General features: G+C 38.1%; 1 long non-coding RNA gene and 1 pseudogene across 2 annotated transcripts; both read right to left on the bottom strand.

The window, feature by feature from the left end:
- Positions 1-2,778: 2,778 nt before the first annotated feature.
- Positions 2,779-56,835, bottom strand: LOC140505249 (uncharacterized). Of its 2 annotated transcripts, XR_011967424.1 has the most exons (6): positions 56,763-56,835; positions 51,769-51,855; positions 44,299-44,420; positions 15,424-15,542; positions 14,237-14,631; positions 2,779-5,870 (listed from the first exon to the last, which is right to left on the bottom strand). It is a non-coding gene; the product is annotated as an uncharacterized lncRNA (long non-coding RNA). The 2 variants fall into 2 exon arrangements; XR_011967425.1 differs by lacking the exons at positions 51,769-51,855; positions 56,763-56,835 and adding an exon at positions 44,834-45,154.
- Positions 56,836-69,345: 12,510 nt separating this feature from the next.
- The window catches only part of LOC140507697 (nicotinamide N-methyltransferase-like), a 6,876-nt pseudogene continuing 4,132 nt past the window's right edge, over positions 69,346-72,089 (bottom strand).

The raw sequence follows: 72,089 nt of genomic DNA on the forward strand, positions 1-72,089 counted from the left end.
GGACAATGTAGACTCTAGAATAAAGACAAACTAAGGTCTTCCACTGAAACTCTTTCAAGTTATAAGGTGTCACAACTGGGGCAAGTATCTTGGACCTGTGTATCCTCACCTTTTGTAGTTTGGATGATAGTCTGATTAGAATCACAGTAGAACCTTCAGAAAAGCATGAAGAAGTCCAAGTTTGTGTCCAGCACTTGTGATATGGGGAATACTCTAAGTACTCAATGCCTACATACCACCCAGAGCCCACACTGTGACTCTCCATCTGAGGTAATAATGGATTGATATGTTACCCCCTTCCGCTAGCATTTGCCTTTTAAAAGATTGCTCCTGGAGATAGCAGTGAGATGCAGTAGACAGAACATTGGATAGGGCGTCAGAATACCTGGGTTTTAGGTACAACTGTAACATTCCCACCTTCTACTTGAAGCTTTTCCCAATACCTTTTAATTCTAGTGCCTTCCCTCTGTTGAATATTTCCTATTTATCTTAGACACAACTTATATTAACATGGTTATTTACACGTTGTCTTTCCCATTAGATTATCAAGGTCAGGGATTATCTCTTGCCTTTCTTTGTATCCCAGCACTTAGCATAGTTTCTGGCACATAGAGGTGTTTAATAAATGTTTATTGACTCTGACTACCTAGGACAAGTCACTTAACCTCTCTGGGCCTCAGTTTCCTCATTGTAAAATGAGGGAATCGGTCTAAATCTTTACACTTTCTACCTTAATTTTCTTTTCCTATGAGCTCCAGTTTCTCCATCAATTAAATGAGAAGGTTGTAGTACTTGATCTGCATGACCCTTTCTAACTCAAAAAGTCTACAAGTAAAAATGAATCTCTGATAGTGGGAAATGGGGTAAGAGATGTGGGGAGTGATAATTTTTGCTAAAAGGACCTTTGGAAATATCCCTCAAATCATAAGACCTACACAATTGTCTTCTCAATCTATTGGCGCTAGTCAAAAGCAATTGCCTGTGTACACTTCAGGATAAACTCAGGGAAGCTTCATTCTTGTCCTGTCCTAATTATGTTACTGGGTACCCATCTGTACCAGGTAATTGCTTCCTAAAACATCTGTTTGCTGTCAGATAGAGACAGTTAAATCTACTTACTGCATTCTCAGGAATGTTGTGAAGATTTGTTAAATACTGTAATGTAATGGTATAGTGAATTACTAGGAGAGAAGTTCTATATAAATGCCTTATCTCCTTATCTGAATATAGATGGTGTCTACACTACACAGTGGAAAGTGAAGATCTGACTGTTGCCTTTTTAAAGCAATCAATGTACTCAGTTCCAACTGGATTGTACCAACCCCAAATCTACTTTGGTACTTGAATCTTCAGGATCATTCCATGATCATTCAATAGCTATGGCTATATAGCAAAAGTTTTTCTAGCCTCATGGTGTTAAGAAAAACCCTGATGACAAATTAATTTTCATTGCACAAAAACTTAGGCCTGAAATGGATCATAAGGAGCCATGGTACATGCCAGTAGAATATTAGCCCTGCCCTCAACAGGTTTCATACAGTATTCATGCATCTACCTCACAGGGCTCTTGTGAGGATCAAATGAGATCATATTTATAAAGTGCTTAGTACAGTGCCTGACACATAACAGACATGTTTATTCCTTTTCCCCTTCCTTTCATGCAGAACTCCTCCCCCCAACCTTCTACCTCACTCTCATATACACACATAGGGTACTTCTGATTAGGGAACTAACTATTGAAAAAACTTGTGTGCTCCTGGTCTAAAGAGAGTCAGAAGGGACATGATTAGGAAGTGGGTCAACATTTGATTGTTTATGATCCTCTTTATCAAGAGGCTTTCTTCTAGAAACAGCCCAATCAAATTGCCAGCTTGAAATTGTTTTTAAGAAATATTAAATTGGAATTATAAATGTTAATTCATTCAATAATAATTTATAAAGTGTTTACTGTTATGTGTAGCCTAAGGCAGGACTAGCATAGGCTGGTAATTAGAGAAATCCCTGATAGGGAGACAGGATAGGGATGGAGTTGGCAATTTAAGCCTCACTGGGGTACAAAAGACTGGGCTAGAGATGGAGGGAGATAAGAGAGCTTATGTGAGTGCGATTTGATGGGCAGTTATTCTAAGAGCCTGTCTATTGTCTATCACTTAGTGCTAAGGTTAAGGAAACTTGAAAAGATTAGGAGCTAAAATTCAGGTCATGAGGAAAAAAATTAATGCATCACAAGAACTGAAGATAATTCTCAGAAACTTAGTACATCTTAGCATTGGACTTAGAGTCAGGAAGACCTGAGTTCCAATTCTGTTGCAGACACTGTGTGGCCATCAACAAGCCATTTAATCTATCTTAGCCTCAGTTTCATCAACTCTAAAATGGAGATAACAGTGCAGACTCACAGGGTTGTTAGAATCAAAGAAGATAACATGTATAAAGTCCTTTGCAAACCTTAAAGTACTATGCAGATGCTAATTATTCAAGAAGCATATAGACTTTTGCCTGAAGGATACTTGTTCCCTAGTCCTCAGTGAAGCAGACATTGTTGCCTACCAAAGACTCGGTTATATAGAGACTTAGATTAAACAATCTGCTTATGATCACACAGCTAATATGTGTCAGAGGTGTGTGTGTATACAAGCATATAGAAAAAATATATACATATTCTACACACATACATATACATATGTATGTATATGATTGGTATCTGATAGCTTCTAAAAGTTCATCACAAGGATAGAAATGAAAAATACATTCATTATCTCAAAGTTGCAGCATTTATTTGGAAAAGGCATTTATAATAAGCATATATAAACATATAGCAAGACATGTATATATACACACACATATGTATACCTCTCTCTATGTCTAATTAGACCCATATACATATACTTTAAATCCTAGATAAATGTTATATATGTCTCGCTATATATTTATGTGTGTGTATATATATTTATATTATATATATATGTATATGTATAGACACATAGAAGCCAGATATATAGAGAGACACATATACACATGTATACGTTGTGGTTGTTGTTTGTCTTTTATTCTCAAAGAGGACCAATGACATCACAAGGTCTTGACTTGCAAGTGAATTGGATTTAAGTGAGGCAGAGTTACACAAAGTCAGCAGCTGAAGACAGTGAAGTCCAGTGGCAGGATAAAAGTCAAGATAATTGACAATGGCCTAGGATGCAGCGCACGTGTATATGTGCATATTATGACCCCTCACAATCTATACATTTCTCTCTAGACATTATTCAGTCATTCAGTCATGGCCAACTCTTCATGACCCCCTATGGAGTTTTCTTGGCAAAGATACTGGAGTCGTTTGCCATATCCTTCTCCAGTGGATTAAGGCAAACAGGTTAAATGACTTGCCCAGAGTCACACATCTAGTGAGTGTCTGAGGCCCGATTTCAGCTCAAGTCTTCCTAACTCCAGACGTAGCACTCTATCTACTAAGCCTTCTAGCTGCCTCCTCTATAGACATATAGAGATATATATACATATGACTTTTATAGAAGTTTTAAAGATTGCAAACTACTCCACGTACAGTATCTCTTTTGATCCTTACAACAACCTTGTGAAATAAGTGGTATTATAAGTGTGAAATAATAGGTATTATTAGACCCATTTTACACATAAGAAAACTGAGATTCAAAAAAATTAAGCCACTTGCCAAGAATCACAAAGTCTTTGTGAGGGTAAGATTTGAATCCAGGTCATCTTAACTGCAATAACCCTCCTCTAATCATTACATTGTGCTTCCTTATTTAATATGCCGTCTTGCACTGGTCTCTAATTTCACTTGTTTAACTTATTTCTAAAACTCAGTGAAGTGATCTGTAAGAGCATCTTTCATGCCTTAAATTTTTGTATCTTCCATAACACTTGGCACACTGCCTGAGAACATAAATGTTAATTCATTCATTATTTTGGCTGTTGACTCACCCTACTATCTAACAAGAATTAGTTGTATTATAATTTTGCATTACACACTACTAATACTAATAATACTAATAGTACTAATAGCTAGGATTTATGTTGTACTTTGCAAAGTCCTCTCTACAGTATATTATCTCATTTGATCCCTATAACAGTCCTGTGAGGGAAGTGCTATTATTAAATCCATTTTTTTCAGATGAGGAAATTGGGATGAGAGAGATCAAGTGACTTGCCCAGGGTCACCCAGTTAGTAAGTAGCTAAGGCAGGGTTTAAAGTCAGGTCTTCCTGACTCCAATTCTAGCTCTCTTACTGACTGCACTGTGCAGCTGCTAGTTTATATTCTTCCTCTAAACTGGTACCCTTGATCACTTGTTCAGGTGTTTCTATTTGCTTTCTGGTTATGCCTATTCTCCATGATCTTCACTCTCCTTCTGCAGTGAGGCTTCCTTACAATTCCACTGAGCACTGAGCACCCTCTAGTGTCCTCTCCCCTCCTCTTTCTAGCTTTTTTTTTTGTATATTGTCTTCCCCAATTAGACTGTAAGCTCCTTCAGGACAGGGATTGTCCTTTTCTTATTTGTACCCCTAGTGTCCAGCACATAGTGGGAGATTTGTAAATGTTTATTGAATTGAAGTGAATCTTCACATTCCAAGTTTGCCAAACCATATGCTTTAAGTAGCTCACTTCCTTCCCTCATCAAACCCGTTCAAAATGGTTTCTGAGGCCCACAACCAAAGCTTCATTCCTATCCTTTCCAACCCTTGTACCAGGTTCTCTCATGCTAGTTTCATTATTTGGAGGTTTGGCAGCTCCTTAAAAAAATTCTTTCTTTCAACCCACCAGTTCCTTATGCTTAGAGGCAATTTTATCAAATGAATGCGAACCCCAAGCATACTTGGTAAGCATGGAACAGAACCACGACTATGCATTAGCTTTCTGAGGCAGTTCCTTGTATGTGAAAAGCAAAGAGATAAGTATATGAGATTGACAAGAGAATGGAGCATTTCATTTTTTCATATCACTTTATAGCTGCAATATCCCATTTGATGGCCTCCAGTTTACCCAGGACCAACCTCCCGCAATGACACTAATGAAGAAATGTTGCCTTTTGTTCATTCTTTAACCAACTGTATTGTACTTTAATGGGACTGTAGCATTTCTTTCCTATTCACGCAGAGTTATGAACAGTTGGGTCTCTAGGGTGCTTCTGATGTGTTCAGCGCTCTTCAGAAATTGTTTCCCTTTAGGATTTGTCTGATTAGGTGGTAAGTACAGTTTCTGTCAGGAAATTCAATGTTCTGTATATTTCAAATAATGTGTAAAAACAGGAATATTTTCCAGCTGGAAAAATGCCCAAGGGGAAGAACAAGAACTTTATTTTTTTTATCACATTTCATGATTTTATAGAATATTCTGTTTTCATTTTAATTATTTCCTCATCATTCTCTTTAGTCGATTGCTTATTAAGGCAGCAAGAATTTATATCCATTTTGTTTAATCATTTGCGCATGGTTGAATTCTAAATAGCTTCTCATTCAAAAAGGAAGCTGTTCCACAGCTTGCCAGCCTGTGTCCACCGTGGCTTGATTTCCCCTGTGGCTCATTTAGTTTCTTCTACATTTTCTTCTCTGAGTCCCTTCAGATTTGCCCAGAAGTATGACATTTAATCCTGTGTAGGCTTTCTCCAACTCCACAATAAATGAGGGCTGGGTTATGCTGCCAGAAATGGAAGGGCTGTGTGAGGTACATAGTTTTCAATTCAGTCTGACCTCCCATCATGAAACATGACAGAGTCCTGGGCTTGGCCCAAACTGGCTGAGACATAACCTTAAATCACTAACAGATCAGGCCTGCTTCAGATTGGAAGGAAGTGAGCATCTCCTGGGGAATATCTCACCTTTGGGAAGCATTTTCTTTCTGGAGGGAAATAGACAGGTTTAGTTATTAGCACACTTTAAATAAGTTCCCATTGCTCGGAAGTGTCAAATTAAAATAGAAATGGGTGTGGGTGTTTCAAATGAAGGTTTTCAAGTCATTTAAAATATACACAGCTACTCTAATACAGAGGAAAGAAATACTAACCAAGTACAGGATAATTTAATGAAATGTTTTATTTTGCAGAATAGTCCTGAAGCTATTGGGATACTAATGCCTAAGCAGACTTACAGGCATTGTAATTACCATAATTATTATTGCTATTACTATTATTATCTGTGAGTGATGGGTTGAATGAGAAGAATATCAAACAGCAGTTCAAAAATTGTGTAGATTCATTCCAATCCTCTGACCTATGGGTCTAGAATTGGGCTGTTATAAATCCTATGAGCAAATCTACTTCTATTCCACCTCTGTTCAAAAATCTTATTATGGTCTATCTAATTGTGGCCTTGGTTTTGGGTTTGTTTGTTTTTTTTTTAAGTTTTGGGGACAATTGGGGCAGGTCAAGGAAAAAGCTTAGCTTCTTAAGCCGTATGTGTGAGCAAACAGGGTCAAGGACCACCTGGTAAAGTTGCAGGAAGCCCAGAGAGAAAGATTTCTTAACCTTGTATCTTGGACTCCTTTGTGAATCTGCTGAAACCAATTGTCTCTTTCAGAATATTTTTAAAAAATTAATATTTGAATAAAATGATAAATAAGATAAATAAAAAATTCCTCATCCAGGTTCATAGATACCCTGAAATAGATCCCCCATCTCCCTGGGGGTCCATGGACCCAAGGTTAAGAAACCCTTTTAGAGAGATTAGTGAAGAAGTGTTACTGGATATGCTTAAGGTTCTCCCTGAACAGAGGAAAGGACTGGTATGGAGATTAGAAGGTCTCTGTTCCAGTCAGTGCCACCTATGGGACCTTGGGCAAGCCACTCTACCTCTCTAGTCACCATTTTCCTCAATTGCTCAATAAGGAAGTTGACTTAGATGGTCTCTAAGAATCCTTCTAATTCTAACTCTATGATCCCATCATTGCTGCTAATATCAAGTCCCAGTCTCCAAAGATGAGGTACTGGGCATCAGGCTGAGACCTTAGGGAGAGGGGCCTTTAAGCGGTTGGCCTTCTCTTTGCTTTTCACTGTTCATTTCATCTGGTTATTCTCACTGACCTTCATCTTCAGGACCCAAGGTCATCACGACTGAGTAATCGATCTTTTTCTTTTTTTTGTTAATAATTAATTTATTTGTTTTCAGTTTTCAACAACCACTTCCATAAGTTTTAAATTTTTCTCCCCCTCCCTCCTCCCTCCCTTCCCGTGATGGTCTGCAGTTTGATCTTTTTCTGAACAAGAAGTATAACACAGAATCCTTATCTGAGCCAAAAGTTGCCAATCCAGTCAAATAAGCATTTATTAAGTGCCTAGTTTGTGCCAGGTAGTATGTTAAACACTGGGGATATGATTAATAAAAAGACAGTCCCTGCCCTCACGGAGCTTATATAATCAAATGGGGGGTGGCAACACACAAAAAAAGGCAGGAAAGGGGGCAGGAGGGAGAAGAAGGAAGACCAGAGGGCACCTGCCAGTCTCCTGATCCCTGCTATTCCTTTCTTTTTCATCAGCTTCTAAAATGGTTGTTTGCTCTCACCTTTGACCTCTCCTTGAACCTTCAGCCTTTCCTGAGTACCTGGTTCTGTCCTGTCTCTGATCTTCATTACTTCCTTCCCTTTCTTTCCCCAGACACTCTGAGCTATTCACTTGGTTCCTGATGCCTTTTTCTCACCTCCTCACAGCCTCCATTCCACCATGACCATTAGTTCATGGGACCCTAGCTTCTTTCTCACCTGTCCTTACTCTGTGACTTCAGCTTTAAGCTCAGGTATCCATTCACATTCTACTGAAACCTGTGTATCAGGTGTCAATGCTGAGTAGGACAAGTAGTAGGTAAAAGAAAATTATTCCCTCTTAATCCAAAAAGAATCACTAGAATAGTAAATAATATTTATATAGTGCTTACTGTGTGCCAGGCATTGTACTAGGCACTTTATATTTGTAATCTCATTTGATCTTCATAACTGCCTGGAAGGTATGTGTTATTATGATTCCCATTATGCAAATGAGGAAACAAAGGCTAGATGTCTTGCCCAGAGTTACATGGTTGAGTGTATGAGGCCAAATTTAAACTTGGGTTTTTCTGACTCTAGGTCTGCCACTCTATCCACTGTACCACCTAGCTGCTGTGTGGGATGGCTCAGGTCCCTACATAAATCAATTACTCAGAGGCCTCTCAAAGTGATGACAGAAAAGAGATTTAGTCGATTCTCGAGAATCTGGACAATCCTACAGCAGTTCACCTGGAGTAGGAAAGCCCAAGACAAAGAAAAGGCAGTGATTTATACAGACTCTAACGCAAGTCCCTCCCCCGCACTGACCATTATTCTCATTAGCTGAGAATATGATCTTACATTCTAGACACGAAATCTAACCAATCCCTTTTGAAATGAAGACATTGAAGAATTAGGTAAACTTTATCCAATCATTGAGACCCTAATGTACTACATAGTTTTATATCCTTATATGGAATTATTCTGTTCTAAAAATATAGTAACCTTGAGCCTCTCAGTCTTACCTCACCCCTGGGAGAAGAACTACAATCTGAGAAGTCTTCACTAAACCTATCCCACTCAATCCCTCCTCTTATTTATTAACCTGAAGACTTCTCACGGATATTTTAACCACAGCTCTGTAACATGATCTCACACTGTCTATTAATCTCCTCATCCCAAACAGGATCATTCCTGTCTTTTGCCTCCACAGGTGCCCATCCTTCCTTCTTTAGTATCATCAACCGAATGGCTCCTTCTGTCCTCTCTTCTACTCTAGCAAGTTTTAGTAGAGAATTTCTAACTATTTTAGTAATGAGTGAAATCAAACAAGGTAAACAAATAGGAAGTAATATGATACCACTAATTGCTATGATGCCAAACCACAGTAATTTCTTCCACCAGCTTAAACCAGGACCACCAAGACGTATTGAAAAGGGAGTTCCAAGTTTGTTCAGGAACATGAGCAACCTTCCTGATATTTTTGGTGATCTCTTTCACTATCCTTCCATTATCATCAATTTTTAAGCAACATGTGGACAAATTGAGCTTTCCACAAACTCCCCCTTCTTCTACAAGTAAATAATCTAAGATCAGCCTATGTTGCAGTACTGCTTCCCTAGTTTGTGTGGCTTGATCGGCCAATAAGTCCAAAGCCTTTGCTGTTTGATTGGTTATAATTTCAACTACTGCTTGGAGTCTGATTAGTCTGTTTAATAGATATATATATAGGGGTTCTATAACCCCAGCTCCCATCTTGAGCCCAAGTTGCAGGCCCATACTCTCTGATTATCCTCTCAGGAGGCCAAGTATCGCCCCACCCATTTGCATTTCCAGTCTGAGTGAGGGAGGTGTCAATGTTCCTCTTCCTTTTGGTTAGATCATCATATAGAGGAACCCCCAGATGCTGTTTCCCTGATTCAGGCAAGAAAAAGAATTTAGGTCTCACCAATCCAATATAACAAACATCCCTCCAGTTTAACGGAAGGTGAGTATAAGCTGTCTGTCCACATATCCAATAATGTCCTCTCAAAGCAGGATTTTCCTCTAGAAACAGTCTTACCCTATAATCCACAGCCAGAAAGTATTTCACATCTTCCAGGCCTAATGATCCTCCTTTCATGATCTCTGACTTACACCTCCATAGTTGTTGCTTCCTCTTCCATATACAATGTTGATAATTCTTCCCAGTTCTATTGATTACACTCCAGAAAGTATCAAACATCATCCTATGTGTCCCATTCTCCCACTTCCATACCCATCCTTTATATTGTGTTATTCTTAGTACTATTCATATATATATGCAACTCTACAAATAGTCATAGTCATGACCCCTTCACATTCATTCCCTTATGAATCCTTCCCTTCACACAAAGATTCAAAGGGAAAGGTAAATTAATGAATTGTCCATTTAGAGGTTCCATCTCATACAGCAGTCTGGGGAGAAGTATCATCTTATTCAGTTTTCTGATCTGGATGCTCCTTCAAACAGTCTGCAGCACAGCATCTCAGCATCTTCTTCTCTTCATCTTCTTGTAGAAATCCAGATGTCCACTCTCCTACAGAACTGAACTTAATACCATCTTAGATTACCATTCCTATCACTCTTACAAAAATCAAAATTGAAACTTTGACAAATTGTCATTTTTTTTAAAAGAAAAGAAAATTCACATTAAAATGCAGCTTCTACATTTCACAGTAAGTCATTATTCATTCCCTCATTAGGAAGATGAGATTTCACTAAAGAGTCAATACCAGGCTCCAGTACTTATATAAATACAATAAATAATCATTTTTAACACAGTGCATATCACATCATAAAACAATCCCAACTTCTGATCATGTGATGCTTCTTTTAAAGCATTTACAATATAGTCCACAAACCATTTTTCATTTAGCATTAACCAACTAGGACAAAATAATAACTATGCATGCTAGTCTCACAAGCCCTTAACGTAATCATCTCCACACTATTACTAAGAATTAGAGGACCCTAACTTATTGTTGTTGGTCTAAAGTCCTAAACCTCTTAGCTCAATTTTAGACTTAACCTCAGATGTTCCCCTACCAACAATCTATTATTCAACAGATCTGGTATTATTACTTACAAAACTTCTGATTTTAGGAATTTGCCACTAAGAGGAGGGACATTGCAGGGAAACAACATCTCCCTCACTTCATGTCAATTCCAGGCAGGAGTAGATTGTCAACTGGTGTTCAGCCAGACTTCAAGTCTGCCAGGTGTCAGTGGGGAAATTGAGTCAGGAGAATCCTACCTCAGCCCAGGCTGAACAGTCGCTCTCCCGACCTTCCCATGAGATCACCTTTTGCAGTTCATACCAGCATCTCACAGGCTTACTGGCATCATGGATCAGTGGTTCAGACCGCCTCTCTTGCTATCCACACCTGGATTAGACTCAGAAAAACAGTCAGTTAATAGTCCCACAAAAATCTTAAAATAGCAAGCTCCAATAATCAGTTTCAAACATGACTAATTTCACATTGGCCAAGGAACATCTTTTGAAGCAAGTCTTAAGTAGCTTACATGCCTTTCTATACATGTTCTAGTTCCTGATTGAATAACAATCATAAGTCATTGCTCTAATAGATTTATATCTGTTTCCCAAGCTACTTCATCCCTTTCTAAACCTGCTTAATCTAAAAGAATGAGCTACACATGTGATAAGTTCAAACACTAACTTGAATTTTTATGTTCATGTAATGAATTCAAATCAAAATAATCATTTAACTTTCAATGCCAAATATTACCAGAGACTACCTACCTCTAAGAAAATTAGACTGAAATTCTTTTTTCCCAAACTGAAGATGTCTCTGATTTAGTCTCAGTAATTAATTCAGTCAATTGTTTTAATACTAATTGCTTTTACTTCATTTTGTAACCTGTAAAGATCTCATTCCAAGTTGGGACCTTTGTCCATTACCCCAAAAGAGCTTTAGTCTCAGTTATCTAAAGGCCCTGGAAAACCTCACCTTGAAAACTCCTTTTTTTTTTTTTTTTCCACGTGAACTGGCTCTCCTAAGGTCCACTCTATCACTATGCCCAAGTCTATTCTACTTCCCACTCTTAATTCTATCAGTCCAAATCTCCAGTTTACTGGCCACTCCCATCAAGACCATTCCTGGAGCTCCCAGACCACCTGGGGCCACCCCCCCTTTTTTTTTTGTAAGGGATTCCTTTCCCTGAATCCTTCTGTAAATAAAATACAATTACAGTTAACTTTAAATCCTAATCTTATTCTATGGAACAATGATACAACATCTATTTATTCCCATTAGATTAGAAAGAATGTTCTGAAGGATTTTATTTACATCTTAGATCTTAAATTTGCCCTAAAAAGCCAATCACTGAAGATCATTTCTTATACATTTTCAAATTCTCACCAAAGCAAGTTCTATATACAATCTCCTCAGCTGCTGGGGCTGTACTTGTTACTAGCCTGAGGACTACTTCTTTCCCCCACATATTCACACAGTGTACCAGCTTTAGGTTTTAGCATTAGAATTACAAATGGCAAACATAATTTTTATAAGTGATAACAAATTGTTTTAGCTATGAACCCGAACAATAAATTTCAGATGGCATCAATGGTATTTTCATATCCTATTAGAGAAACTAAATTCTTCCCACTTTTGTAACTTACAAATACAAATTGGATAGGTAGGCCTTCCAAAAAAACCATATGAAATATTTTACAAAGTATTTCTTAATACAACAAATATTTCCTCTCTTACAAACAGTTTACAATTTATCACAATCCCCTTGAAACTAATTGACAGAAATCACAAGAAAAGACCTAAACCCACAGCCTTTTCACATTTGCCCATAAACTTTCTTTTACAAACATAACTTTAGAGTAAATGCTTGATTCATGGCAAAAACAATTTTAGCTAAAATTTCCTTTTCAACAGCAGAAATAAACTTTTAACATAATACATCCTCAGATGGAACAGGCTTGAAAATCACACCTACATATATATATATATGTACATTTTTAAACCATTCTCATTTTCTTAATAAGAATGCTACAACAAGAAAACTCTTACAAAAAAAATTCATGACAGCTCTTTTTAACCAATTCACTAATTAGTTTAACAATGCAATTTCTAATACAATATTTAGATGAATTACCTAAAAATTTAAACTTATTTAAGTTTACTTAAAACTTAAGCCATTAACCTATTCAACTCCTTTTTTTTTTGATGACAAATATAAGTTTCAAATTATCAAATTTCTATCACATCTTTTTAAAACCCCAGTCTATATGTAATAAATTGCAAAATTTAAAATCGTGTAACAGTTACATTAGATTAATGTTGCATCTAACAAATACCTATCCTTTTGTTAATGGATCTAACATTTTTGGCAGAAATGCTACTGGGTGTCTCTGCCCTCCTCTTATTTGTGCCAGGATTCCCAAGGCCACCCCTTTCTGGCCCTCCCACTCTGCAAAGAAAAAGAAAAACCTAAACTTATTATCTTTTTGCTTTAAATACATTGTCTGGCATCAAATATATTGATCTAATTAAACCTAAATTCAAAACTCTCAGCTCTAAGTTGCTTACTTGAGATTTTCTTTTACTTTCTAATCTTCTGCTTACTTACACCAAACTTTAATAAATTCTAACCTATCTTAAACATTAAATTAAGAATGACACATTCCACCTATTCACAATTCCAAATACAACCAGAATGAATTCAATTAACTTTCTGTTATTTCCCATTACACTAAAATTTCTTCTTTTGGGTGAGGCAGGAAATAGTTAAATGCTTGCTAGCATGCCTCTTTGATCTGAGGGAAAAAGATAAATTCCCTCCCTCCCTTTTGTACTTCTTCCAAGCCTTCTGATTACACAGTATCCCCGCTCATCATCTCTACCTGCTTAAATTCTCCTGCCTTTCCCTCAAGCCACTTTGAAACTGCACATAACTTATTTCTTTCTACTTCTCCTACATTCTTTTACTTGCTGTTACCAACTATACAAACTGAACAGTAAAATAATTTTTCTCCCCCTTTCTCTCCCTCCTTGTCCCTCCGCCCCTCTGAAACTAATATGGAGGGGTTGAAGAAGGGGAGTAACAGGAATTTCAAGGACAGTTCAGCTCAGCCTTTCTGCTCCTGCTGGCTGGCTGGCTAAATTTACAACCTTATCAGATAAAAACAGAGACACACAGACTTTCATTCACACAGAAATACCAACACAACATATACAGACAAAACATTTAACAGAATAGAATAGTACATATAGGTTTAAATTTTTGGCAAACCCAATCCTCAGAGGAACCATATTTGGGGCAGATTGTGCCTCCTCCTCTGATATCTTTTCACCCCATATGAAACAACAATACTTAATCATCTTCTTCTTGTCCTTTCCTCTATAATTTGGTAATTCGTGCCAATTTTGTAATTGATTTCCCAAAGGACTACTTACTGGTATTTCCTGACTCCATTCTGAAGCTCGGTAGGGTTTGGACTGCCCCTTCCCCATTCTTTTGGTCGAGGGTTGTCACCAACACCTCCAAGTCTATGACTCAACAAATTTTGCTAGCTCCCTCGCTAGCTCTCAGTGGGGGTCACCCACCCACCCACAGTCACCCAGCAAATGTTTTTTGGGGGGCCCTTCACCCTGGGGTCCTGCAGTTCACCAACTTGGTTGGGAGTCGTCACCTTCTCCCCGAGTCTATCTAAGGCTCAACGAATTGACCCCCAGCCCCCCCCCCCCCCCACGCTTACCACTGGGTTGTACGTGTACAAGTTGCCTGACTGCAACCTTCAACACCAACTGGTTGGCATTTTCACACACTTCACAGCTCCGGAGTCTTTGGAGTCCCTATCTCTATTCTTTTCTGTCTTCACTGAGTTCCTCTGCTTTGGGTCGTTACCTTGCAGAGAGGGAGGCCCAGCAGCCCTTTTCAAGGACGATGGGGAAATCTCCCCATGGGCGCCCAGTCTTTGAACTGAGCTGTCAGCCGTCTCTCAGAAAGGTCACAGATCCCGGACGAGCCCCCAAACTGTGTGGGATGGCTCAGGTCCCTACATAAATCAATTACTCAGAGGCCTCTCAAAGTGATGACAGAAAAGAGATTTAGTCGATTCTCGAGAATCTGGACAATCCTACAGCAGTTCACCTGGAGTAGGAAAGCCCAAGACAAAGAAAAGGCAGTGATTTATACAGACTCTAACGCAAGTCCCTCCCCCCCACTGACCATTATTCTCATTAGCTGAGAATATGATCTTACATTCTAGACATGAAATCTAACCAATCCCTTTTGAAATGAAGACATTGAAGAATTAGGTAAACTTTATCCAATCACTGAGACCCTAATGTACTACATAGTTTTATATCCTTATATGGAATTATTCTGTTCTAAAAATATAGTAACCTTGAGCCTCTCAGTCTTACCTCACCCCTGGGAGAAGAACTACAATCTGAGAAGTCTTCACTAAACCTATCCCACTCACTGCCTTTAAGGAACTGTTGATACAAAGAGCCATAACTGGGAAATTCTGATACCTGGGTCAAATTCATTTGAGGGATGGAGAACAAAAAGGGAGTGTAGCAGAGCCCCTAAAACACCCCAAAACTGATGTGTGCTGCCAGAGCATCCTGAATAACACAACACCAGGCCAAGGGGAACAATTGGCATTCTGCCTCAGCTGGGTACAGTCATGCCAGTGTGGTGCACCCAGGAGATGGCTATGGGCCTTTTGGAAGGTGGAAGCCCGGGGCTAGGGAACATTGGAGGAGGGGGCCTGCATATGTCCTAGACACCCTTCCCCCCTGCCCCTCCATATGGATAGGTGTATAGCTAGAGCGCTGATGTCTAACATCTGACAGGGCTCTCTTCTTGCCTATGACAGATCTCTATGACCTTGCCCCAACCATCCTTGCAACCACCACAGAAAAGATACATCCTCACCTAGGTACTCTGAGGCTGAGACTCAGTAGTGGGACTTTATTTAAGACTCTGCTGGTGTGGGTGGGTGTGGTGGTTTTAATCTCTTTTTCAGCTTTCAACCAGGATCAGCTCTACTCCATCTAATGGAAAGAGATGGACAGGTTAGAGAGAGTATGCTACACATCAATTAGTTAAGTGAGAAGATTAAAGGAGAAGCAAAACATCACCTGTGAGAGCTTTTCATTCCAAATTGCCCTGAAACATTAAAGCATCAGAGCTGGAAAAAAGAACCATGGATCTACTTCATCACCTTCTGGCTCTAAGAAAACATTCTGGTGAAGCTTATGTTCTATGTAGTTCGGAGAGACAGAAGCAGCATTAATTTGATAAAGGACAGCCAGTCCCTCAGATACATGAAAACGGCTATCATGTTCATCCCCACTTTCCAAGGTTTCTTTTCTCCACACTCGACATCCCCACTCACTTCATTCAATCTCCCTATGTCATGTTTTTATGTCTCCTTTGGAAAGGAAAACACATTTAACCAAAAATATTAGTGTAGATAACAATATTTTAAGTTTTTTCACTATTTTTATTATCTTAGATTCAGAGGGTGAAAGTCCAAACAAAATTAGAAAACAGTTTGAGGTCATTTGAATTATTCAAATCAAAATCAACTGCTGGTCATATCATCATTTCCCTGATGTCATGGTCCTCTTGTAGAATGAAGGACAAACACAATAACAAAGCTACACCATACTGGTTGCCTCCCTCTGCCTGCTCTCCAGCGAATCAATGTCCTTCCTAATATTGCAGCAAAGACTTATGAAGATCTGAGTTCAAATTCTCTTTCAGACACAGATCAGCTGTTTGGCCATAGGCAAGTAACTAAACTTCTTTCTGCCATAGTTGCCTCAGTTGTAAAATGGAGATAAAAAGAACACCTCTCAGAGTTGTTTCGAGGATCAAATGAGAATATTTGCAAAGTGCTTTGTAAACTTTGAAGCACTATATAAATGCTAGCTGTTGTAATCATCGTCTACCAAGGACAGAACTCAATGTTCCAGAAGGAGTCTGATCAGGACAGAGTATAATTGGGCTGCCACCTCCATAATCCAAGACATTTTCATAACTCTTCAACCCACTCCTTTTGTGAACTTTCCAGTCTCTCTGAAAGCTCCACCATTCTTCCATCCATTCATTAAGCTCTTACTATGGGACAGGCACTATGTTAAGTGCTTGGGATAGAAAAAGAGGCAAAAGATAGTCCCTGTCTTGAAGAAATTTACAATCTACGGGGCTAGACAACATGCAAACAAGTATATACAAAGCAAGCTATATAGAGGATACATGGGAAACAATTTACAGAAGGAAAGCACTGAAATTAAGAGAGGCTGTAAAAGATGAGATATTAGTTGGGACTCAGAGAAAGCCAAGGACATTGGTAGTCTGAGCCAAGGAGGAAGAGCAGTCCAGGGCAGCCAGTGAAAATTCCTGGAGCTGAGGGTAGAGTGTCTAGTTTGTAGAACAACCAGGAGGCCAGTGTCACTGGATCAAAGAGTACATGTTGGAGAGTAAGGTGTTAGAAGACTAGAAAGGTAGCAGCAGACTAGGTCATGAAGGGCTTTGAATGCCAAACAGAGCACTGTATTTGTTCTTGGAAGCAATAGGAAGCCACCTACAACCTTGTGGTCATCCGTGATTCCTCAGTCTTACTCATCAATCAGTTGATAAATCTTACTGTTTTTACTTCTCTGTCAATTAGATCTGTTCCCTTCTCTTTATCTGAATAGCCACCCCCTTAGCCCTAGTCTTTATTCCTTAGCCTAGGGACTAGAAGGCCTACATTACCATTTGTTTGTTCTATGGCAATAGCCTCCTAATTCTACTTCCTTCCTCAAGTCTATTCACACTTAGATCTGTTCTCCACCCAGATGCTAAAGTGATTTCCTAAACAGCAGTTCTGACCATGCTGTTTGTCTACTAAATAAAATCTAGTGGTTCCTTATTACTGATAGGAATAAAATAAGCTCTACAGTTACACATTTAAAACCCTTCACATTCTAGCCCTGACTGACATCTCTTTTCTTCATGCACTTTAGGAGATAGTCACCCTGGACTTCTTACCGCTCCTTTTTCACTATTCCATTTCCCAACTCCATGCCTGGAATGCATTCCATCCTCACCTCTTTTTCCTAGAATCCCTCCCTTCAAGACTCAAAACTTATCTACTACCTTTGCAAAACAGGAGTCTTTTACCAATCTCTTCCCCAAACTACTAGTGCCCTGACACCTAAAATCATCTCATAGCTATTTTATGTATATGTTCTACACACACAAACACATAGCGGACAGAAATTAAATTCATGGACCTAATAAGAAGGTATTTTGTCTTCAACTTATCACCTACCTTTCCAAGGGCTTTTCCCAGAATTCTACAAAGGACTTAAGAGAAAAATATTATTTTCTACAGAATATTTGGCTTTTAGAGAAACTAAAATAGAAGCTTTATAAATATGCTTCCACAATATATATGTATCTTTTCTGATTGGAAGGAGGCTCCTTGGGAATAGTTTAGTTTTGTCTTTTTATTCCCAGTGTCTGATACACAGCAGGTGTTTAATATATGCTTATTGGTTGATCTATTGAATACTTTACCTATTTTGACTTCTCTACCACACTCCTTATCCACACTGAACAAGTAGTTCACTAAAATCCCAGATCTTTTTCAGAAGAACTATTTTCTGGTCAGGCTTTTCTGACCTTGTAATTTAGAAGTTAATTTTTTGAACCTGTATAAAATTGTGTATTTATCCTTCTTAGTTTCATTTTAGTAGATTCAGTTCAGAATGGTGAATTTTAAGTAGTGATTGTCATCCAATATGTTAGCTATCCTGAAGTTTTTTTTTGTTTCCTTTACAAATATCCGAAGCACGTTATGTGTTTCTTTAGATAAATCAATAATGAAAATGTTAAATGACCAGGGCCAAGCAAGGATCCCTAGAATATCTCAGTGATTATTCCACCAGAGGCAGCTGAGTGGTACAATGCATGGAGGTCTGGACCTGGAGTCAGGAAAACTTAGAGACTTATCAACTGTGTGACCCTGGGTAAGTCATTTAACCTCTGTCTACCTTAGTTTCTGTAAAATAGGGACAATAATGGTACCTGCTTCCTAGAGCTGTTATAGAGAATAAAGCGAAATATTTGAAAAGTGCTTGGCAACCCGTAAAGCGCTATATAAATGCTAGTCACTGTTATGTTCCTTTCAAAGCTGACATTGAACTATTCATGACTACTTTTGGGGTCCAACCATTCAGCTAGTTGCAAATCTACCTAACTATACTATTTCCAGCCTACATCTCTTCATTTTTTCATGAAATAGCATGAGACACTTTATTGAGTTTCCTAAAATCTGGCTAAATTACATAGTTATAACTTAATAAAAGCATATGTCCTTCCCTCAAAACCCCTCAAAAGTACCTAGTTTCAATCAAAGTAAAATTTAAATTGCTTGATGTGGTATTTAGGGCCTTCTACAGTCTAACTTCTTCCTAGCTTTTCAGCTCTATACTTTTCTTCCCCAAATTCTACACTCTAGCCAAACCAGAATACCTACCATCCCCTGTATATGTGTAAAGTTAATGAGAGTTGCTTGATTAGGGGAGGTTTGTTTTGTAGGAAGGCCCACACTTTTTGTTAATTTCTAATGAGGCACTGGGTCGCAGTGGTTGCCCTCTAGCTCTAAAAAGTGTATATATACTCTGAGGTGAGGTTTTGCTTTGGGTGCTTACTCTTTGGAAGAAAGTTCTTGTGCCAGATGAGATTCTGGGCAGCTATTAAGGAGCCCCCTGCCCCCATTCCACTCCCATTCCCACTTTGAAAACCCAGATGTTGGTGCTTCTCTCTCTGGTAACTATGTATATATGTAATGATCAGACAGTAGGATCTGTCTGTTGATTTGTGGTGTATGTATTGCTTATGGTCAGGAAGTTAGAAGTCCAGTCTGTTGATCTTTATTTCTCTGCTTGTATTTTTTTCTGTGCGTCTATGTGATTAAAGAAGACTGTTGACCCCTCAAAAGTTGCTTTCCTTTAAGAAAAGCATACCAAAGAACCTGTGAAGTAGGCCAGCCATCCTGAATATGTCAAGGTGCTTGCTGCTACAACATGTCCAAGGGCTTTCCTGTCTCTTCCATTTTCTATGGCTAAAATACTGTCTTTCCTTTATACCTGTTAAATCTATTTTCAGATCAATTCAAATACTACTTTCCTTCAGACACCCTCCCTTGATCCTTACATTCAGTAATTGTTTTTCTCCTTTATTTCATATAAACATTCTGCACCTGTCTATGTACTTGTCACACATTATTTGGTGTTGCAATTATTTGTGTATATGTCATACTATTCCATGGGCTTTTAAGAGGCTCCATGACAGCAAATATCAAAGATCATGTCTTATATAAATCCTTTATATTCTCCCCCTCCCCCAAAGAGTACCTAGTATAAAGCATTGTACATAACAGATCCTTAATAAATGTTTATCGAAATCTTGACTGGGAAGCAAAGTCATTTGTTACACAAAGCCATCAATGAGGAACGCTAACTAACCTAGTAATAACTTGCCCAAATTGTAGCTACATAATATCTAGTAGCAAATCTACAGCCTTAGCCCTATACATGCTGGCCTTGCAAACCCAACCCTATGAGGTCATGTCACACCCTCCATCAGTTTTTGCAGTGGTGGAAAGACAGAGACTATACATCATTTTTTTTTTTTACCACTCACCAACTCATCCCCTGGAGAGCAGAGTAGCTACAGAGAAAGTTTTGCATACCCTTGGGCATCTTTTCCCAGGTGAAATTGGTCCCTAAGGACCCACTTTGACACTTTTCTCTTCAAACTGCTCACTGTAGCTTAATAATTCTTTACTTGAACTGAACAGGGTTCAGAGATGTGACAAGAGGGCAAAAAAGAAGGACTGGGGTTGTTGCTTTTTCCTACCTCACTCTCCTGTAAAACATTGCACCTACAGTGCTATCAATCCCTTGATGGACCTTATCAAGAGGGCAGATCAGATTACCAGTAGTTTAGCAGTTCCATCACTAATAAAAATTGAGTAATACAAAATTAGAAAGAGGTGAAATCTGGGCGACTTACATAAGTGGCACTGAATGAGCCATTTGGGGACAAATTATTTTCTTCATGGCCACAGGTTAACAAATCAATCAACCAAAAAGTAAACAGCATTTAGCTGTTAAGATAGATCAGCCATTTAGTGATCAATGGACTGCTCAGCGCTTGATCTTTATGACTGGAAAGCAATGACATTAACTGGAAAGTTTATTTAGTAGTGCTGTATATACTAGCCTGTAACTCAGAAGCCAAAGGCAAAAATAACTCTACCACATGGGAGTTTTGATGCAGTAATTGAGAGCCAGATATGTGAAAGTCTATTTTATGTCAACAATAATAAAAATATGAGATAACTAAAACCAACAGAAAATTAATTTGAGATTCTGCCTGTGATAGGAATTAAAATTAAACTCATTCCTTGACTATGAATCATAGAGTGGTTGATTTTGATTGTCAAAACATATCTATAGTTAGTCAATGTACAAAGGATTTTTATGAAAAAAAAAAGAATTTCCATTTTTGTTTGGCTACATAAAGGCAAGATTTGGCCTTCCTTTAGCCTTATTGTGCTATAGCTATGTTGTTGGCCTATTCCATTTAGTAGAGAGGGGAGAACAAACAAGAACACAAGGGAGCAAACACTGAGGTTCTGTAGATAGTGAGAGTGGCCCCGTTTGTGGGTATCTACAAAGAGCATGGCTCTTTCTACTCTAGTCCAGGGGATTCATTGCAAAGCATTGGAGAATACCCCTGGCCAATGCAGAAAACAGCTTCCGTATCATAACATGAACCTTACCTGGTTGGAGCAGTATTTCACAATATGAGTTTTAGTACAAGGAGAGTCAGGGTTTGCTCCTGAGAGAAGCTGTTTGCTGTTTATTCCTAATGACACTTAATGTATGAACAAATTGTCCTCCCAGGGCCGTAACTGATATCATCAACGATTCTAGTACACAAACAAAGGCTCTAATGAAGCACAGCCATGTGTCTCATTCCCTGGAAGAGCCTGCAGTGTGAGTGGAGAGGAGAGAGGAGGACATTCTGACTAAATGAAGCTATTTCTAAGAGAGTAGATAAAATGAAAGGGCCCAAAAAAGAAACTGTTGAAAGCAAGTACAATTTAAAATTAAATATGCCAGCAGGGAAATTTTCCCTTATTTCAATATCTGCCCTGACAAAATCCACTAGCTTTGGAATCTACTGGCTCTCTGATTTTAAGAGGAAAAGATGAGACAAGCTAACCAGGGTTCCTGCTGCCCCTGGTGATTGGCAAGTAATAAATTCAGTGAACCTGCTTGCCACCTCTTTTTTTTTTCCTATGAAGCCTCTGTTCACAGGACTAATCCATGCTTGTCAGTCATGTTAGTCATCCTGTCCAACTGCCCTTTTTGGGGGCATGGCAGGCTACTTTCTCAAGTTTGTTTTGCCCAAAGACCATTTACATTTTTAGAACTACAGAAATAGAACTTCACTCATTTTGTTTGTTTTTTTAATGCTCAAAACTAAATCTGTTCTACCATGCCATGAAAAAATGACTGTCCGTGTTTACACAGAATGAGAGAGAGCTGTTGACTGAAATCACAACAGGTTAGTTAAGGAGTCTCATTCTTTTAGTCCAGGGACACCTCAGTTAATTCACTGACAGGATCCAACAGTATACCTTTTCAATATATAAGATCTTCTTTACCTGTTACCTTTGCTGAATGCTTGGGTGCTGATTGATATCTGTATACTGAGCCAAAAAGAGAAGAAAGTGGCCTTTTTTTCTTTCTCTTGAACTTTGTCCAGGTGCCTTTGCCTGTAGTGCAAAATTTATTTAACTAATGGCATTCATAAGTCCAGGATGCGGAGGGCAGAAAGAAGGCCAAGAGCTTGAAAATGGTGGATAAAGAATATACACAGTGGCTGTGTATGTATGGCAGTAGAGAAAAGGCTAAAAAAAAGTTAAAAGAAAAGCTAAGCATGGAGTGGCTCCATAAGTTGATTCACTCATCTTAATAAGATTTCTTGATTTTGATCAGAACTTTCTTATCACCCATGTATACTTGGATGTCATTTCATTTTTCTAGGCCTCAGTTTGCTCATCTGTTATGAGTTTATATTAGAAGATCTTTAAGTCCCTTCCAGCTCTAAATCTGTCCTCCTCCTAATTTCACCTCCTCATTTTACATATGAAAAAACTGAGGCCCAGAGGGGAAGTGACTTATCCAGGGCAAGACTGCTACAAAAGTCAGTGCTAAGACTACACTCCAAGTGTCCCTTCTCAGTTCTGCCTCCTGATTTCTCTGGCTCCCTTCAAGTCCCACTGAAGTCCCACCTTCTTCAAGGAAACTTACCCTACCCCTCAAAAAAGAAGACTTTCTCAGTCCTCCTTAATCTTAGAGCCTTCCCTCTGAGACTGCTTCCAATTTATCATATACATGTGTGTATACACGTGTATACATATATATGTCTTGTTTGTACATAATTGTTCATTTATCCAGTATAGTTCTAGACAAAATGATGAAGAAGCTATTGTTTCCTCTATTTAAGTGTGAACTCCTTGAAAACAGTTTTGTTTTGGGACTTGTGTGTGTGTGCACACACGTGCACGTGTGCGTGCACATGTCCCCAGCACTTAGCACACTGTGTGGCACATGAGGGGCACTCAAGAAACTGTTGGTTTACTGACTAATAAAATCCCAGTTAAGAGCAGTTTAGGTGCTCCAAAAGAGGGTGTGCCTCAATTTACCCCTGTGGCTTGAGAAGGGAGTCTATTTAGGGCAGTTTCATATTGAATATTCCTTTTATTTCAGAGGGATTACAAACTTCTGTGCACACTGGGATTGTGAGTTGCAGCTGCAGAAGCTACACACTCAGAAATATAGATTTTTGGAGCTACTAGCTGAGAGTCAGTGCTATAAATATGGCTAAAAGAAATAGGGATACTTAGCTCTGGGTAGAGTAAGCCAGGGTGTCTTTTCGTATTTGAAAAGTTGACATATGGGATAGAGATTAGAAATATCCTGTATAACTCTGGGAGAAACAATTGAGATGAATGGGTAAAAATGAAAGGGAGGTAGATTTTTGCTAAACATGAGCTCAGCCTCACGACCAATATGAAACACCCAAATGGCTATTGGAGGGCAAGAATTATTTCACTTTTACCTTCATATCTTTGTATCATACCATCATCTGAGTAGTTTCCACAAATACTTGCTGAATTGGAATTAATTGTAATATACTTAATTCTATAGGATTCTCCCTGACATAAAGGTCCCATCATTTAAAAAATTTTAAAAATAAATTTGTCATTTATTTTTAACTATAAAATTTTTTTTAGAGTTTTTTAGAGTTCCAAATTCTCTTACTTCATCTTGCCCCTCCCCCACCCATTAAGAAGGCAAGAAATGTGATATTTGTTATACATGTGAAATCATGTAAAATATATTCCCATATTAGCCATGTTGCAAAAAAGCAAGAAAAATAGAAAAAAAAGTTATGTTTCAATCTGCACTCAGACTCCATCAGTTCTTTCTCTGGAGATAAATAGCGGTTTTTGTCATTAAGTCCTTCAGAATTTATCTCCATATTGATTAGAATAGCTAAATCACTCACATTTGATCATCATACAATATCACTGTTCCTGTGCATAATATTCTCCTGGATTTATTCCCTTCACTTTATATCAGTTCATAGAAGTTTTTACAGGTTTTTCTGAAACTTTATTGCTTATTTCTTATAGCACAGTAGTTTTTGATCACAATCATACACCACAACGTGTTCAGCCATTCCCCAACTGATGGGCATCCCCTTGGTTTCCAATTCTTTGCTACCACAAAAGGAGCTACTATAAATATTCTTATACATATAGGACCTTTTCCTTTTCCTTTGATATCTTTGGGATACAGACCTAGTACTGGTATTGCGGGATCAGAGGGTATGCACAATTTTATAGCCTTTGGGCATAGTTCCAAATTGTTCTCCAGAATGGTTGGACCTGTTCACAACCCTCCTAAGTGCAGTAGTATTCCAATTTTCCCACATCTCCTTCAACATTGATCATTTTCCTTTTCTGTCATATTACCCAATCTGATAGGTGTAAGGTGGTACTTCAGAGTTGTTTTAATTTCTATTTCTCTAATCAATAGTTAGTTAGGGCATTTTTCATATGACTATAGACAGTTTTGATATCTTCTTCTGAAGACTGCCTGTTCATAAAGGTGCCATATTTTTTAACACCAGCATTCCTCTACATTGTTGTGCATTCTGTGATGTTGTTGTATGACTGTGAGCCAGGCTATACTACAGTCATTGAAAAACTTCAGTAGAAAATCACCCAGGCTGTTGCAGTGGAGAGGCACATGGTGAGTCAACATATCCTGAAGCACATAACAACCAAGGAATTATGCAGGAGCAAGGTGAAGCATGTCATCAAAATAATGTATAACTATGGAAGATGAGCTGCTTAGGTGGAAGGAGTGAGGGATGACTGAGGAAGACCCTGCATGCCCTATAGGTCTCCTTTCAGTGGCAAGAGAAATCAAGGTTGATCTCTAGCATACCAGGTGGATACTTAGTGGAAATTTTATGGGAGGGTAGGCATAAGCATCACACTAAATGAGCAAGCAGGAATGGGTTGCAATTTGTATCCCTGAAGGGAACAGCCAAATTGATGTGTTCATAGACCTGAATTATTGAGAGCTACTCAGCTTTGGAAGTATTCAAGCAAAGTCTAGATGGCTATCTGTCAGGGATATTGTAGCAACTTTTCCTGCTTAAGGTGGGATGCTGACTTAGATAAATTCCAATTATCTGATTCTTTAATTTTAAGTTTCTGGTGTGACTACTTCCTCTATTCAGTGTTTGTAGATAATTTCACAGGAAGTTCTGAAGAATGCCTATCCAACTGAGGGCAGATGATAGAGTTCTAATCTCATTGGGTCCATCTGGGTGCTGGAGAGTGCTGGAGAGTCTACGTCATCCCAGATGGGAAGAGAAAATGTGACTCTCAAGCATAGTTCTAGGCAAAATGATGAAGAAGTTGGTTTGTCTTCCATGCTTCTCCCTTCCCATTCAGCCTCTGATTCCTTCCTTTCAGTGTCAATGCTCAGGGACATAGTAACCTGGTGCCTCCACCTTACACCCCACAAAGTGGTGTCTCTCTGTGGAAGAATACCCCCAAAGCATCAGACCTTCTCAGACTATCATGCTCTATCAGAATGCATCTGTTCCTCAAGGTTCATTTGTTGATAAAAACCAATTTGACAAAATAATTCATAACGTAGTAACTAATGATTTATAACATCCTCATATGTTATTCCTTCCAGAGCACATTTGTATTTTAATTTAAAGGAGAATATCCAAATATGTAGTCAGGAGACTTGAATTCTTGTTCTTACTTTGTCACTCCTTCATTGTAATCAAGGCATTTTCTCATTGTGGGACTTTTTTTTTTTATAAAATGGAAGAGTTATACTAATCAATTCAATTAATCAACAAGCCTTTATTAAGTATCTAATATGTAAAGACATCCTGCTTGGAACTGGAGAGCCACACAAAATTTAGGTAAGCCATGACCATTGCCCTTATGGAAATTAGAATCTAGTAGAAGGAAAGATAGATAACACACATATTAAAAACTTACCATATGCCTGGTACTCTATCAATCCCTGGTAATATAAATACAAGCAAGAGAGATAGTTCCTACCCTCAAGATACTTATATTTTATTGGGGAAAACACAACAGTAAAGGAGATTTAGAAGGGGATGGAAAGCAGTGTGGAGATAGTCAGGAAGTAGCTTAGAAGTCTGGTTCCAGGTAAGATAGAGCAAAATTTCACTTGTCAGATATGTTGGATCCAGAATTGGAGTTCAAAGTTGAAATGAGAGGGACGATAATGATGACCAGAGTGTGGGCAACATGGGGCAGAGATAGCTGGGATAATAGACAGGTATAGAATGTAGAGAGCTTTGAAAGTCAGGCTAAAGACTTTAAACTTAGCAAGGAAGAGGATAACACTGAAGGCTTTTTGAGACATGATAAGATGTATATTTAAGAGGAAGGTATTTTGGAAACATATGAAGGTAGAGTCTTAGGATCACAGTACAAGAGTCGCTAAGGTTTTTAGATAGCCATCCAATCCAAACCCTTCACTTTCCAGTTTAGGAAACTGAAGCCCAGGGTGGGTAAGATCACCCAGATAGTTGGCATGAAAGGCAGGTTTGAACTCAGGTACTCTGACCAGCATTCTTTCTGAGGTTCTCTCCTATACAGCTGCAGTGGGAGTAGAGGCATGGGGAGAGAAGGGAAGAACATAGTGGTATCCAGTTGTCTGCACAGTTGATCTAATTGATTTTGTAGAAATGGGTCACTAAATTGGTCCAGATGGGGAGAATATTTATGCCTTTACCTCAATGTAAGGTTAGTTGTTATATACAGAAAAATCCTGCAACAATAAATTTGAATGAAATTCAGACAAAGCCAAATGAATATGTAGGAAAACTTGAACTCTTCCAAATATATTCCTCTCCTGGTCTTAGCTATCAAAAAAAAAAAAAAAACGCAACCTTTTAGAACTTAGAAGAAAGTCCTTTTGAGTCATCTTGATAATCTTCATGCAGATAGACACTGCAGAGCCCTGAATGCCAAATCCTTCACAATGATAGTTCCGGCTGTACTTTCATGGGTTCTGTAGCCATGGTTTTCATTTTGAGATCTCATTTTAAAGACCACCATCCTACATCTCTATTTTGGCAGAATGAAGACAGTTCATACATGATGAGTAAACCATTAGAAGGACAGAAACAAAAACATATTGGTAGAGAAGAGACAAGATAAGTGTTCATATTTCATTTTTCAGATGTGGGAATGCAGGAGAAAATAGTGCTAACATCTTGAAAAACGCAAATGTTTTGGCATGACTGACATGAGATTTGACAATGGCTCTATCCCTAAAGAAAGCAGCCCTTGTGTTTACTTAAGAAAGGCTATTTTAGATGTAAGGAGGTGGGAGGAAGGGCTTAATACATCATATATGACAGGAGAGAATTGTTTCTACTGTGACTTTGAGGATGTACTTGTGTTACAGGCAAGAAATTTAAGCTCAAGAAACAGCTACAGTTTTTCAGGGCAGACAACTATCTTGGGCACTGGGGACTCATCTCTGGTGCTCTCTCCATTGTTCAGTGGTTAGTTCAGGGAATAAACTGAGCTTCCCTCTACTTCTGCCTCCATTATTTCTAATAGGAAATATGACACCCCCCCCCCCAAACTCTTTAATTCCTTTACTTTTAACATTACATGCCTTCAGATACTTCATATCAGTAGGTAACTTTGTTATGCAGGTTTCTAGTGGAATTAGCTACTAACGAATGCAGTTTTCCATTTTAACACATAAGTCAGGTCTATGTTAGATCAATTGGATCATTTATTCATTCTTTCAATATTCATTGATTCAGTTTCTTCAATGTACAGAGCTCTATGTAAGGAAGAAATATAAAGACAACTAAAATTCAGTACCTGCTCTCACAGAGTTGATAATTTAGCAGGGAAGATGTGATGCATATCCAACTATATTAAAAACTATACAAGGACTATTATACAGAGTTAAATATGAAAACAGCACAAGAGAAGTATCAAGTATTATGTGGCATTGGAGGATAAAAAATTCTTTTGGGGTTATCTAGGAAGCCTTTATGGAAGTGAGATTTTTGCTAGGACTTGAAGAAGGGGTAGGATTTCAAAAGACAGAAAAATGGGTGGTACTTGAGAATAGGGTTGAGGAGGAAGCCAATTTAATCTAAACATAAAAAATCATCCAGTCCAACAGTTTCATTTTTTAATTGTTAACACAATTTCCTTTATTAATGGTGGTAATCAAGGTAAAATTCCCAGTTGAAACATTTTGTTAGCATCATGATTTCAAAAATCCAGAAGAGATTCAGGAACTAGGTGAAATACATTGCAAACAATTGTGCAGTTGTTTGGTGGTCTGCAAAGACCCCTTTCCTGAGTCAGTTAAGGAGATCAAAGATCTGTACCTATTTCTGACGGCTAATTAGGTTGACCAAGACCTTGTTGCTTAAATGTGAATATGGTTGTTTTTGGAGAAAACACCAGAACCAGGGAAGTCTCTGCAGCTGAGACAGGGAATTCCTGTTGTCTCTCTTTCCTAGATGTTTGTCTGAATGGGATGTCTATGTGTTTTCCAGAGACATATTGTATTAAGCTTATATCTCTTATCCCCGTCCCCCTCCCCCCAACCAGGCATCTTGTATGCTGTTTCTCAGCTTGATGACTTCCCAACAGCTCCACTCCCCAAGGACTAATCTGTGATAAAGCCAATTATAATCCGGGCTACTTTTTTTTTTACTGTTCTAGAACGCCACCCAGCACCCAAGGACATTTTTGGAAGCCTCAGACACATTTTTCTTTATATCCAGATATCAATCAACCAAATAACCAACTAACAAAGATTTATCTTGTATGAACAAAAAAATAAATTTAGGAACCATAAAGAGAAGCAAAAAAAAAAAACAAAACCTCATGTCTTTACTAATTGTTATTCCCTGCTGTGACTATTGGCCAACTTTAAAATGATGTTTTTAATTCATTACACTATTCTATTGATTCTATACTGGAGAGATGAATGAGCCTGTATGAGGGATAAAATCTTGGATAAACCATGTGAGTTGTCCATCTTCCAGGTTCTAGGGTGAAAGTTTTTAAAGAAGGGAAACATACCTGTAACTTCCTTTATCTTTGCCCCTTTTCAATTCTGGAGTCTTTTCCTTGTTATGTCAGGTACCCATTGTTTTCCTGTTTCCCCTTCCCCAAGTCAAACCTCATTCTCAGAACTTTCATTTGTGTTAGGATACAAATGGTTGACAGCTTTAAATTGTTCCCCCTTCTAAGGGAGTTTCCATGTAATAGGGATCCAAACTTAAGCTATAGGAATAAAACTGGTATGTCTGGCAACAGCAAACAGAGAAAAATAATTTTGGGTCTCCCTGTTTGCTTTCCCTTTACTGGCGTTTCTTCCAAAATTCATAAAGGAAGTATTTTCAAACATTTAAAACTTTCTAGAAATTCTATCTAGACCCTCTAGAAATAGACACCCTGTAGACAGTTACTTCCTGTCACTAGAGGTTAGAGCAGAGATAAATGACCACTTGTACTAGAGGTTAGAGAAGAGATAAATGACCACTTGTAGAAAACAATTCATGTGTCCAAGAAGGATGACCTTGAAGATATTTTCTGCTCTGAAATTCTTTGATTCTGGATTCTAACCTTCATTCCTAGAGATTACATATTCCTCACTCAATGAAACCACTAGGTCACTTCACCTTTTAATGTTTTATTTTTAATTTGTAATTAAATTTAATTATTAATTTAATGTTTATTCAATGTCATACAAAACCCAACTTCTGGGGAAAATGGATAGCAGTATGGAAAGAAATTCTATTTAAACCAACATCTCATTCCTTTTACCAAAATAAGCTCCAAATGGATATGTGACCTAGATATAAAAAAAATTAACACAATAAACAAATGAGAGAAACAAGGTGAGAGGGATAACTATCAGATCTATAGATGACCAAATAAGAGATAGAGAGGATCACTGAAGATAAAATTGATAATTTTGATTACATAAAATTTAAAAAGCTTTTGCACAAACAAATCCAATAAGGCTAAGATTAAAAGTGAAGAATAATTTGGAAAATGTTTGTGCAAGTTTCTCTGATAAGTATCTCCAAGTATTTCCAAGATATGAAAAGAATGGATTCAAATTGATAAGAATAAGAGCTATTCCCTAATTGATAAATGAATTGTCTAAGGATCTGACCAGGCAGTTTAGCTATAGACATTTTTAAAATATCCAAAATCACTAATAATCAGAGAAATGAAAATTAAAGCAATGTCTGGATTCTACTTCATACCCAAAAGATGACAAAAAAGAAAATTATAAATGTTGGAGGAGATGTGGGAAAACAGGCATATTAATGTTGATAGAATTGTGAATAGGTACAACCATTCTAGAAAGCAATTTGAAATTAAATATAAAAAAAATCACTAAACGTTGTGTGCTCTTTGATCTACCTGTGTCACTGATAGGCCTAGATCTAAAATAAATTAAAGAATGAGGACTAAGTTCTTGATAAACAAAAATATTTAAAGTAGGTCTTTTTGTAATAGCAAAGAACTGCAAATGAGGAGAATGGTCAACAACTTGGGAATGACTGAAAAAGTTGAGGTATGTGAATGTGATGGCATACTATTGTGCTAAAAGAAATGAGGAATTAGATGATTTTCAAAGAGATGTAGAAAGACTGTATCATCAGATGCAGAGTGAAGTGAATAGAACCAGAAAAACAGTTTGTACTGTATCAACAGTAATGTAACAACATTATAAAAACAATTTTGAAAACTTTCATAGATTGATTAAAAATGAAACAAGCAGATCCAGGAAAACAGTTTATATAATAACAACCAGCCTGTAAAGACAAACAAATTGAATTCCAGAGAACTGAAGATAAAATGTTACTAGATAGAAAGGAGATAGACTTAGGCTGCAGAATAGGACATGTATTTTTTGTACACAGCCAATGAGGAAATTTGTTTTGCTTTTCTCTTTTTTGAAGGTTGAAGTTGAGAATGAGAGAAAATTGATGTGGAATGTTGCATGTACTTTCAGATGTGGTAACTATATTTGTCTTTGATTAATTATTTTATTGTGTTATAAGTGTAAAGGAGGCTGTCCCTTACATGTAGCATGAGGGTGCATCATTTTGTGACTTGAAGGGAGACAGAACAGATAGACATCTCTATGCTCTTCTCCCTCTATGCTTCCCCCAAAATTTTAATTCCTGCCAAAAAGGGAAGCAAGAAGTTGGGGCCAGAGCCTGCTCTGCTTTCCTCAGAGACAGAGGGTACCAGGCTAGAATTATGTCTATCTGCTCTCTTAAATATTATTAGTCAAGGGAATATGATCAACTTCTCTTTAACTTCTGATCACTACGTCATTATTAGAGGAAACAGGAAGACCCATGGCTTCACCCCCTTTACACCAATTATCAGTTCCATAGTGACTCATAGTTAATGGCAAAGAAACTTTTTATGATCAAAATCATAGCAAAACAGGAACCAGATCAACCAAGAGAAAGTGTCCTAGATCTCATCCAAGGGAAAACTCCCCAAAGTCTATAGCATAACAAGCTGGGGATAATAACATGATGGTGATTACTGTCTCCTCTCTTGGGTTCCCAGAGTCTTCCTTTAGCAGCCCAAAGTGGAATTGGTCTCTTTCATGATTCTTTGTGGCACCCCAAAGCAACCTGAAGTTTGAAGAGTTCCAAACAAGACTGGAGGAGAACTGAATCTCTCTAGCTCTTGACAACTCTACCCCACCATCAGGGCCTCAGCCTCCACCAATAAGGAGAGAGTCTCATACCAATGGACTTTGGGACAGAGGTTACATGACAGGCCTCTCATGGGATGGGGGATACATCTATAAAAGTTTATATTATAAAAACAAAACTGTCAATCAAACAATAAAGATTTATGAAGCACTTACTATGTGCCAGTCACTGTACTAAGCCCTGGGGAACCAAAGAAAGGCAAAAGACAGTCTCTGCCCTCAAAGAGCTCAGAAACAAATGAACAAAGGAGGACAACATATAAAAAGAAACTGAAAAGGGGAGGAGGGAGGGTGGTGGAACCTGGCCAAATGGTACAATTAAAGTTAAGGAAAGTAGCTGGGTAGGAAATAATGAGAATCACTGTGCTGAACATCAATAAAACTTTTTTGAAAAAATGAAAAAGATGAAAAGTGACTCAAAACAATATTTATTAATAAAAATATACTTGGCTATTTTGATGGGAAAAAAAGACTTATGACTGGCTATCATCTCTCCCCTTGGGGTCAGTCCAGAGCCCCCATTGGGGTGAGGCCACAGCTCACAGTCCTCCCTTTTGAAGACCATTGCTTTAAGATGTCATTTCCTTGAGCTGAACTTATTACTATAAAAAATTACCAAGAAGCATTACACAGAGAAAAAAGTGGTTTGATATTAAAACAACGAAATATGGATTAATGTTATAAACATGTAAATATGTAATAGCTAGCATTTACATAGTACCTTATGGTTTGCAAGGTGCTTTACAAGTAGTATTTTATTTGAGCCTTACAACAACCCTGGAAGATAGGTGCTATTATTATCCCCATTTTACAGATGAGGAAACTGAGATAGACAGTTAAGTGACGTGCCCAGAGTCACACAGCTACTAAGTGTTTGAGGATGAGTTTGGTTCCAGATCTTCCTGACTCTAGGTCCAATGCTTTATCCACTGGGTCACCTAGCTTCCTATTAGAAATGTATAAAAGTATGAAGTGCAACATATAGTAGATGTCTCATCAGTGTTTACGGATTGATCCATATGAAATAGTAAAGATATTCCTATACTGGAAAAATAAAAACTTTTCATAGCATCACCAAATCTTAGAGGTAGAAGAGATGTTTCAAGATCAAATTGGGTCATTTAATATGTGAAACACTGAGACTCAGTTTCCTCTCACTTTCCTTTTGTTGTATATGTTTGACCAGCCTACCAAGCATTTTCTCATCTGCAATTTCATTCAGTCCTCATAAAAACACTATAAAGTAGGCCAGGAAATTAACATTCCCCTCCTTTTTTGTATTTCAAACAAAATCAAGTATAGAGAAATGAAGCCCCCAGCTCATAGTAGCTCCTCCTCTTAAATTCTTTCTACTAGATCCCATTTCTATTGCATTTTTTTCACCAATAAGGTTTTGTTGCTGTTTTTTTTAACATCAGAGAATATATCAGCATTTGGGTGAAAATGTATTTTCAAGGTGACAGCACATTCTTTGAGTATTTGAAAAAAGTAGTGAAAAGGAAAACTGACCCTATTGGGAATTTCTGAGTCCTAAAAGAAAATAAGGCAAATCTCTAGTGTGCTAGAAGCAGCTAGATAACCATCTCTGAGGCTTGGGAAGGAGTGAATAAATATTCCAGTCATCCTTTATCAGAGAAGGTGTAGGGCTTCTACTTCTGATTATTTTTTCCCTGTCTTGATGAAGCCTAAGACAAAAGAGCAGCTAGTGTTCAAGTCATTGACTAATGCTGAGTATACGTAGGGAAAAACAATGTCCCACATCATCAACTTTAAATATTCGATTTTGTTTTATTTTCTGAATGAAATGGTATGGAACAGTGTAATGAGCAATAGAAATATGAAACCAAGAAGCAATTAAATCTTCACAGAAGCAAAATGAGAGCAAACAAAGAGTCTGCTTAAGTTAGCAAACCAGCTGACACTTAGGTAAGATGTTTCCAAAGTTCATGTACCTACTCTTTGGTTGCTATAAATTTTCACTTGCTGAGCAAACACTATTGAATCACTAGAAACTCATTTACCCTTTTTCAATGGTAAAAGGTAGGTTTGTCACAAGGCCTTGTTAAGTCCTTCCCCCCTATTCAAATATCGTCAGTTTTTGTCTATTTGGTGTACAATTTAACACAAAGACTAAGTAGGTACAAAAGACATCTGGAGGAAATCAACATTTTAAAAAGAGGTCCCAGTTTATAGAGCCATAACTAGGAATTTATGCAGATGGGGCAAAAATATTTAGAAGGGTGGCAGTGGTCACTCAAAGGGTACTCCAAATGGGAGGAAGAGGCTACATCAGGAGAGGACAGTTTTGTAGAATGTTCACTTTGAGCCATCCCCCTACCACACACTCTTCCCCACATACTGAATCCCTCCAAACTGCTTTGTAGGCACACAACCCCACCTTCTTCCAGGACCTCCTCCCTACCCCCAACTTCCTTTGGATGTAGATCATGCTTGACTTTTGTATTTGGAGTTAAGGAATATCCCTGCCCCCATCAAAACCTTGGGACAAAGCCTTGGCACCCATACCCTAGGTATTTAAACAGACAGTGGAAAGAAATCTGAAATAAATATCATTTTCCATTATATCAAATTTGTGTAGATAGAATGGGGTTCTGAAAGGGAGTAGTGCTGGTACTGGTGACCAATTATCCTCCAAAAGGAATTATGTTACAGCGATTATGGCTGAGAACTTCAGAACACCTGATAAGCATTCCAAAGGAGTGTTCTTTTTGTCAGATTGCCTTGCAATGCACAACCCATAGACACAGCCATTTTCAAGAAGAGATAATTTAGAGGAAATGATATCAAATTATGTTGCCACATTTTCTTTTTTTCCTCTGTCACAAAAAGAATTTCCACTATTTTCCTCTTTCCTTTCAAAGAATGCTCCTTAAATTGGTGTTTCTGTTGTTACCCTCAGCAGTAGCATGGTCAAGGAGAAAATATGTAGGCTTTGGAGTCAGAGGACCTGGGCTGCCATTACACTACCTGTCTAACCTTGGGCAAGTCATTTCATGTCTCTGAGCCTCAGTTTCCTTAGGTGGAAAAATGAAGGGAAGGGAAGGAAAGAGGTTCATGCCTCCTTACTATGAGGAAGAAAGATGGAATGTGACCTTGAGCTAGCTAGAGAAGTGTGATATTTACGGGGACAGAATTGCACCATGGTTTCCCAGAGCAGAAGCCAACATACTTTAGGCAACAAGGACAAGGCTTTCTCTTCCTGATACTGGGGCCTCAGTCCTTCCAGTTTCCCAGTATTTGGGGTAGATTTCTATGGTAGCTTCATAGGAGATCTCTGTTCTGGGGTCTACATGATGACTGCTTTGACTTCATGGTTAACAAAAGAATGCTGAGATTGAGGGCATCTAGACTGTGTGCCTAAATTCCGATAAGGACCTGGAAATATATAATCCTCCTTTATCTGTATTTTTAAATGTATGCATTGTATACATGAAGTCATTAGTAATCATATTTTAGAATCAAATTCTCCATGCAATGAAGTTGTCTAGGTAGATTGGCATGTTTGTTTTTGGAACTATATTTTCTGAAAAGTACATATCCTTTCAATGTTCAATAAATATACATCCCTGATTTTAAAGGGAAAAAAAGAAAACTGAGGGGTTTAGGTAAAATAATATCTGAGACTATTCCCTTCAACTTCAAAACTAAGGTCTGAAGAGGTTTTCCCTTCCAATGAACCAGTGCCCTAAATGTCTCACTTTATGAGACATAATGTATCACACAATCAGATGTTGGAAGGACTTAGAAAAAACCTAAAAATTTTTCCATGTACTGAAATATTTGTAGATGCAAATTTCATTGTAAAGAAAGCAGCAAAACACTATGACTCTGAGTTATTGACTAAAGCTCCAAAATACAATAACAATTCCCCAATTGATAAATGGTCAAAGAATATGGTCAATTTTCTAAAGAAGAAATTCAAGCTATCAATAGTCATATGAAAAAATGCTCCAAATCACTAATAATTAGAGAAATGCAACTGGAAGCAACTTTGAGCTTCTACCTCACACCTATCAGATTAGCAAAGCTGACCAAAAAAATGGAAAATGAGAAATGGTAGAGGGACTGTGGGAAAACAGGCACATTAATGTACCATTAGTAGAGCTATGAACTGCTCCAGCCATTCCCAAAAACAATTTGGAACAACCAAAAAGTTTCTAAACTGTTCATACACTCAAACTCAGTGATACTACTACTAGGTCTATTCCCCCAAAGAGCTCAAGGAGAAAAGAAAAGATTGTATACTTAAAAAAACATTTATAGCAGTTCTTTGTGTAGTGGCAAAGAACTGGAAACCAAGGAGGTGCCCATCAATTGGAGAATTGTTTAATGGATTTTGGTATTACAAATTTAATGAAATGTTTATATCATAAGAAATGACAACATGAACTGTTTCAAAGAAAACCAGAAATACTTTTATGAACTGATGAAGAGTGAAGGGAGCAGAACCATGAGAACAATGTACACAATAACATCGTTGTAAAGACACATGACTGAAAAATTTGAGAACTCTGATCAATGAAATGATCAACCAGAATTACAGAGGACTAGTGATAAACATGCTATCCATGTCCTGAAAGAATTGTAATGATTCCAAGTGTGCAGATTGGGAGAAAGAGAGAGAGAGAGAGAGAGAGAGAGAGAGAGAGAGAGAGAGAGAGAGAGAGAGAATCAAAGCAAGAATTTGATTTTCTTGGTTATGCATATGTGTTGAAAAGGGTTTTGTTTTTCTACCTTTTTCAGTTGGGGAAAGTGAGAGGGAAGATAGATTTTTGTTAATTAAAAATGTAATTTGATTAATTAATTTAACTAATTTATTTTTAAAATATGGCAACAACACACCAGTGGAAATGCTTTTTAATACTTGTATTAGAATACTCGTGCTTACCTTAAGGCTTAATCTAGAGGAGAGTTTCTTAACCTTTGCTCATGTCATGGACTTAGTGGTATCTGATAGTTAAATTTTCAGTCTGAGAATTTACACCTGAGAAATCAGCAAATACTACAAATAAGGGCTTGATTTATTGTTTTATTGATTGTCTAAATTTAAGAAATTAATGGAGAAAATGTTAATAATGCAGGTGAAACTTAAAAGTGTGTTGTGCTTTGTGGAAAGTTAGTTTTTAAATATTTACCAACACAACCTTGCATGGACCCCATTGGTAGTTTAGTGAAACTTCTAACACCTTTTCAGAAAACTGTTCTTTAAATAATTAAAGGAAATTCTAAATTTTAGTTTGAGATGAGTAAATATGGATTCCAGATCTAGATGGGTATATCAGACTAGACTAGATACATACACAGATAGAAATACATATGTATATTCATATATATGTATATGTGCATGTTGTGTTTGGAAAATGAATTTTATTGAATCAGATCCAAATCCTCATTATAATTCTGCTTTTAATGGGGCATCATTATCATGGTTTTCCCAGCTTAAAGTATTTTGACCTGTCTAATGTGAGAGCCTATTCATGATGGCTTCCATAGAAGGACACAGCAGAATTCAACTCAAAGGTCAGGGAGGTTTGAATTTCTGGGAATTTAGGAAATCATTTACCTTTCATGAGATTAGACATTTCTCGTAAGGTGACCATCTGGAACCTGCTTTTTCAAATGGGTCACAGTTTTCCTCTCAGAAATAAAACATGCTAACTGCCCAAGAGCTTAGGTCTGCCATGTCTACACCTCAAAGGTAGGAGTTTTAACCTGATAGCATCAGAACATTCACGCAAATACAATTACTATTTAATTGTGAACTCCTTGAGGGTTGACTGTGTCATCTTTGTGCCCCAGCTCCTAGTGTCTCTCTCACATCATAGCGTTTATGAAAGATTTGTGGATGTGAATTAATGATAAGAGACTCTTCCCCTAGTCTAGTGATTCACTTAAAAGAAAGGGAGGAGATGTTAAAAAGTTTGCCTTCCTCCTAGCCACAGTAAGTACTACTGACATGCTACCAGGTTAACTTGACTCATTCTTAGAAGCATTCAGAGAAAATTGCAAAGGTTACATGGGGGGGAAAAGCAATCCTTACAATAAGAGCCATATGAAAATGTAATGGGCCTCCTTGGGAAGTATAGTGGGTTCCCTTTCATTAAAGGTTTGCCAGTAAAGCCTGGATGACTGCTTGGGTGATTGTTGACGAGAGTGTTTTTTAGGTACAGTTTGGACTAGATGACTCAGAAATTCCTTAAACTCTGAGACTGTGAATCTGTGACTTTATGTGGGGAGAGCATCAAGGAACTGAAGGTAATGAGAAGTAGAAAGATGAACAGTTACCAGAAAAGATCAGAAGAAAAGGATCAAAGAGGTCCAGGCAGAAAGGGCTAAGTAATTTTTGAGAAGGATAAGTTGAGATTAGAACCTGAGAGCAAAATTTAATGGAGAGCACATAACAAAAATGCTGAGCAGATGGCTGGAACAAAAGGTGAGGGGGCTCTCAGTGGACAGTAAAGATTGCTGTAGTAAGCAGACTGTATAGTGTTGTGCAAGCATGTAAGGAGGACTGAACATGAGCACTTATTAGGGTTATAGATTCTCAGATTTAAAAGGAATTTAGAGATCCTTAGTCCTACCCACTGACCTGTTCATGAATCCCTTTCAGTACATTCCTGACAGGTAAGCTTGCCCCATCTCTGCTTGAAAATCTCCATTAATGAATGTAACAAAGAGAACTTAAATAGTATTGTCAGATGGGGAGAAAGAAGCCCTCATGAAGAAATGAGATGGAAATTACTATCTTGGCTCACTGCTGAAGGTTGTGCATTTGGAGTTGAATTTCACTCCCATGTGCTGGGGAGTGGAGAGACACACTGGTTCTGGTAATTGGAATAGTAGATAATTGCTGCATGAGGAAACCAACTGAGAGGACCTTACCTTATCCTCACAACTTTCTCCAGGCTACCAATAAAGATTCAGCCTTTTCCAAGTGGCTTGGGCTTCTATTCTCTTGACTCTCTTAGTGATTATATAAGTAAATTGCAGCCCCCACCCCCACCCCCTCCCGGAGTCTGACACCTTCCTGTCTGCCTTCCTGCACTCCAGACTTCCAACTTCAGAAACAGACTTCCTTCATCCAAGTCCCTGCTACCTTCTATTTGTAGCCAAGGTTGGTTGCTTGTTGTCTTTCATTTTCGAAGAGGACCAAAATGACATCGCTATTCTAGAGTCAAGTTTCAGTGTGTCCAGCTGTGACTGATCAGACCCATACCAGGTCTGAACGTTACTACAGGTCAGGCACAAATGGTCCATATGACCGTTTGACCTGGATTCTCTAAATTTGCACATCCTGCATTTCCTTTAAGCTGTTTTAATTCTGCCAACTAATTCTGTTGCCTGTTTGTAGGAATAGATTTATTTACAAGGTAGTGAATTCATTAATATAATAATAGAACTTCAGAGCTAGAAGGGACCTCACAGACCATTCAGGTCAGCCTATAACTCCCCAAAATCCATTGTTAAGTTGTTTCAGTCATGTCTGATTCATTGTAACCCCATCTGGAATTTTCTTGGTCATAGTTTGTCATTTCCTTCTCTAGCTCATTTTACAAATGAGAAAACTGAGGCAACAGGGTTAAGTGACTTGTCTAGGGTCACTCAGCTAGTAAATATCTGACTGGATTTTAACTCAGGTCTTCCTGACTCCAGGCTCCACACAGTATCCACTGAGCCACCTAGATGCCCCCAAAATCTATTAAACATGCTCAATAAGAGATAACTGACAAAATTGTCAAGCGCTTGAAGGTCTTCAATAAAGAAGAACCCACTACCTTCCCATTTCACTTTTGATTAGTTCAGTTTGTTGGGATTTTTTTTTTTTTTTTTACCAACATCAAACCTAAATCTGCCTCTCTGAACCTTTTCCTCCTTGTTCTTGGTTCAGCCTTCTATAGCCAAAGAGAACGAGTCTCATCTAACTTTCACATGACAGCACAAGATGTCTGTGGAAGACATCTCTCATGACCTATTTGGTGTTAGGTATGACTCAGGCTAATTTCTTGGTAGTTTAGGTTCGGTATTGAGATGAAACTTTGGTAGATCATTGTATCATTAAGGAGATAGTGCAGCTGCTTTAAGTATTTTTAGGATCTGATTGCATGGTATAATGGACACACCCACACCAGATTAGAATCAGCAGAACATTTATTCTGCACACAAGGACAATATAAAACAGTATTAAAGAAATATAAAGACAAAGCTTACCAGAGTAATAGAAATATTTACATAAAGCACCAAACCAGGGAAGCACCAAGTATGGGTAGTCCCTTGATTTTAGCTCCCAGAGTCCTAGCTGGGAAAGTCCCAGGTGAGACTCCAAAGCATGAGCAATTTTTCCAGATTATATCCAGTTTCAAACAAAGAAGGATTTGGCGCAGCATGATTTAGCAGCCAATGGGCCCACCACCAGAGCCTACCTATGTGACTTAGCACCTGATTGGTTCGGCACCAGACCCTTATGTGACTCAGCACAGGATGTGTTGCAGCTGTGGACTGGGCCAGAGTTCAAAGGAGTGAGACATCTGTAATTGTTATGGCAAAATGTTTGCGCTCAAAAGGACACAGGATTGATTCTACATATTTCTAGAGGGATGGTCAGCCCTTCCAGGAAGAGGAATCTGACCTTTCAGTCCTGGGAACATGGCCCCTGTTCCAAGGAGAAAGGACAACATATGTTGTCACGTACACCTATAAATCTTTAACATTTCATTAGCCTTTCAGTCATTCAAAAGGAGGCTTAGTTAGCTGTGAAGGAGAAGGATATTCAACAAAAATAAGTATCCAGGATACCTCAAATTCATGCAGGGAAGCTTCTAAGTCATCCCCTGCTTTTAAGTTGTCCACATTTGTCTATAGGAAGCATCAGAGAGAGGTTTGACATCATCTTTGTTGTTTTGTTCTCAGGTGATCAGGAACCCTTAGTCCCCAGAACCAATTAAATTTCGAGGACAGTTTCAATATCTTTTCGAGAAAAACTAGGCTGACTTTCATGAGGAGGAGAGTTAGGATATTGCCCTTACCATGTGATCCCTTTCAGTCTTCTCCAGACTAAGCATACTTTCAATTCATCCTTAACAGACTGAGAGTTCCTTGAGATCAGGGATTATTTTTTGCCTTTCTTTGTATCTCCAGTTCCTGATATATAGTAGGTATTAAATAAATGTTAGTTGATTGACTGACTGATATGGTATGAACTCCAGACTTTTGACCAACCTGGTTGCCTGCCTTTCTCTAGAACAGAAGTCCTTAAACTGCAGTCCACAGACTCCAAAGGAGTCTGTAGATATTACACTTTTATTTCAATAAAATTTCAATAAAATTCTGTGTATTTTTTATACATTTAAAATATTATTTTGAGAAGGGATTCATAGACTTCACCCAGCTGCCAGAGGGGTCCATGATCCCCCCAAAGGACAAAAATCTCTGCTGTAAGTACTCTCAACTAGTCAATTACCTTCTTAGCTTGAGTAGTTCAGAACTTAACAAAATACTCTGGATTTGTTCTGACCATGGCAGAGCATAATGCAATTACTGTTCCTGAATGCTTTGCTGTCTCACACTGTTGACTTATATTGAACTTCAAGATAACTTCAATGTCGTTCATAATGATGTTAATAATTTAATGATAGTAGTAGTAACATATATAAATAATAAGAATATAATAAAAATAGCTCAGTGCAGTATGGTATGGTGATGAGAGAGAACCAGCCTTAAAATCAGGCAGACCTGGGTTCCAGTCCTCCTACCTCTGACACAAAGTGGCTTTGTAACCCTGAACAAGTAACTCAACTACACAGGGCTTTAAACAACACTCTAGCCTTCAGAAAAGGTGCTAACCTTTATTGGTGGATGAAATTCCCTCACCTGGGAGTTTTCTACAGCAATGAAATCACAGGTCTAATCCCTATCTCATTGGCTCCTCAACAAACACTTGTTAAGTACCTGGCACAAAGCTACAAAAAACATGAGCCCCAGTCTAAAAAAAGTTTCTCTAATATAATCTAGTAAAATATACTTTTAAGAAGGGGTGTGCTAGAGCCAGCTTGTATTGGCTTGCAAGAAATTTTCAGTGTGACCATTCACACCTGGAAAATCTGCAAATGCTGCAAGTCAGGGTTGATTTATTGTTTTGTTGATTGTTTGGACTTAAGAAAATGAGGGAGAAAATGCTAACTTTGGAAGATGAAATTTAAAAGCTGTCCTGCTTTTTCAAAGAAAGTTGTTAAGTAACTACTAGCACACTTCTTAGAAGTATTGTCAGTCTTATGAGAAAGAGTGGGATTAATGAAAAGGAGATGCCCATGGTGCTACGAGTAGGGAGAAAAACAATGGAAAGAATGTCAGACAGATCTCAATGATTCTGATTACAGCCAGCTTGCTCAGAAGATGCCCAGGTCCTTTCTAATGATTTCAGGCATAATTTCCTCCATCTGGTCATGTGACTATAGACCTGTAGCTATTGCCTTTGCCTGATTTCAAACATCTGTTTTTGGCTTTGGACTCCAACCAGGACCCTGTTCTGAGCCCACTGGTTCATCTAAAAACTCTGTACCACAACCCTACCCAATCCAGGACAAGCTATCACTGTCAAATTTAGCCTCAGTAAGAAAACTGGCTATCATATTAACAATAATAAAAGCAATCTTGTCACCCATTAAGGAATAATTCACCCCTTCTTGTTGTTCAGTCATGTCTGACTCTTTGTGACTCCACGTGGAATTTTCTTGGCTGAGATATTGGAGTGGTTTGCCATTTCCTTCGCCAGTTCATTTTACATATAAGGAAACTGAGGCAAACAGGATTAAATGACTTGCCCAGGGTCATACAGCTAATAAGTGTCTGAGGCCAGATTCAAGCTTGGGAAGATGAGTCTTCCTGGTTCCAGGCCCAGCACTCTATCCACTGTGTCACATAGCTGTCCCAATTCACCCATTATCTATAAACAAGTACTAGGGATCCTTGAAAAGTATGGACCATTAGGTTTACATTGGGGAGAAGTAGGTTTCCATCAGAATTCAGTCAAAGGGACAGAAAATCATCCTAAAAGTTCTCCCTTCACAATTGTGGTTGGCGTCTGTTTTTTTAGAGTCAGGCAAAAGAATAATAGCTCACTTTTGTGTAACACTTCAAGGTTTACAAATCACTTTTCTCCTTACCACCCTGTGAGGTGAGGAAAATAGTGTCCGCATTATTATGCCCATTTCACAGATGAGGAAAAAGAGGCACAAAGGTAGATATGAACAAGGGTACTATGGCCATAACTCAGTACAGCACACTATTTCTTGGATGAGTGAGTGTTTTATAAGACCCAAGCAACACTCTTTTAAACATTAGCTATGACCATACGATCACACCAAAAAATGCAAAAGATTGGGTTGGATAGTTCTCTGGAAGCAGGGGATCTGAAGCAACACCAGATAGGACAGTGGAATGAATAGGCTTTATCTGAGCCCATAACACTGACTGGCTTTTACTGACTGCCTGACTGTGTCTGTGAAGTCTGTTACATCCGAAGAGCCCATCCAATTAGCATGCAAATGAAACTGAGCAAGAGCAAAAGCTAAGTGAACCAGGCAAGGCCATTGTCCCTCATCCTCCTGGTCCACGTTCCTGCCTTCGCTTAGTAAATGTGTCACAACAACAACAAAATCAACCCTGGCTTTTGCTCCATGTTCTGGGCATTTTAACAACCTCCTTGTTTCCCTACATATACTAAGCCCTGACATTAGCCTGAACTTTAAAAAACAAATGAACAATCAACATAATTAACATAAGGCACAATTGTTGGGTTGTGGGGGGGGGGGGGTTGCCTTTCATAAAAATAGAGAAAAGAATATGCAAAATTAATAAATTAGTGCCTTCTGATGAATGGAAAACTGCAGCTCCAGGTAATTGAGGCTTGGCTATATAATTGGTTTTGCTAATATTCAATAAATGTGAACATTAGCATTGCAAATATTTGCTTTCAAGCTGTTCCCTTCTGTCTTTTCCGTGGGACAGTATGATGGAGAGTTCCTGGTTTTGACAATTGTTAGCTGTACAACTCTAGCTAACTTCTCTGAGTCACAGCTTTCTCTGTAAAATGGGTAAAACAGGTGTTTGCTCTGCCTGGCTCACAGGGTTTGTTCTAAGCTAAGTGTGTGGTAAACTTTAAAACGTAATATAAATACTTCACTCTTCTTTATCTGTTTTTCATTCTGACATCTACTGAATCTTTGTTGCTTTCAGAGTCTTTGTTTAGTCCCTTTGGGTTGTCTCTGATTTATATCTACTCTTCCTGCTGTCAACACCCTTGATTTCTACCCAAATATAGAAGGAATTTCAAACATCCCCTGACCTGTTATTCGAGAGAGAGCTGATTGGGGCAGCATCGTCAGTAAAGGGTCATTGTCATTTGTTGGAAATGCCCATTCTGTTAAACAGGTCATCAATGTTTATTCTCCAGGAACTCTCTGTTAGCTTAAAAAAAAAAGAAAAAACAATCGCATGTATCAGTTCAGAGGCATCATGGCACAGTAGTTTGAGTACAGAACTTCAAGTCGGGAAGGACTGGGTTCAAAGCCTATCTCTAATGTTTACTAGCTGTGTAGCTACCAACAAATCATCGGATCTCTCTGAACCTCAGTGTTCTCACGTGTAAAATGGGAATGGCAATAACCTATGGTTTTTACTTCAGAAGAGAGGAGAGAGGCTCAAATGGGATAACTGATACAAAGCACTTTGCACATTTTAAATTATATTAGTATTTTATATTGTCAGCATCATATTAAGCACTTCTCATGTTCCAAGTACTGTGCTAAGTGTTGGAGATACAAATAAGAAAAGACAGTCTCTCTCCACCCCTGCCCCCCCACCATCCTCAGAGAGCTTACCATCTAGTAGGGAGAGACTCACAAAAGGAAGCTGGAAAGGGGTGGGGCTGGAAAGGAGGAGACAGACACCAGGGGTGAAGGGCATCATGTTCTTCTGAGTTCAAACCAAGAAGAACTTCAGATGGAAAATGGAGAGTTACTTGGAAAGTCCAGATGGCTACCCTATATAAAAGAAAGCCCTGAGGGGAGTTTAGTGCTCCACCCTCCAGCTCTTCAATCAGAGAGGAGAGGAGGCTGAGGGCTGGGTTGGTGTTAAGTATCCAAAGCTGAGTTAAAGGGTGATTTCAGGTGATCTTGAGATCCTTGGAATTCAAACTTAGTAGAGCTACATATGGGAAAAAGACCATTAACATTAATATGTCATTATATGTGATATAATATCATTTATTTTGTATATTGTGTTAACATCATATAATTATTAAATCATATTTTAAATTAATTATAATGACATCATTATACCACCCACAATGCTCGGTATATAGTAGCCACTCAATAAATGTTCATCAGATTGAATTGACTGGAACAAAGTTGGCCATTTCCTAAGGATAATCTAGCAGCAACTTCTTTTCCTGGATGAAAATGCATAGTCCTCCCGCTCACCCCTATCCCCACCCAGATGATTGCCACAGAACAGTACCATGAGGTAGACTGTACTAGATGATCACATTCAAAACAGTTCATGAACAAAGACCCTCTTTCTCATTTCCCTACAGTCCCTTCCTCTTAATGTGAATCTAAAAGCCACCAAGGAAAAACCAATATTTTCACTATTCAAATGTTTCAAAGTTCTTTTAATGAACACATAGCACAGCACACTGGTGCCCTCTAGCTCCAGACAGAGCAGAAGAAGTCACCAGGATGTTAAGAGTTTTGAAGCAATCTGATCAAACTCCAATAAAAATGAGGCCACAAAACCATAGATAAGGATTCTGAAGGCTGCATATTGACTTAGAAAACCACATATTAACATTATCTATCTTCACCTGTATTTTTATTTTTAAGTATTTCTCCAAATACATACCTTTAATCCATTCTGGAGGTACGCAGGAGTGTTGTAGGAGCAATGTATTCTGTAGGGTGTGTTTGACATCTCTGCTTTAAGATGTAAACAAAGTGCTTTTCTTGCCACAATCCTGTTAGGCAAATATTGCAGATCTTATTGATTCCACTTAACAGAGGAATCACTGACAGTGGCTATTGAGTCAGTCTTGAAGTCAGAAAGATCTGTGTTCAAGTCTACCTCTGACACATATTGGCTGTGTGACCCTAGGCAAGTCACTTAACTCCGGAGCCAGAGAAGAAAATGGCAAATCACTCCAGTATCTTTGCCAAGAAAACCCCAAATAGGGTCACAAAGAGTCAAACATGACTGAACAACAATAAAATTTTCAGGCTCCCATCTTATTTGTATAGGAATTGCTACAAAAAATTGAAAAATACATCTATTAATTAACAAATGAGGGAACTGTACAGATGAGGAAATTACAGTGAATAATAACAATTATTATTGGGGGCAAGTAGGTGTCTCAGTGAATAGACCACTGAGTCTGGAGTCAGGAAGACCTGAGTTCAACTCTGACCTTAGATACTTAACTATAGCTGTATGACCTGGGCAAGTCACTTAACTCTGTTTACCTCAGTTTCCTCATCTGTAAAATGAGCTGGAGAAGGAAATGGAAAACAACTCCAAGAAAACCCCAAATGGAGTCACAAAGAGTTGGACACTATTGAAACAGCTCAACAACAATTAACAGTTGAGGAAACTGAAGGTCTGAAATTGACATGGTTACATCTAGTAAGTGTCTAGGGTGGGATTTGAACATGGGCCTCCTGACTACCAAACCTAGCATTCTTTCTACTATAACCCGTTGCCACAGAAGATGTATCCACTCTAGGTTCTTGGATTAGAACTTCCCAGAGCGCCAATCATGACCTACGAAGGGAGAATTGTCTGGGACAGGGTCATAAGTCTGCCCTGCTGCTACTGTTCAATCATTTCCAGTGACATAAACTACTTAGGAAGCAATCAGAGACTGGGCAGGAGTTCACATATTTCTGTGCAGAGTGTGAGTCTACAAAGCTCCCGGGTACATGTGAAAGGTATTTTATCACACTATTATTAGGAGCAGCAGCAATCAATAAATAAATGAATTACGTTGCATTTGTGCCCTGTAGTTTAAAGGGCTATAGCAAAAGTTGCAGACCTATTAGTTCTGTACAGAAATGTAATTCTGAGACACTTCACAACTACCAGGAGAGATGTATTTCCTTTCAGCTAGCATTAAATACTGACTAACACAGAGAGACAGGATAGTGTTGATACTAGGTTATAAGATTATTGTTTTTAGGAATCTGATTCTAGTGGATATTTTCATAGTCTGGCCATGTCTAGGGGCTACTCTATCCTGTGTGACTTGTCTGCCTAGGAAATAGTATCTCCTCCACTAGTGCATCTCTAATACTTACCATAAGTACTATTCTCTGATGAAGGGCCTTTTTAGGAAATTGCAGGTTGGTCACATGAAAGGCAGCATGATTTGTCTTGGTCCTGGAATCTGGGTTCAAGTCTTCCCTCAGTAACTGCTGAGTGGAGGGCGTAGGGCAAAGCAAAAATACCAAAAAACAAAAAACTTTTCCCAAAACCTTCCTTTGAACAGGGGCCAGCAGCTCAGCCAACCCTTCAGCTGTATTGCTTAATTTTGTCTCCACACAGAGTATCTCTCCTCACCAATCCCTTTTGTGTATTGCTTCACACCATTTGATTATCAGCTCAGTGAAGGCAAGAAGTGTCTTACTTTTACTTGTTTGTATCTCCAGTGACTAACACAATGCGTGATACATGGTAGGTGCTTAATAAATGTCTATTGTGTTGTACTGCTGTATAGTTACTTCTGACCTACCCTGGTCAAGTCGTATAATCTCCTAGGGCATCTGGAAGCTCTCAGAGACTAGAAATTAGAAAGCAAGTGCTGATCTGCATTGTCAGAGGGAATTGACAGTGTCGCTCCTGTATCTGTGAGCTCAATGGTCATATGAAACAAACAAGCACACCTTGGTTGCAGCATTGTGCTTCACTGATAGAAGAACTAGCTAACATATACCTGTTCGGAGACTATTTTTATCTCATTCATTGATTTATTCCATACATATTAATTAAATATTTGTATTCACAATCATTTGCTGAGAGAGATACAAAGATAAATAAGGCATCATCTCTTCCCTCAAATAGCTTAAAATCTAACAAGGGAAATAAGGCATTCCTATAACTGTGATTCAAGGAAGAATGTGGCAAGTGTTTTAAGAGAGGTTTTATACTAGCCAGGTATTGTGGGAGCTCAGAGAATACAGAATATTTGGGCCAGTAAGGCTTCATTTCATAGCTCCTTACTACCTAGAGCAGAGAGAAGACCTGTCCCTCAGTCAAAGGGACACAGAACAGGTAAGGGAGGCTGAAGCTTTGGTGGGAAGAGAAGGAGAGGACTTTTATAGTGTATGAAACTAAGCAACTAGGCAGCATCCTGAGGGTCTGCAGATGCTGGGAGGTTGGACCAGGAGGAATTTAACCATTAGGATAGAATGGGGAAGCATGCACAAAGAAAAAGAGGCATCTTGAACAAACCTTATCGATAATAGGACCCTATGGCAGCCCCAAGGTCTTAGGAAAACTGGGCTGAAACTGAAAGAAAGAAGGTAATAAGGACATAGAGGAGTGAAGAAATTCTTTTATTAACCTGACAAGGTTATTGTTGTAAAGAAAAACAACTCTGAAAGATTTAGAATTTCCTGATCGACACTGTGACCAACTAGGATTCCAAGAACTCATGATGAAACATGTTATCTCCTTCATTCCTTCTTTACTTCCTTCCCTCCCTCCTTTCTTCCTTTCTCCTTCCCATTTTCCCTTCATATCTTTCTTTCTTCTTCCCTCCTTCCTCCCTCCCTCCTTTCTTTCTTTTTCTTTCTTTCTACCTTTCTTTCTTTCCTTCCTTTCTTCTATCCTTCATTTCTTTCTTTCCTTCCTTTCTTCCATCCTTCCTTTCTTTTCTTTCTTCCTTTCATTCCTTATCCATCATCTATAAAATGGGGACAACAACAGTCCATATCCCAGAGGATTAAGTAAGGTAATGTATTAAAGCATTCTGCACACTTAAAACACTACATAAAATAGTTATTAAAATTCTGAAGTAATTGATGTTCATTGCCTTAGTGAGGATCACACGGGTAGTAAATGACAGGGCTAGGATTTGGATCCAAGGCCTCTGACTCCAAATCTAGGCTCAGTCCACTCCACCAAGTATCCAATGAAGGAAGAAGTGGGCCTTGCCCTTCATTAGAGTGTGTCCTGTGATCTGTAAAATAATTGATTCTTTCCTGATGTGCTGTTTGCTTAATTTAGGGGCAACTGAACTAAATATACTTGAATCTGAAAAGCCAGTGTCCTGCCATAATTACAATTGCATTTGCTCGGAGGCTGATAATTACTCTTAATTTGAGTATTTCATTTTGTGCCTGGAAGCAAGAGATTAAAAAGAACATTTTACCTTCCTGGGATAACATTTTTCTTCCTGCTGTTATAATAGCTTAGTCTCTCTCTCAGCTGGTCTTGCTCCTTTTCTTTTTCCTACCTACCCTTCAAACCTCAGTCTCAGCCTTTGTCAGTGAGGCCAGTCCACATTCCTTTCTCTTCCTTCTCACATTCCCCAAGTTCTTCTTGCCCTAGTCATCCCTATTACACTTTTGCTTCGAATAGGAGGGTATAGAGGGAGAGAGAGAAGAGAAAGACAGGAAAGATAGACAGAGGAGAGAGACAGAGGAGAAAGGGAGAGAGAGAAAGACAGAGAAAGAGACAAACAGAGAGACAAAGAGACAGAAGAAGACAGAAGAGAGACAGACAGAGGAGAGAGGAAGAGAGAGAAAGACAGACAGAGAGAGAAAGAGAAAAGGAGACACACAGAGAGAGACTCTTTCAGACTTATAGGATATCTGAATCTTAGTGGGGTTAAAGTGGTTGAGGACAAGGGCCTCCGTTTTGCAAGTTGGGAATTCTGTTGCCTGACTTAGGGTTGTCTGGGTCTTTGTCTTCTCATTGGAGATGTACTTTCACCGAAGCCACAGAAGCTGGAGGGTGTTGTGATGGAAGGCGTGCTGAGAAGACAGCCCTAACTGATGGATAAGACAAATACTCCCCACATTGATTCTCCTCTTCTGGATCTTACTCACCACACATTTTGGTGCAGAAATATATTCTCCTTTGCTTCATTCTCTAATTCATGAACCACAGGGTGTACTGGAGTTGGGAAACAGGCCTAGCAACTTGCCTAGCTGTAGTAACAGTTGACATTTACATAGCTTTACAGTTTACAAAGAAAAGTACTTTGTACACTTTATTTCATCTGAATACTACAACAGCTCTGGGACATAGTTTTTGTTTTGTATTCTTTTGTTTTTGCCCAGACTTGTGCTTTCACTTGACAAAAACCCTTGATTTTAACTACCCACTCTACAACTTAGTCTGGCCTGTGGAATTAGTGTTACCATGAAACTACACTTCAGGTATTGCTCATTTTACAGATAAAGAAACTGAGGCTCATAGATTTTAAGTGACAAATTCAGGGTCAGGAAGCTGTTAAGTATCAAAGGCAGAATGGGAACTCAGGTCTTCTTGACTTAAAGTCTGCCAAGTGACGCTGACCTCATCAGCTATGTTATTGGTAGAGTGATTTTTTTTCTGTCTTGTCCTTATATTCTTCATTCAATTTAATTTAACAAATATTTGGTGATACTACCCCAGGGCATCGGGTTCTGAAGAGTGAGCTTTCACCTTTTGTTTTGCTTGGAGTGTGGCTTACTGTGGCCATTTCCTGGCCTCTCTCTAGTAACAGCTCTATTCCCTTCAGGTTCCCCTATACGTATGTTCCTTCCTCCATTAGAATATAAGCCCCTTGAGGGCAGGCACTGTACTTGTTTTTGCATCCCTAGCACCTAGCACATTGCCTGGAACATAATAAGCATTTAATACTCTGTCTCTGTCTCTGTCTCTCTGTTTCTGTCTCTCTGTCTCTGTCTCTCTGTCTCTGTCTCTCTGTCTGTCTCTCTCTCTGTCTCTGTCTTTCTCTCTCTGTCTCTCTCTCTGTCTCTCTCTCTCTCTGTCTCTCTCTCTCAGAAAAAATAAAACACAGTCACTGTCCTCAAGAAGTTCGAAGCCATATTTGTGACTTCATCCTCATGACCCCATTTGGGGGTTTTCTTCACAAAGATATTGGAGTGGTTTGCCATTTCTTTCTCCAGCTCATTTTGCAGGTGAGAAAATTGAAACCAACAGGGTTAAGTGACGTGCCCAGGGTCACACAGCTAGTAAGTGTCTGAGGTCAGATTTGAATTTAGGAAGATGAGTCTTCCTGACTCCAGGTTTAGCCCTTTATCACTGAGACACCTTCCAGATCTTAATCTATAATCTATAATCCTAAAATTCCTTCCAACCATGCTAGATTTTATGGTTCTTTTGTGTCCTCAATCGTATCTCACCTCTGGCCACAAACAGGTACTCAGTAGGTAAATGAGTTCATCCTATTCTAAAAAGGCATATGTTTTCTATGGGCTTGATCAGGAGCTCACAGGCTCCCTCTTCTGGTGTTCAGTGGCACAAAAGTAAAAAAATTTGGGCACAAAAAAAAAGGGGGGCTTGGGCTCAGAGTATACATAACCACAGCGGATAGAGGAGAAAGAAAGGTAGACCTGGCAAAGTTAAACACTTAATATTTTCAAGGACAGGATTGAGCTGTTGCCCTCGTGGAAAAATCAAGAGTCTGATTTAAATTAACTGAAGAAGGGAGTTGAGATCCGAGATCCAGTGCAATGCTAGATTTGACAGAAGGCTTGAGTTGGAATTCTAACTGCTTACCTGCTCCCCATGTGACCTTGGGTAAGACACTTACCTTCTTGGGGCTTCAGTTTCTAGAAAATGAGGTTGTTGAATTAGATGACTCCTCTGGTCTGTTCCCTTCTAGCTCTAAATCTATGAGCTTAAGTAAGAAACAGAGACAGAGTCAATTAACATTTATTAAGCCCATGTGCCAGGTACTGTGCTAAGTTCTAGGAATACAAAAAAAAAGACACAAGACATTACAGGCCCTTGAGGAACTTACAGTCTGATGTGGGAGACAACACATAAAAAGAAGCTGAAAAAGAGGGCAAAGAGGGGCAACAAAGAAACCAGGTAAATTATCTGAGGAGCTATGAGCTTGAGTTGATTTCATCTTGTGGAATGATGAGTTTCTAGAGAAGATGAAATTTAGAAAATTAGTTGGGTAGGAAAAAATGAGAATTCCCTGGGTGCCATCCTTAAATTATGAAGGATCCAAGAGGAGGTCTCTAATGTCCATCCTCCACTCTCTCCAGTGAGGGGAAAGATGAGATCCCAGGGGCCAGGTGTGTTGGGGAGGTGTGAATTTCTGAGTTGATTTCATCAACTGGACTGCAGAGGAAAGACTGACCCAAGGAGTCAGGTCTAGCATTCCTCACTGTAGGCTTCTTGACAAGAAAAAGAGAACTTTTAGAGTCACCTTTAAGGAGTACCCTGGTATGGTGAAGAGTGTTGGCCTTAGTGAAGAGCCCTTAGTTCACATCTTGGTCCTAACAGTTCATACCCATCTGAGAAAAGTCTTCAATGGTCTTTGCAAAATGGGAGTGATGATAATACTTTTGCGACCAACCCCACAGGATTATCGTAAGGAAAATTCAAAATAAAGTTGGGTTGTTAATATTAAAGGCTGTAGCCCAGCAGCTTGTGGAAGGGCTATCTCAGGATGGAATCCAATTTATAAGCTGTCAGAGTAGGGAGAGGCTGAAAATAGGGGGCTTGAGTCTATGCTGTGTTTAGTTAATTTGCTTGGGTCCCACTCTCCCAGAGAAAGTCCTGCTACAATTTCTCCTTAGGATTTTTGGGGTACCTTGGAGGTTTGAGGGAGTCTCTTCTTTATATGTTATTAGCTCAAAGCCCTCATTGGTTAACCTGAGTTGTCAGAGGTTAGTAACTCCCTAATGCCTCTTTCCTATTTAAGTAATTCACATCAATTAACTCTTACAAAGAATTATTTACTTTGAAAATATCCTAAGAACAAAAGAACATGCACTTTCCCTCACCTGGGGGGCACAGTGTTTCATATCTCACTTCAAATGCAGCATTGCTTTCAGGTACTACTAGGCTATCTCAAAGGTCAGTTCCAAAGGTCGTTCATTGTTGACCCAAGGCATGGATACTAAGGTAACTTCCAAACTCAGCATGGGCTCATATCTCCTGGGTACCCAAAGGCTCACTCTCTAGACCTTTAGAAACTCACAAAGTTGGAGCCTCCTTTACTTAAAATACAAAAGAACAAAGGACAAAGCAAATAAAACAATAAATGACCTATTTTCATAGGGCTACATGCCAATCTCAGAAGAGAGAAGGCTCAAAGGCTCTCCCCATTCAACATTCTCTCTCATTGGATGTCAGTGAAAGCGCCAAACCAAGAAAGAGCCAAAGAGAAAAATGGCTGAAGCTCCAGTCCTTTCTGAATGTCTCTGAAGCAAATCAAAGAGACACCTACTAATCATGTAGTTAGCCAACTAGAACCAACCAGAGAATACCTGTACCTCTTCAACATCTCCCCAAGGTACTTCCATTATATATCTTCATGACTGTCCCAGAAACAGGCTTTCAGCTTCTCCCAAAAGGGGAATTTGTATCAGCTGAGCACACTGATGCTCTCTAAGCATAAGCCCATCCTATTCCATCTGTTTTATGGAAATCTTTGATTAACTCTAAGAACAAGATGGTAGAAATTACCAGGGCAGAACTGGTAGTCTCTTTAACCTATTTTATCAATGTCACCATCATTTATTAAGGGCATAGTATGTGCTAAGTCCTGTGAGAACTAGAAATACAAAAAAAGAGCAAAAGATAGTCACATTCTAGTGGGGAAATCAACATGCAAACAAATATGTATGTACAAGATATGTACAATATATATGTGAAGTTATTTCAGAGATAAGGCACAAGCCTCCCAATGAAGGGAATACCACTGAAAATTAAAATGAACAAAATTTAAAACAAAAGCCATTGAACTGATAAAGAAAACTAGGATCTCTTTTTAAAAATCAATAAAATAGATGTCATTATCTAAACCGATTCAAAGAAAAAAAAACAAATTACTAGTATTAAAAATGAAAAGGAATTCACAAGTGAAGAGGAAGCAAAGTCTGTTATTAGAAACTATTTTACTCAACTGTATGCCCAAAAGAGCAACATCTTAAATGAATATTTACAAAATATGAAATATTCAAATTGTCAGAAGAAAAAACGGAGAATTTTTTCAGAAGAAGGAACAGGCCATAAATGTACTTCCAAAAGAAAAAAAATTCACAAATTAATTCTATCAAACAACCAGAGAAAAATTAATTTCAATATTGCATAAATTGTTTGAAAAATAGCAAAAGAAAGGATCCCATCAAATTTCTTCTAAAGCACTGATATAGTCTTGATACATAAGCCAAGAAGAATCAAAATTGTAAAAAGAAAACTAGAGAACATTTTTCTAATTAACATAAATGAAAAAATTTCAAATAAAATATTGGCAGAGTGAGAAAATCAATATATTACAAAGTTTATACACTGTGATGAGATTGGATTTATATCCCAAAATGTAGGATTGATTTAATAATTTTTTAAAAGCTATAAACTTTATTAATAACAAAATCAATAAAAATCATATGATTATATCAATAGATGCAGAAAAAAACTTATGACAAAATACAACATCCATTTCTGTTAAAAATAAGCGAACACTAAACTAGGAGGTAGGAACAAGAACTTGGCACAGAAGGAAAAAGTACAATGAGTTCCCTTGAAAAAAAATCTCTCTTCTAAACACATCTAAGAAACATGCCAGATCAAATTCTGATTGGGAAATCCTAGAAAAAAACCATAGTGAGTCATTTTTCCAGTCAAGATCAGATAGAGAGACAGAGAAGTCTGTGGACCCTGGGGAAGCAGTCTGGCCAGGAGCATGTCTGAGCGGAGCATTCCAATGTTGGGAGGCATCCAAGAAGCACAGAGGGGATGAAAACTGTGTAGGGAACAGGTACAGGTGCCAGTTGATAGTTCTCTTTTTTCTAAGTTCTGGGTCATAGATACAGGGTGGGCAGAGGAGGAATCTTCTTGTAGGGGTGGTAGTCCAGACTAAGGCGAGAACTCAAGCCCTACTTTATGTTACAAGAGAACAGTAATTTCAGAAACAAGCATCAGCATTGTGACTCATCCCCCAGGAATAGATCAGGGTCTCAGTTCAAGCTTGCAGCTTAGTATGAAGCCTAAGGAGGAATAGCTAGGGCACGAATCCTAAACAAAGGGGAAGTCTACAATTCTGTCACTCTGAACCAGTTGGTTGATAATAATTGAGTCCAGCAACAGTCTACTGTTGCTCAAATCCAAACCCAAGTCAGGATCTTGCAGAGCTCGGACCAAGAGAGCAATGATTATATTTGCCCTGAATCAGACCTCTTTGAGAGTACTGAAAGCTTTTAAGTTCCCAATCTGAGATCCTGAAATAACACAATGTTAAATGATCCAAGAAAGTAGCAATAAGACCAGCCCAAATATTCTCTATAGAAGTGTGCAGAGACTTGCCCTTTTCAGGATTCAGGCAGTAAGATGGAAGAATGAACAAGCAGAAAAACAAGTCTACCATAAAGAGCTATTATGGTGATAGAGGCATAAATCTGGTGTGTGTACATGTGTGTGCACGCACACAAACACACACGGCACAAATCCAGAGGAAAATAATAACTCCAAAACATCTACAAGCTAATTCTCAGAAAAAGAAACAGCAGCTTAAACATAAATTCAACTAGAATTTTTGGAAGAAATGAAGCAAATGTTAAAAATGCTTTTTTTAAATAAATGAAATGAGAACACTAGAGGAAAAAACATTGAAAAAGAAATGAGAGCTATAGAAAAAAATCACAGGAAAGGGAGCTTGGCACAAGAGGCATGAAACCTTGCTCATACAACAAACTCCCTGAAAATTAAAATGGACCAAACAGAAGCAAATAAATCCATAAAACAAGAAATATTAAAATCAAAACATGAAAAAAAAGAAGAAAATGTGTTATCTCAAAGCAACTATGACTAACCTGTAAGACAGACTGAGTACGAAAAATTTAAGAATTCTTATACTACCTGAAAGCCATAAATAAAAAAAGAGCCTAGATATATTTCATGAAATCTAAAAGAAAGCAGCCCAGGTTTCTTAGAACCAAAGGGCAAAGTAAAAATAGAAAGGATTCACTGGTTACTTCTTGAATGAAATCCCAAAAGGAAAACTGCTAGGAACAATTTAGCCAAAATTCAATCTTCCATATCAAGGAAAAAATATTCTGAGCAGCCAGAAAGAAGGAATTAAAATACAAACAGTAAAGATCACACATAATTTAGCAGTCACCACCATAAAGGAGTGAAGAACTTGGAATATGATCTCCCAGAAGCAAAGAATGTAGACTAACTGCCAAGAATAACTTATCCAGAAAAATTTAGTAAAATTCTATGAGGGGAAATGGATCATTAATAAAATAGAGAACTTCCAAGCATTCCTGATAAAGAGACCAAACTATATAGACACTTTAAAGTTCAAACACAAGAGTTAAGAGAAACATAAAGAGGGAAAGATGAACACAAATAAGGAAGGATGAAACACAGATAAGCAGTTAACATTCTAACTTGGAGAAATGATACATATGAACCCAATTGTCAGGGGTCATAAAGGTTGTCTAATTAAACAGAAGGCATGGAAATGGTTCTCTTCTGATTGTCATAAAAGAAGAATGGAAAGGAAAAGAAAGAGACATATGCAAGGGAGGGAACCCTGTTGGAATTCACCAATGTACTATTTACCTTCTAATGTCTCCTCTAAAGTTGACTGTTCTCATCTTTTGTTTCTTTTGCCAATTTGGAAGGTACAAAGTGAAACCTCAGGGTTGTTTTGATGGGTGTTTCTCTTATTTTTAGTGTTTCAGAGAATTCTTTCATGTGGTTAATAATTTACAATTTTTCTTTTGATAACTATCAAATGAATAACAGCAGGATTTTTAATAGTGCTATAAAATAATACAAAAATAAACATTCACACACTCAAAGGAATAAACAAGAATACTACGTTATGCTGAAAGGACTTATAGACAACAAGCCAATATCAATATGCTATAAATGCCTTAGCACCTAAATTCATAAAGGAAAAAAATAACAATTGCAAGAAGACAGAAATAGTAATATAACAACAGCAGAAGTTCTTTGATAGTTTCATTCTTTTTTGCTAATATTTCCTTATTTTTCACTTTCTGCCTCCTTCCTCTTTAATAGAGGTTCCCCCAGGGACTGGACCTTGAAACCGTCTTAGCCTCTTTGCTCATTAGACAATTTATGGCTCACCACCCTCAATCTCTGCCCCAACTGATTTCTGGGAGCACAGCACTGACCCCAGCTGGATGCTGGGCTCTTTCCCTCAGACTTTGTAGAGGGCTACACATATCCTGCCCCAGTTTCCTCGCTTCCTCAGTTCTCTGGCTAAGCCATGTTGCATCCAAGGGTGCTATCTGCTGATACCACAACCAGAGTAAGTTTCTGCCTTTTAAAAAAATTAATTTATTTGTTTTCAGTTTTCTACAATCACTTCCATAAGTCTTCTCCCCCATCTTCCCCCTTCCCTCCCCATGACAGCATGCAATCTTATATGGGTTCTACATTACATTCTTATTAACCACGTTTTCGCATTAGTCATGTTGCATAGAAAAATCAAAACGAATGGGAGAAACTATGAGAAAAAAAACAAACCAAAATAAAACAACACAAGAGAAAATATTCTGCTTCATTCTGAGTTCCAGTTTCTGACTTTTTAAAAAAAAAAATAGCACTATGAAGAGAGAGGGGTAGAACTGGGCTCTGCTGCAAACCTGAGGACCAATTTGTGCAGTCCTGCTGGGAGAACATGGCATACAATAGGGGAGAAATGCCTATTCTGGGTTAGAAATTAACTGTCTCTACTGTTAATTCATCAAATTATTACCTTATTAGAATTTTTGGTGTCAGTTTTGAAAACAGATAGCATTGACTTATCATTTGTACATAATTTCTATTTTTGAGATGTCTGAGAGGCTGTGAAATATGGTAGAAAATACACATTATCCAGTCTCTTGTTGGCCATATGACCCATAACCCTTTTCATGCATTTTATTTTATTTTTTCAAATACATTTTAATGGATATTTTCTGTTTCTTACATCACCACAGTATCTCATATATCACTCCCCCACCCTTTACCCAAGAACAATCCCATATGATAAATAGTACTTTTTTTAGAAAGGAAAAAACAGTCAACACAACTTGTTGATAACATTGAGAAAGTCTGAGAACATGTGCAATGTATGACATCTATCAAATTACCACCTACACGAAGGGATAGGTTGGAAATGTGTTCTCATATCTCTTCATTCAAGTCACATTTAATCTTTATAATTTTGCTACATTTCCTTTTAAGGTTTTGATATTTTAATGTTCTTTCCATTTACAATTCTCACATATATTGTTTTCTTGGTACTGCTCACTGCACTCCATAGTAGTTCCTATAATCTTTCCATGCTTCTCTGTATTTATCAAACATCATTCCTTACAGCACAGTAATATCATTATGTTCCTGTACCACAATTTGCTTAGGCATTCCACAATCAATAGGCACCTACTTTGTTTCTAATTCTTAGCTATCACAAGTGCAGCTGTACATATTTTGAAGTATATGAGGATTTTTTCCCCCTTATTAGCAGCTTCCTTGACCAGTAATGGAGAATCTGCTTCAAAGACTAAAATCTACAGATTTTTGTCACTTTATTTGCATAATTCAAAATTGCTTTCCAAAATGGTTGTACTAGTTCACATTTCCACCAAAAATGTATTAATATGTGTATATTCTCATAAACCCTCATTGTTGCCAATTTTTGTCTTTTTTGCCAGTTTGTAGGGTGTGAAGTGAAACCTCAGAGTTGTTTTGATTTGCATTTCTCTTATTATCAGTGATTTGGAACATTTTTTTAAAAAATGTAGCTGTGAGTATGTTGCAGGGTTTTTTTGAGAATTGTTTGCTCATATTTTTTGAGCATTTATCTATTAATGAATTGGTCTTATGTATAATTATTAATTATTTAATATGTTTGATTTTTTGTTATTGAGCTTTTTCAGTCATGTCATGTCTGACTTCCTTCATAGCCTCCTTTTTTTGGGGGGGGGGGATTTCTTGACAAAGATACTGGACTGATTTACCATTTTCTTCTCCAGCTAATTTTACAGATGAGGAACTGAGCCGGAGTTAAGTGACTTGCCCAGGGTCACACGTCTAGTAAAGTGTTTGAGGCTAGATTTGAACTCATACTTAACAAAGAAATTTTATGCAAAAATTTTTTTCCCCATTCAACTATTTCCCTTCTAACTCTAGATGCATTAATGTTTCTTATAGAAGCTTTTCAGTTTCAGGTAATCAAAGTTACCTATTTTATCTTTTGTAATTGCCTCTAATTCTTATTTGATTAAGAATACATTTCTTATTCACAGCTATGAGAGGTACATGATCTATTCCTTTTATAATCTTTTTTTAATAACATGATCTTTAATGTTAAGGTCACATATACATTTAGAATGTATTTTGGAGTGTGGTATAAGATGTTAGTCTAAACCTAATATCTGCTGGACTACTTTCCAGTTTCCAAGTAGTTTTTATCAAATAAGGAACTTTTCCTTGTGTAACATCTTTTTCATTTCATCAAATACTAGGTTATTAAAGCCCATTGTTTCTGAATCTCCCTTATCTAGTCTGTTCCATAGTTCTGTCTCTTTATTTTTTAAGCTAATACCAGGTGGTTTTGATGACTGCTGCTTTATAGTATAGTATGAGGTCTAGAAGTACTATACCTCCATTATTACTTCTTTTCATCATTTCCATTGATATTCTAGATCTTTAGTTTTTCCAAATGAATTTTGCTATTATTTTATCAAACTGTGAAAAATGCTTTTGGTAATTTGATTGGCATAGCATTGAAAGTATAAATTCATTTTTATAATATTGTTATTTTTATTATATTGGAACAGCCTAGCTAGAGCATTAAATATTCCTCCACCTATATAGATTATTCTTTAATTCTTTAAGAAAATCTTTGTAATTGAATCTATAAGAGTCTTTTGTGTGCTTTGGGATATTGATCTCCAGATATTTTGTGCATTTTGTAATTATCTGGAATAGAGTTTCCATTTCTATGACTGCTTCTTGTGTTTTATTATTATTACATAGTAATACTGTTGATTGTCAAAGATTTAATAACCTGTGACTTTGCTGAAGTTATTAATTACTTTCAATTACTATTAATCAGTCTTTGTTGATGGCCTGAGATTTTCTAAGTAATCCATTCTATTATTCACAAACAAGAATAGTTTTATTTTCTTTTTATCTTTCTTCTTTTCTCTTATCTTATTGCTATTACTGGTATTTCCATAATTATATCAAATAATAGGTAGGAGAGTGGGCATCCTTGCTTCACACCTGTATTTAATGGGAAAGATTCTAGTATACCCCCGTTGTATATGATATTTGCTTTTGGTTTTAGATAGATGCTTTTTATGATATTAAAAAGGGTCCTTCTATGCCTGTATTTTGTAGTTTTTAGTATAAATAAGTGTTATACTTTGTCAAAGGCTTTTTCTGAATCTACTGAGAAGATCATGTGGTTTTGGACATTTTGGTTTTTAAAATGATTAAAAATTGGATAGAAGTCTCTCATCAATCCATCAGGTTCAGGTTTGAGGTTTTTTTGTAGTTCTTTATAACTAGATCTATTTTCTTTTACTAGATCAAGTTATTTACGATCTTTATCTGATATTCTGATGAATTCATTATTTCTTAGAATATTCCTCTATTTCTTTTGTGTTCTCAGTGTTGTTAGCCCAATATGTTCTTATTATTCTCTTTATTTCTTCTGGTTTTGCTGTGATTCCATGTTTCTGGTTTGCTCTTATATAAATTGGATTCTCTGCTCTCTTCTTTTTAATCATATTAGCTAAGAGTTTATCAATTTTATTAATCTGTTCAAAATACCACCTTTTAGTTTTATTTATCATTTCTATGAGTTTTTAAATTTCTGATTTATCCATTTCTTCTCTGTTTTTAAACATCTTTTCTTCCATTCTTATTTTAGCTTTATTTGTTGATTCTATGATTTTTAATGCATATTCGATTCATTAAATCTTCTATTTTTATTTTGTTAATATATGATTATAAGGATATGATTTCCCCACCGAGGACTTCTTTAGCTGCGTTCCAGAAATTTTGGTACATTGCTTCATTCATCAATGAATTTTCTTTTATGTGGTTATTAATTGTTTCTATGATTTGTTCTTTGCCCCACTCATTAGTCAATTTTCATTGTTAAGTCTCCATTTGGGTCTGCATCTTTTGTTTGTGGTCCCTAAACCAATTTCTATTCTTATTGTATTATGGTCTGTAAAGGATTATGTATGCCTTTTTATATTTGTTTGCAGTATCTCTGTGTCCTTGTACATGGCAAATTCTTGTAGCAATTTCACACAGTACAAAGAAATATGTATATTCTTTTGCTCTCCTATTTAGAAGTTGCCATAAGTCTTTCAACTATAGTTTCTCAAGAAATTTGTTCCATATTTTCCCTTTTGTTTATTTTTCTGTTAGACTTATGGGAAATTGATAGAGAGGTATTAAAGTCTCCTGTCACTATTCTCTTGCTGTCTCTGTTTTCTTGAGGCTCAGATAATTTTTCCTTTGTGAATTTGAATACATTTGGAACATACAATTTTATTACTCATATTGGTTTATTGTTTATGGTTTTTTCAGCATAACATAGTTTCCTTGTTTATCCTTTTTTTTATTTTTTGAACGTTTATTTTTGCTTTGTATGATAGCATGATGACAAATCCTGCTTTTGGGGGGAGGGATTCACCCGTTGCATAGTACATTTTTTTATTGATGCATTTTAAATGTTTACTTAGGCTGTGAAACTTCCCCAGGAGAGTGGATATTCTAGCTCCAGCCAAAGGTTTATAACTTAGTAGAAAACTCTTAGATAGTTGCCTGAGAGTTTACACGCTCTGCATATGGCCACATAGTGTCAGAGGCAGGTTCTGAATCCACGTCTTCCTCATAATCCTTTAGCCATGCTTTTCCTGCTATCTCCATTATGGAGACAAGAAAGAGGAGATAAAGTCCTCAATAATTCAATTCACTCTAATAAATATTAATTACCTTCTATGTGCCATGCACTGTGCTAAGTGTTGGGTCAGTTAAACAATTCTGTAATTCACTACCTGAAATATCTCTAGTCACTGTTTACTTATGGCTTAGCTAGGTTATTTGTTGGTTTTCTCCAAAAAAAGAAAAGCAAATCTCAGGAGTTATGTGGTTGCTTAGGTTTCAAGTTCTCTTCAAATGTACAATGCCCAGGAGGATGCCCTCTATGAAGGGAAGAAGCCAGGTCATTTATTAGCAAGAAGTCTATGGTTTCTTGTCTTCTAGCAGTCAGAAACTCAGATTACTCATTCTCCTTCAAGATTCCCTCCCACAGGATTTCCAAAACCACAATTACACTTGATGTTGTGGGGCCTATTTATGCCCCAGCCATATGTTCCATATCTTGGCCTGGTCCCACCTTTAAAGCTTCCATCTCAAGTTCAGAGAATGTTTTATAAAATATCAAAGTATTCAGACATGACATAGGACATGGCTTGGTGTTTCAAGAGAGCAATATGAGTGACAGCTCAAGGGAAGACCCTCTGCATTCCCAGAACTGCCTATCCACAAATGATGAGGAAGTTGCAATGGTGCTTTGAGTCTTAACCAACCCAACCAGTGAGTATATAGGCTGAGAAACAGTATGATGGCAAGCTCAGGTATTACAGTCAGATTCTGAATGGTAAGGGAAAACAAAGCAAGAGGAGGAATCATTGCTCCAGGTCCCAAGTGCCCTCAATGATCCAACATTGACCCATCAGGAGGTCATGAGTGCAAAATCAGACTGAGAAACTATGTTATACATATGCATGTGATTAGAGTTCATTAAAATGAAAAATCAATCAATCAACAAGTAAGTATAGGCTTTCTAGAAGATGAAATGGTGGAGGCTGAACCTGGAGGCTAATTGTATACATCCACATGGACCATATCCCTAGACTAAATGTGTTCCCACAAGAGGAGCTAACAGAAAGTTCTTCATCTTCAGAAGATTTGACTTTCCCCTGAGTGCAGACTGGTGTTGGATGGAGTTTTATTTAAACACTAGGTTGAGTATGGGATTGCCAATCCTATCCCTCTTCACTGACAAGGTCAAGATAACTGGGAAAAAAGCACTTTTATTAATTAAACTGGTTCTAAGCCCCTCCATCTGTAGCCAGAACCTTGTCACCACCAGTATATCCCCAGATCACTCTGATTTTTGGTGGGGTTGATCAGCTTTTCTCACATGTTGGAACAACCAATTTTTGCCTCTAGGATTTGTTGTTGTTGAGTCATTCAGTCATGTCGGACCCTTTGTAATCCTGTGGACCATACTGTCCACGAGGTTTTCTTGGTAAAGATATTGGAGTGGTTTGTCATTTCCTTCACCAATGGAACCAGTGGATTAAGGCACACAGAGTTTAAGTGACTTGCCCAGGGTCACACAGCAATGAAGTATCTGAGGCTGAATTTGAATTCAGATCTTCCTGACTCTAGCCTCATTGCTCTATCCACTGAGCCACCAGCTGCCTCATCCTTAAGATTAAGTCAGCTCTATAGACTCCTTTGAGCTGAGTGGAATATAAATAGAAATGGATAGCTTTTCTTATGATCCAGTGACTTTTGCTACATAAGACAGAGTGAGAGTTCCTAATCCCAGAAAATTCCTGAGAAAACCCAATATGAAGAAACTAGGAAGGAAACATTTCTAATCTATTGCCTGATTCCCCTTAGGGACTGGTATGTAGTAGTTACTGATATTCTCTATTGAAAATACATACATATATGTAATATATATAATATATTATATACATATATTAGACACAATGAACATATTGCTTGATGGATTAAAAAAATACCTCTAAAGGATACCAAATGCCCTTGTCTTTTTAGCTGCGGTTCATCACATGGCCAGAAACTGTCTCAAAGCTCCTTCATGGCACCAGGAAGATAACAGGGAATATCTGTTCTTGCTCTGTATAATCCATATTATAGGAAGATCATAAATTGAGCTAGAAGGGACCTTGGAGTCCATCTGGTCCACCTTTATTCAACAGATGAGGAAACTAAGTCCACAACATTTCATATTGCTTTTGCACATATATCCCATTTTAGGTCTGTGTTATACTTATTTGTGCACATATCTTAAGACCCTGACTAGAACATAAACTATTTGAGAGAAGGAATTGTGTCATATTTTTCTTAATTTTTCTACCGCCACTTGGTGTAGTGTTTTGTACAGAGAAAGAATCTAATAAATATTCAGTTTGTTGAATTCTGTTAATGAATAAATTCCTGCCTCTTTGTCTTTGTTCCTGCTACTCGCCTCCAACACCTAGAATGCCCTCTCTTTTTCTCATCACTTATTCTAAATGCTCCAATCTAACCATCCTTTAAGGCACTGCTCAAGTTAGAACTATTCTATAAAGTCAGTTAAAGAGTTTTTATTTTAGCATTTTCTATGTGTCAGGCACTGTGCTTGGTGTTGGGGATATAAAACAAAAGTTAAACAATTTTTGCCCTCAAGAAGTTTATATTCTAAAGCTAGAGACAACACATGGGGCAGCGAGGTGACATGGTGGATAGAGCACTGGGTTTGGGATCAGGAAGACTCATCAAATCCAGTCTCAAACACTCATTATGCCCACAAGGACATAGTAGATGACTCTAGGCAAGGCACTTATTCTTATCTGCCTCAGTTTTCTCATCTGTCAAATGAGCTGGAGAAAGAAATGGCAAACCACTCCAGTATCTTTGCCAAGAAAACCCCAAATGGGGTCATGAAAAGTCAGACACAACTGAAACAACCCAACAATAACAACAAAAAAGAGATAACCTACAAATAGATATAATTACCTTCAGGATCAAATATAAATTTCTTTATCTTCTTTTTTTTATTCTTTTTTTAAAATTTATTTATTTAACTTTTAACATTCATTTCCACAAAATTTTGGATTCCAAATTTTCTCCCCATTTGTCCCCTCTCCCCACCCCAAAACACTGAACATTCTAATTGCCCCTATCACCAATCTGCCCTCTCTTCTATCATCCCTCCCTTCCCTTGTCCCCATCTTCTCTTTTGTGCTGTAGGGCCAGATAACTTTCTATACCCCTTTACCTGTATTTCTTATTTCCTAGTAGCGAGAACAGAACTCGACAGTTGTTCCTATAACTTTGAGTTCCAACTTCTCTTCATCCCTCCCTCCCCACCCATTCCCTTTGGAAGGCAAGCAATTCAATATAGGCCATATCTGTGTAGTTTTGCAAATGACTCCCATAATAGTTGTGTTGTATAAGACTAATTATATTTCCCTCCATCCTATCCTGCCCCCCATTGCTTCTGTTCTCTCTTTGGATCCTGTCCATCCCCAAGAGTGTTGACTTCAAATTGCTCCCTCCTCCCATTGCCCTCCCTTCCATCATCCCCCCCACCCTGCTTATCCCCTTATCTCCCACTTTCCTGTATTGTAAGATAGGTTTTCATACCAAAATGAGTATGCATTTTATTCCTTCCTTTAGTGGAATGTGATGAGTAAACCATGTTTTTCTCTCACCTCCCCTCTTTTCCCTCCACTAAAAAGTCTTTTGCTTGCCTCTTTTATGAGAGACAATTTGCCCCATTCCATTTCTCCCTTTCTCCTCCCAATATATTTCTCTCTCACCCCTTAATTTCATTTTTTTAAGATACGATCCCATCCTATTGAATTCACTCTGAGCTCTCTGTCTCTGTGTGTGTGTATGTGTGTGTGTGTGTGTGTGTGTGTGTGTGTGTGTGTAATCCCACCAACTACCCAGATATTGAAAAGTTTCAAGAGTTACAAATATTGTCTTTCCATGTAGGAATGTAAACAGTTCAACTTTATTAAGTCTTTTATGACTTCTCTTTGCTGTTTACCTTTTCATGCTTCTCTTCATTTTTGTGTTTGAAAGTCAAATTTTCTTTTCAGCTCTGGTCTTTTCATCAAGAATACTTGAAAGTCCTCTATTTCATTGAAAGATCATTTTTTCCCCTGAAGTATCATACTCAGTTTTGCTGGGTAGGTGATTCTTCGTTTTAGACCTAGTTTCTTTGACTTCTGGAATATCATATTCCATGCCCTTCTATCCCTTAATGTAGAAGCTGCTAGATCTTGTTTTATCCTGATTGTATTTCCACAATACTTGAATTGTTTCTTTCTAACTGCTTGCAATATTTTCTCCTTGACCTGGGAACTCTGGAATTTGGCCACAATGTTCCTAGGAGTTTCTCTTTTTGGATCTCTTTCAGGCGGTGATCTGTGGATTCCTTGAATACTTATTTTGCCCTCTGGTTCTAGAATCTCAGGGCAGTTTTCCTTGATAATTTCATGAAAGATGATGTCTAGACTCTTTTTTTGATCATGGCTTTCAGGTAGTCCCATAATTTTTAAATTGTCTCTCCTGGATCTATTTTGCAGGTCAGTTGTTTTTCCAATGAGATATTTCACATTATCTTCCATTTTTTCATTCTTTTGGTTTTATTTTGTGATTTCTTGGTTTCTCATCAAGTCATTAGCCTCCATTTGTTCCATTCTAATTTTGAAAGAACTATTTTCTTCAGTGAGCTTTTGGACCTCCTTTTCCATTTGGCTAATTCTGCTTTTGAAATCATTCTTCTCCTCATTGGCTTTTTGAACCTCTTTTGCCTATTGGGTTAGCCTGTTTTTCAAGGTGTTATTTTCTTCAGCATTTTTTGGGTCTCTTCTAGCAAGGTGTTGACCTGCTTTTCATGCTTTTCTTGCATCTCTCTCATTTCTCTTCCCAGTTTTTCCTTCACCTCTGTAACTTGATTTTCAAAATCCTTTTTGAGCTCTTCCATGGCCTCAGCCCATTGAATATTTATTTTGGATGTTTGGGATACAGAAGCCTTGACTTCTGTGTCTTTCCCTGATGGTAAGCCTTGTTCTTCCTCATCTGAAAGGAAGGGAGGAGATGTCTGTTCACCAAGAAAGTAACCTTCTGTGGTCTTATTTTTTCCCCCTTTTCTGGGCATTTTACCAGCCAGTGACTTGACTTCTGAGTGTCCTCTCCACATCCATCTTGCCTCCAGATCCACCCAGCCAGAGCTTGGGGTCTGGGATTCAAATGCTGCTTCCCAGCTTCAGGGTTTTTGGCGGGGGCAGGGCTGCTATTCAGTGTGAGATTAAGTTCAGGTGCTCAGGTAGGGGCAGGGCCGGCCTCACAGGGCCCAGTTCCCTCAGGGGGTTTATGCAGAGACCTTCAACAATGGATCTGAACTCCTGCCTGCTTTGGGAGCCCCTGTCTGCTACCACTCCACTGCTGCCTCCCAAGAGGGCCTGAGTTATGGAGACACCCTGGTCCCTTCTCGGAGAGCTGAAAAGATCATCTCACTGACCTTTAGCACCTGTGGGTGGAGGGACTTGCTTGGCTGCTGGAGATTCTGTCCCTGAAGCCCGCTTGGATCTGCTCCTCTTGGTGCCATGTGGCCAAGGCAGGGCTGGGCTCGGCTCCGGGTACAGTGCATGAAGGACCTTTCCGGTCAGTTTTTCAGGTCTCTCTGGAACTGAAATCTCCTCTGCTCCATTGTTCTGTGGCTTTTGCTGCTCCAGATTTTGTTGGGAGTTCTTCTTTACAGGTATTTTATGGGCTGTGGGTTTGGAGCTAGCATATGTGTATCTTTCTACTCTGCCATCTTGGCTCCTCCCTAAATTTCTCTATCTTCAACAGCCCATTAATAAGAGAGAAGGAGGCAGATGCTGAAAGTAATCCGGAGTTGAGGTTTGCCAAAGCTTAAATGGCAATAGAACAAGAGGGTAAGAGATTGGAGATTAGAAGATTCTGTAGATTTTAACTGGTTTCTCATGGGGACAAGACAAGGAAGGGAGAAGAAGATGGCCAGTGTAGAATGATGGAAAGATTGGAGATCTCAATGAGTAGAAGAGCAGAGTTCTGTAAAGGTAGCAAGGCACTGGAAAAAATGGAATGATAAAAGATTACAACTAGATAAAGGAATTTTGGAGTTAATGAACAGAGCAGCAGAACATTTATGGGTGACAGTAAGATCCAAGGCATGACCATCCTTACATATAGCTGAGGTAGAGTGGGGTAGGTTAGATCATGGTGAGCAGACTGAGAAACTGGGAGGTGGGTCTTTGTATTCCTACTGCCCAGGACCGTCTTTTTTGGTTTGTACTATGATTCATTGTGATAGGGAATTTCTGATGAGGAAACTCCTTCTATCAAGGAGATAAGTAACTATTTTTGAAACTATAATCTTAGATAATTACCTGGCAGATCTCAGAGGTTAAAGGAGTTGTCCAAGGTTAGACAGCCAGTGTGTGTCAGACCATCTTTGACTTTGAGAGTGATTTCTATCCACTGCATTGTGGTATCTGTAATAGAGTAGGGGAAGGGGGAGAAATAAGTGTGTTGTGTGTGTATGTGTATATACACACACATATATATGTGTGTGTGTATGTACATATGCATACATATATGTTTGAATATATATACATACAAATATGTATATATGAATATTGTGCTAAGTGCCTTGCAAAATGAGCCTCACAACAACCCTGGGAGGTAGATACTATTATTATCCTCTATTTTACAGTTGAGGAAACTGAGAAAGGCACAGGTTAAATGATTTGTCCAGGGTCACACCACTAACAAATGCCTGAGTCTGCATTGGAACTCTGGGCTTCCTGACTCTAAGTCCAGTGCTTTATCCACTGTACCAACTAGTTGCCTCTAGTAGTTAATAAATTAATAAATTAAGTAACTTAATAAATTAATGAATGGATGACAGAGAGAGACATTCTCTATTTGTATTATATTTTTCAGTCAGTTATTTTCTGAACTAGATTATAAATTCTTTAGGAATTTCGTAAATCTTTCAGTCTCACAGCATCTAGCAACATTCTGAATACATAGTCGGTTCTCTAGGAATCCTTGTTGATTGACTTATTGAACATTACATTTCTATCCCAAGACATACAATATGGCCCTCAGCTACTGATCCAGGAACAGTATTGAGAACCAAGGACTGGAGTCCACTGGGTGAGGCAAGTGTATTACTTTAATAGAAATTGAGTACTCACAGTATGTCATTCAGACAATGTATCCAGACCCCATTACTGAGAGGCAAACAGTCCATACCTCACACCTTGCCATTTAGGAAGGGCATAGAAGAGGTTTTATCTACAGCCATAGAAAAACTGAGTTAGCTTTGGTGAAAAAGAAGAGTATGATTAACTTTGAATGCCCATGGATTTATTTTGTTCCTCCCCACCAAGTAGAGAATCCCTTCCTTCTCTGTGTAGACTTGGGAATAGCAATGAGGGATGACCTTAGACTGTTCATTCATGAAACCAGCTTTCTCTAAGGCAGCCTCAATTCTCTCCTGAGTAAATAGGAGACTAGAGAACTCACCAATCATGTAGTAGTCATATTTAAGGGCATCAAGAAACACCAAGGATCTTCCAGATTTCAATGGGCTGCTGAGGTTCTTCAGGGTCTGCTGGCAGGTGGAAAGGTCTTTACAAGCAACATTCAGGCAAAATGTGGTGAGTAGGCCATTAGCCTGGGGACAGAGAGACAGGGCCCAAAGGCTGGTTTTGGTCCCATCACATTTCAGGACATACTTGACCTTCTGTTTCAACCTCTCCTCCTCCACCACCCCTTCTCTCTGAAATATACAAAATGACAAATTGAACAAGGAGAGGAGACAGACCTTGTTGCCTTGATCACCTAGATGTCTTTCTTTGTCTCTAGAAGTGGCACTTTGCAATGAAGTTCCAAGTCTACCAGAAAACCTCACACACTGTGGTCGTTGCTATGCACAAAAGTCTCCTGATTCTGCTCCTTTCACTCAGCATCAGATCATAAAAGTCTTTCTAGACCTCTCTAAAGTCTTCCTATTCATCATTTCTTATAGCACAATATACATTACATATATATTACATTCATATACCATTATTCATTCAGCCATTCCCCAATTGATGGACATCCCCTTGATTTCCAGTTTTTGGCAACCACAAAGAGTGCTGCTATAAATACTTTTGTACATGTGGGACCTTTTCTCATTTTTATGATCTCTTTGGGATACAGTCCTAGAAACAATATTGTTGGGTCAAAGGGTATGTGCATTTTTGTAGCCCTTTGGGCATAGTTCCAAATGCTCTCCAGAATGGTTGGATCAGCTCACAGCTCCATCAACAATGAATTAGTGTTCCAAATCTCCCATATCCTCTCCAACATTTATTATCTTCCTTTTCTGTCATGCTAGCCAATCTGATAGGTGTGATGTGGTATTTCAGAGTTGTTTTGATTTGTATCTCTCTAATCAAAAGTGATTTAGAGCATTTTTTCATATGAGTATAGATAGCTTTAATTTCTTCCTCTGAAAACTGCCTGTTCATATCCTTTGACCATTTATCAATTGGAGAATGACTTGTATTCTTGAACATTTGACTCAGTTTTCTATATATGTTAGAAATGAGGCCTGTATCACAGACACCAGTTGAAAAAATTCTTTCCCAGTTTTCTGCATCCCTCTGAATCTTGGATGCATTGGGTTTGGTTGTGAAAAATTTTTTCAGTTTAATTTAATCAAAATTATCCATCTTGCACTTCATAATGCTTTTTATTTCTTCTTTAGTCAGAAATTCTTCCCTTCTCCACAAATCTGATAAATACATTATTCCTTGCTCCACCAATTTGTCCATAGTATCAACCTTTATACCTAGATCATGTACCCATTTAGACTTTATTCTTGTATATGGTGTCAGTCATTGGTCTATACCTAGTTTCCACCATACTTTTATCCAGTTTTCCCAGTAATGTTTTTGAGTTCTTATCCCAGAAGCTGGGGTTCTTGGGTTTATCAAGCAGTAGATTGCTATATTCATTGCCTACTGTGTCTTGAGTACCTAGCATATTCCACCTATCTACCCTTTTGTTTCTTAGCCAGTACCAAGTGGTTTTGAAAAGTTATGCTGAGCTTTGCTGGGTAATTAATCCTTGATTCTAGTCCCAGCTCCTTTGCCTTACAGAATATTGTATTCCAATTCCTTTGATCTTTTAATGTAGAAGCTGCAAGGTCTTGAGTGATCCTGACTGTAGCTCCTCAATATTTGATTTGTTTCTTTCTGGCTGCCTGTAGTATTTTCTCCTTCACTTGATAGTTCTGGAATTTGGCAACAATATTTTTGGCTGTTTTTAGTTTGGAATCCCTTTCAGAAGATGAACGGTGGATTCTTTCCATGACTATTTTGACCTCTGGATTTAGCCCTTCTGGGCAGTTTTCCTTGATGATTTCTTGGAAGATATTGTCCAGACTCTTTTTTTTCATCATGGTTTTCTGGTAGGCCAATAATTCTTAAATTTTATCTCTTGGATCTATTTTCCAGCTCAGTTGTTTTTCCAATTAGATATTTTACATTTTCTTCTATCTTTTCATTCTATGGATTTTGTTTGACTGATTCTTGATGTCTCATAGAGTCATTAGCTTCTACTTGTCCAATTCTAATTTTCATCAAATTGTTTTCTTCAGTTAATTTTTGCATTTCCTTTTCCATCTGTCCAATTATTCCTTTTAAGGAATTATTTTCTCCAATTAGTTTTTGTACTTCTTTTCCCATGTGTCCAGTTTTCCCAGTTATGTTTTGTGCTTCCTTTTCCATTTGTTCCATTTTCGTTTTTAAAGAGCTGTTCTCTTCAGTGAATTCTTTTTTCATACTTTAAAAATAATTGGCCATTTTTTCTTCTATTTCCTTCTTCAACTGTTCCAGGAGTGCTCTTTGTGCATGTGAGCAGTTCATAGTCCTTTCTGAAGTTTCAGATGGGAGTACAGTCTGACCTCTTTGGTATTCATGTTTTAGTCCTTCTCTCCATAGAAAAATTCTATGGTCTTTTCCTTCCTCCTTTGCTTCTTGCTCATGATGGTGAGGCGTTGTGTGCTGTGGC

This window comes from Notamacropus eugenii, chromosome 5, assembly GCF_028372415.1.
Source record: "Notamacropus eugenii isolate mMacEug1 chromosome 5, mMacEug1.pri_v2, whole genome shotgun sequence".
NCBI classification, from domain to species: Eukaryota; Metazoa; Chordata; class Mammalia; order Diprotodontia; family Macropodidae; genus Notamacropus; species Notamacropus eugenii.